General features: G+C 42.0%; 1 protein-coding gene across 1 annotated transcript; it reads left to right on the plus strand.

The window, feature by feature from the left end:
* Nucleotides 1-551: 551 nt before the first annotated feature.
* On the plus strand, nucleotides 552-29,503 carry TRMT11 (tRNA methyltransferase 11 homolog; the record flags this gene model as incomplete). Its single annotated transcript, XM_081997013.1, has 13 exons — nucleotides 552-626; nucleotides 4,070-4,135; nucleotides 4,865-4,938; nucleotides 6,908-6,989; nucleotides 7,089-7,181; nucleotides 8,368-8,502; nucleotides 10,175-10,331; nucleotides 14,868-14,948; nucleotides 15,631-15,795; nucleotides 17,143-17,215; nucleotides 17,970-18,101; nucleotides 21,540-21,660; nucleotides 29,195-29,503. The coding sequence occupies 13 exons, from the start codon at nucleotides 552-554 to the stop codon at nucleotides 29,324-29,326; spliced, it is 1,386 nt and encodes a 461-aa protein (XP_081853139.1). The 3' UTR covers nucleotides 29,327-29,503.
* Between the last annotated feature and the right edge of the window lie 42,586 nt (nucleotides 29,504-72,089).

Genomic DNA, 72,089 nt, shown 5'->3' on the forward strand with positions numbered 1-72,089 from the left:
GCCCGGGTCAGCTCTTACACTCGCGTCGCCGGCGCTGAGCTCCTTCCCACACAAAACCGAACGCGACTCCTTTGGTCACCGTTAACTGTTAACGTTATTTAACGACCTGCCGCCAGCCAGGGAAGGTTATTGCCGGGGGAAGGCGCCAGAAGGGCACGGCCCGAACAGCCGGCCGCCCCGGCCCGCTGCCGACCCACGGACCTACGCACGGCGTACAGGCAGGACTGCGCTGGCACCTGGCGCGCGCGGTGAAGCGTACGCAGAACGCACATTAAAACACGAATGGGGAGGGGCAGACATGACCGCTAAGGGGTTAGGAGTGCCCGCAGGACTCCTGTCCCCGCGCCGGCGGCCGCTGCTCTGGGCACCCGGCCAGAGAGGCGCGGGCCGCAGCCCGGGTGCGGGAGCTCGCTGTGCCACCGCCACCCCCGTACAGGCCGCCGCGGCCCACGGCGACTCCTACCTCAGCGGGCGGGCTCCTCCCGCTCCCGCCGTGGCGCTGGGCCCGCCCGGCGGCGCATGCGGCCCGGGGAGGCGGGGGATGGCCGGACATGGCGCTGGCTGTCGGGGCGCTGCGGCGGTATCTGCTGCTGTTGGCGCAGGAGCACCTCGAGTTCCGCCTGCCGGTGAGCACCACCCGGGGCCGGGGTCGGGGGCCCGGCGGGGGCGGCCCGCTGAGGCGGGGGGCTGGGCGAGGCGCTGCCCACCGGAGCGCCCCGAGCAGCGCGGCCCCGGGCGTGCCCGGGAGGCGGGCTGGCCCCGGCGGGCCCTCGCCCGCTGCCCGCCCCGCGCGGCTCGGGGAGAGCCTCCGGCCGCCGGCGGCGGGGGGCTCCCGGCGCCCCTTCGCTAGCCGCGCTCCGCGCCCTGTGGCAAGCGGCGACCCCCGGGCGCGGGGCTAGCTCCTTCCCCCTCGGTCTGGGAGCGGGCGCGGGCTTCCTCCTCCCGCCGCCAGCCTCCGTGGAGAGAGAGCCTCTTCGTGGTGGCTCTGAGGCAGGGCTTTCCTTGCCGCTCTCGAGAGCCGTTGGAGCTGGGAGAGGTTGCCAGCAAAGTTCCTGGGGCTCCAGATGAGAAATGGAAACTTGGAGGGAAAAATGGGTTTATAAAAATGCTTCTGGGGTCCTCCTTCAGTGACGTTTTAGTTTGTGGCTGCGCCCACCGGCATGGTGTGGGCACGTAAATGGTCGATGCCGCCCTGGCGACACGCGAGGACCTTTCTGTCCCGGGTGTTCACGGAACTGTGTGAGGCAGGAGGGTGTGGGTATCTTCATCTTCTGGAGGAAGACTTGGGGAGCGGGGAGATGGGGCTTCTCTGAAGTGCTACGGCCTGCAAGCCTGCTGGGATGGAATGGAGGTCGCCAAAGCCTTGGCTGGCATCCTTGTCACCCGCCTCCCTCCTCCCTGTCACACTGGTGGCACCCAGGACTGCTCGCTTTTGGCTTTGAACTCCGAGTGTTTATTTCCATGCAGTCAGAAGGGCTCATGCCACTGGCCGATGCGGCACCCGGGAGACCAGCCCCCCTTCTGCGGTGGGATCGCAGCACGTCAGGTGTGGGAGCCAGCACGTCCTGGCCCCACAACTGCAGCCTGCTCGTCATTGGCACTTATGCCAGTGTTGGTCGCAGAATTTCAGGTGCGGAGTTTGTTCCCTGTCACTAATTGGTTTTATCAAGCAGTATTCACAGAATTTATTAAAAAAATATAAAATTGTAACTTATCTGAAGCTCTCGTATTTTTTTTATGAGTCCCTGGTATTTTTTATGGGTCCTTGGCGAATGTCTAGTTTAGCATACACTCAGTTTCCATGTTTATGAGAAAACCCTCTTGTTTGTAAATTTAACTTGTGATTATTTTCCACCCCCCTGTGATGAACTTACAGAGTTACTACACACTGTAACAAATTCTGATACTTTACCTGCTCTTGTAGGCACCATCCTGAAGCGCTAGAAATAGATATCCAGGGTAATATGTTAAAATAGTGCTGAAATGCAGAGTTACTTTATTAGAATTGGTAGGTCATCAATACATATGTTGTAAAATATTTCATGAGTGTAACATCATTTTATTTATTTTCCATGTTTTCATTAAGGCTTTCTCTTGTACGTTATTTTTTAGTATCTGCTTTGTGGGACTAGAACGTGAATTTATTCTATTTTTTTGTGATCATCCCAATTTTTCTTTAGGTAAGGACATTGGATTAAGTAACAAAAAGATGCTATAAATGTAACAAAGAAAGTTTTCCTTTTTTCCACTGAGGTTTTAGCTGCTCTTGGTTGATACAGCTAATGAAGAAAGCAGTTCCATTTCCCTTCTCTTGTACTCTAGTGTCTGCTCAGCCATGTGTTTGGCTTTGTGATGAGCTGCTTTAGGGACCTGATTTGTCTGAAAACTTAATGAAACAAGCAAGCACAGTATTTTTAGCCAGATCGGTTTACAGATCTCCATCTCTACCATGCCTTCACATGGGATGAGCGCTGCTTTTCTTCTGGTGGTGGTGGTAGTGGTGGTGGATCACAACAGCTGGAGGTGTTCCTTGAAGTCCACGTTTGTTCTTAAGTGTCTATAGAATAAAATCCTGTATTTTGTATTTCTTAGTTGATAAAAAGCATGCTCCATAGTCAGGGACCTTTCTTTGGTCAGGTCAGATGCTAAGAGGTAACATTAGGCATCCTGTTTTCCAGCACAGGGTGTCTCTAATGGACAGATGGATGCATGCCAAGCATTTTCTTAACAACCTCTTCATGCAGATCTGTTCCAGTGCTTCAGTCTTCACTCTTGGAAGGATCTTCCCAGCCTCTCATCCAGAACACTGCTGTGATCTGAACCTGGAGCTTTCATCTCTCCTGTAGTAAACGTCGAAAATGGATTGTTACCTTTCTTTATCACAACAACCTTTAGCATGTGTAGAGGTCATGATCGTGTTTCTCCCCCAGCCTTTCCTTACAGGCCATGTTTTTTCTGCTTCTTATGCTTGTCCTGTAGATAATATTGCCAGTAGTGAATTTTATTCTGGAGCAAACCCCCTGTTTTTTTCCAGTGTTTCTTATGCCCCTTCTACGCACATGAAAAGTGGAAATGAATGGGATAATGCCCCACTAAAGTCATGTGCTAGTGTTAGGTTGGGTTTTTCTTTTCCTCTGTTTTTTGGTATACTTCATGGTAACCCTTTTATTTACCCACTTGGTTCAAATCTAAGCCAATATAAAAATTCGATTCTGTGTTCTTTTGCTTGTAACCTTCAGAGGCTGCAGCGTGTCATTTCTAGCAAAGTGGCTATCTGAAAAACAGCCTCAATGTTTACCTCTCATTTCAGTTCAAAAGCCTTTTTAGTGGATGTGTTTTTAATTATTACTTGTTAGCTTGTTTCTTGGAGATTTGCTGTTTTCTGTGTTCAATTTACAGCCTCTGATTTAGTTCACTCTGGAAAAGATACCTACTGAAGGAAACTAGTGAGATGACCTGTAAAGCAGAGAGGTAACAGCAAAGGGATTGATGCTCAGTGCTGGGCCTGTCCCTAGGTCAGAGTGTTAATAGTGAGGCATCACTTTTATATGAATTAGTCAGAAAAAGATTTTAAGAATAGATAGAATAATATTGTAAGAGGAATATTGTTGTGAGAGTGTAGGATTGAACAGGTAAGATTTGAATGAAGGAGGAATAGAAAAATGTAAAACTGTGGGATTAGATTACTGAAATTTGCCTAACTTGATCTTTCTGTATGCTCTACGTTTCATAAACTATTCATAGCTCATTCTTTTGCAGCTGAACTCTGAGAAAGCTGGTTTTTATACATGCTGAATTTAATTTCGAACCTCTTCCCTATCCATGCGGTTACTCTGAATGTTTCACTGTTGGCTCCCACAGTACGTCAGTAGTAAACACTATTCTTTCTTCTGTTGCCATCTCTAAGATTTTGTTCATAATCCCTATGGTGGTCTCAGCCTGCATTAGAATTTATGATATGCTGCTGTATCGCTGAAATTGTCACTGTACAAAAATCTGCTTTGTTCTTTTTTTTTTGAAAACCATTAGTTAATGCTTCTAAAACCTGACCTTTATATTTTCATTTTAGGAAGTAACATCTTTGCTCTCGCTTTATGGTGGACAATTCAGTGGTGAGCAGGAAGTTCGTGTAAATGTGAGTAAGGACCAAATATTTCACTTGAGTGCATGTATGGTATACAAGTATGTTCATTACAGTATTTTTATGAAATGTGGGTAGCTGAATAAATGTTGACGTTTCTTAGGAAAATAAGGAATCTTCCAAAAACAAGCAATTCTCAGTTTCGGCGAAGACTCGGAACTGAGTGAAAGATGCACAAAATGCACCTCAGGATGTCTTCATTTAACAGTATGAAAATAAACAGTGCCATCTGGTGGGAGGCTTCTCAGAATAGCCAAACCATGAAAACATTTGGCAGCAGTTTGTTTGAATTTGTTGTTTGCCTCTAAATCAATGAGACAGTGTATCTGGAAGGGCGAAGCTAGGAAGCAGTATGATTCTGGTCTCAATTCGGAGGTCAGAGAACGTTACTGGGTTTTAGTTTCTATTTGTGTGTAACGAGGTGGTTTGAGTCTTTAGAGGGTGAATAATCTAGAGAAGCATAAACAGATAATACTATTTTACCAAGTCAAGGATATGGTGGGAAAACGAAATACCTAATAAAATTTCTCAGACATTCAAGCTGAGTATACAGTTTTACCTCAAATTAAATGTTTTATCCCCATGTTCTCTGTACAGTTAACAGATTTTTTTATATCTTCAGCATGCATGTTCTGTTTTTAAAGAATATAACTGTGTAGTTGTGTAATTCATGTGACATCTTCCAGCTGGGTATTGGTGTCACTTATCTTCTCTTTATTTCAGTCTCCATTTTGGATTCTCAATATTCCTTCAGAAGACATGGCAAGAGGGCTAATGAAACGGACAGTATGTGCAAAGTAAGAGGTGAAAAATCTTGTCAGTTATAATGTAGGAGGTGGAGATTTGTTCTGCTGTATTGTGGCAAATATTAATTTTGGATGGAGTCTTAAAATAAACAGTCTCTGCTTACCTCTAGAATCGAGAAGGCGTTACTGGAGCCTGTAGGACTGATTATGTAGCATGCCCCTCCTCTTTACTTTGTGTACAGTCAACGCAGGGTCTTGAAATGATGTTCTTCACTGCAGAGCCAGTACTTGTCTTGTAGTGTTGCTGATGTTTTAGTTGCCTTGAATAATGTTTAGTTAGTGGTTTGTTTTAAAATGTGTATGGAATTAAAAGATAAAAACCCAAAAACAAGGTTGGAAGGGAAAGGTAGTGATTCCTTGCGTCACCCTCCTAGTGCTGGTGCCTGAGCCCTCAGTCCAGACCGCCGCAGCAGAGGTCCTGCCAGAAAATTCAAGAGCACAGGAATGTGCCAGAGAGAGGTTCTTCCAGCAGCTTTTGGTCCTTTTCAGAGGTGTCTGCATAACATGCTTTCCAGGGAGGCTTGAGAGATACCTCAGAGGTATGGTTCAGGATAAGAAGCAGTAGAGCTCTGTTACAGCTCTCTGACTGGACTAAATTCGGGGTGTCTGTTGTGGGGAGATGTGTTAGTTTCAGAGTAAGATTGCTGGAGCATCTCCATTGCAGTGCTAATGAATATTAAAAGCTCTGAAGCATGCATTTATCTAAATAAAATCTCCCCAGCATTTTTGTGTTTTTCCAATACCTATGTAAGTGTTAAAGTAAGAAGTGGGCCTGAAGGTGTTATAGGAACTTCTCCAACAGTTGAATAAAATTCAAAGATGAATATTCAGTTCTCTCTAGTACAGCCTATGCTGTTGGCATTTCCATTGCTCCATCCAGAAATATAGCTTCAATTCTCACAGTAAATAGAAACACATGCTTTAGCAAAAGATTAGACACTGTGAAAAATGTACTTTTTTCAGGGTAAATGCAGGTTAGAAATGTAGCCTTAAATAATTTATTCAGGAAAGGAATACTTTAACAAAGTGGCTTACCACTGGGCCTTGGTATCTGCTATTGTTACTTAGTAAAATCTAGTTCTCTCTCTCTCTCTCTCTCTCTCTCTTTTTTCTTTTTTTTTTCCATTTTTCCTTGAGTGAGCTAAAACTTTGAACATATTGAAGATTTTCTTTCAGGACTCATCTTTGAAAAGATGTTACATGGCACTGCTAATCCTTAAAAGCTGTGTTTATGGTGCATTGCAAATGCACATAAGACTGTCTAACAATATATGCAGTGACACTAGGATTCCTGTACTAAAAGGATTTTTTTCTTTGATGTGGAAAGTCCATTTGGTTGGGGTATTTGAATGCTGGGGCAAAGGTCTGTGATGTGGTGGTGTGCCTTCATTACAGTAGTATTGGTTCTCTCATCTTCCAAGGCAATGCTTTTCTTAAAGCCAGCAATATGGAAACAGAACAAAGTGTAAGACAGCATAGTGTTTAAACAATTGAAAATATCAGACACCATAACGATATCTTAAATTGGGATATAACCTGTTATTATACATAGGGTGTTACAGTTTCATGATTTGTTTTACTCCAGGGTAGCATAACACTTCGAAAGTCTGTTCTTGACCTTTTTCAGTCTTTGCTTACCCCATCAAATTTGATAGGTACAAACAAATTTTGTCTCATATGCAAGTATCACTGTGTGCCAAAAAAAGGCCTGGTGATATCCAAGGGTACTGAGACTGAAATTTACCTTTTAGTATATGTAACTAAGCAGAAAAGCTTCATCAAAATACCAGTTTAGGATTAAAAAAAACCATGTCCCTCTTAAGAAGAAAACTTAAGCGTGTTCTAAAAGTTAACAAAGCTTAAATACATTGGCCAAGAAGGTTAAAAAGAGTAAGTATCTGCAAGGCAGTTCCCCTGCCCTTCTGCATGATTGCAGTCTAAAAAACCTTTGTACTTTCAGGTCTATATTTGAACTGTGGGGTCATGGAAGATCTGCAGGGGAGCTCTATGCATCTTTGAAGAAGTATCCAATGGACAAGATGGTATGCATATAAGGAATCTGGATAATATAGTTCCTTAATTACACTGAGTAACACTGCAGCTCTACTAATGAAGGTGTCTTTGCCTTTTTTTTTTTTCAGCTTCCATATCTAGAGTCAGACTCTACTTACAAAGTACATATTCATACATTTAATAAAACGCTGACCCAAGCACAGAAAATAAAAAAGATAGATGTAAGTACATTTTTAAGAAATCTTTGACATTTAATTTAATCTATTCAGGTTGTTCTTATTCCATGCTATCAGTGTTGCCTACAGTGTATTTAAGTTTGGGTTTCCTCAAGATCTTAAAGCAGTTTACAGCTTATTCCTTGTCATCTCTAAATGAGATCTTTGTGTTTACAAAGAATTAACATTCTCCTCAAAATTCATGACCTTGTTTTTTTTTTTCTAAACAGGCAACGTAAGGCATATACAAAGACAAACAAACACTGCTGATTTCAGCCCAGTGTGCTGGGAAAACTGAAGCTTTTGCCCAAAACTCTAGCCACTTGAATGTTATAGTTAGGTGCTAGATTTTTAGAAAATCTGTTGCGTGATCTCCATATTAGGCATTTATTGTTGCAGAATGTGGAACAAGCAAGGCCAGGGACTTCAGCTGCAAGCTGTGGATTGTGTGCTGATTTCCTGTTCTGTCTTTATGCTCTTGTCTGCACTTGTGCTTTCCTCCTAACTGTATAAGTATTTTAACTAGGAAATTTTTCTAAATTACTGTTAATTTTTGCTCTTCTGCATTCTATTTTTAGCAGCTGTTTAGCCTTTTTACTTCATTTATAGAGACTGAAATTATCTGTACTAATAGTAGCTGCCCTTTCCTATTTGTTCCGTTTTTGTATACATTAAATAATGCTGGGTATGTAAATTGGTGTAGCTGCACATCACTGAAGTTTTAAATCCCATTGTTCATCATCAGTGTTGGTTTTATAACTTGAAAATTGCATAATTAATATGCACAGTTCATTTCCTCTAAAGTTGAGTTCTGTTCAGTTAATAAAAAATGTAATGGTTCCTGATTTCTAATCCTTAGTCGTTATCTTTATTCACAAGAAAAGCATTTCCAAAATCCAGAGAAAATTGTACTTTTAGTACAATTGTGTTTACAAAGAATTAACATTCTCCTCAAAATTCATGACCTTGGTTTTTTTTTTTTTCTAAACAGGCAACGTAAGGCATATACAAAGACAAACACACTTTTAGTACAATTTAGTTTTGAAAAATGTACTTTTAGTACTTACACATAATTTCTTACAGGTGGAGTTGTGATTTGGTTTTTGGGTTTTTGTTTGGTTGGTTTTTTTGAGGTGCCTATTTCAAAAATTTGACCTTGTAATTTTTGACTCTGTTTTTCTTTATTGTATAGGCCCTTGAATTTCTGCCATTCAAAGGAAAAGTAAATTTAAAGAATCCAGAACACATCTTCTGGATTTTGGAAGATTATGGAATGGATCCTAATAACGTTCCAGAAGAGCCCTGTCATCTGTATTTTGGTAGATGGGTGCGTGAATATGCTTGCTTCAGTTCTTATGAGCTTGTATTTTCAGGAAAGCATTCTTCAATTTAGATGTTAAAAACTGTGTTGAGTTTTAATGGAAACAGACAATATAATTATGGCTGAATTTGTCACTGCATAATACACTGATGCAAGTCTTGCAACTCCTTATTGTGACTAGGAAGAAATAGGTTAAGTGAGCAATTAAGAGGTGGGAAAAATGGAAGTTGTATCTGGGAACACACCCTGTCGTGCCCTTCACTGACGGAACTCAACCCAGCAGTGAGACTGCACAGCTGTATTAACTGGTATAGTAGGTTATTGTGGGCCCAGATGGAGCTAAAAGCACCAGCAGCCTGTTTCAAACACGAAGAAAGATATACAGGAACTGTAGATGGCTCACGGCCCTGCTGAGTTGCGTCAGCCCCACCAGAGCATTCTGTAAGTGCTTTAAGCAGTTGTGATGGATACCTCCACAGAAAGGTGCAGACTGATCCCTGAGGCTTTGGACATCAGCAGCTCCAGCCCACAGGTGGATGCTTGCCCAGGGGAGGACACTTGACAGTGGAGTGCTGTACCGTAGGAACCACATTCAAAAACTGTCTGGAGCTTGTCATCTGAGGTCTTTACTACAAATGTCCTTGCCTGTTGAGCATATGCACTCCAAACCTGCTGCATTATTTGGATATCCTGAGTAAATCTGATCTGGTCTTTTATTTCTTGTAAGGAAAAAGTGGGTCCCCAAAGGACATCTTCCAGAATGACACCAGCTACTGATGGGAATGTGTGCTTGCAATGTTCTGGGCCAAGGGCAGCTGGAGGGAGGGAGAACCGCTGCTGAGGTTGTACAGCTATGGTCAGGGCCTGTGTACAGAGAAGTTAGAGAACCAAGTGATCTGTTAGCACCTGTGAATATTCTCCATGCCTGCGATTAATGTGATATCACCCTGGGTTGTGACAATACTGTAGAACATGGCAACTGTTATCTGTGCTGGCTTCCTTAAGTGTTTAAAAATAAGTAAACCAAACTGAAAAAAGTAGGCAAGTGTATTTTGTTTACCCAGTAAGGCTGATGTTGACCAGAGCTGGGGATAGGGTTGGAAGAGCTTTGGAACGCATTTTCCTCCATACTGCTTTGGTCCTCTTCAACATATTTTGGAAGTCTGATGTAAAAAGCTTGCATTTGGTCTTTGTTTGTTTTCCAGTAAATTCTGATCTGTCAACGCTGTCCTAAATTTAGATTTTTGAGCGTGACAGAAAAGCCAGTGAAGATGAAACTTCTTTGTGACCTTAAGCATGTACATGTGTGCATGCACATGTTAACATGCATTTCTGCTCCTTAACATTTTGAAATTCTCTTACTTTAAATTAGTAGAAAGTTACTCTGATACTTACGATAATAGCGAAGTTGCTGTAGTTGTTACTTCTTCAGAAGAATTTTCCCACTAAACTGTTTGTATATTTTTGACCTCTGTCTTGAAGAATTTATCTAGGTATTGCACCAAGATGTCTGTTGCTTGGAAAGAAATCTCTTGTAGTTTCAGAAGGCAGAAAGCAGTGATGTGTTATGAAATGAGAGTTACCTGTTTGTTGGATGGTGTCACTTAAGCAAGTCCGGTAGCCTGTCTGCTGATCTCTTGTATCTAAGACCTGACAGTGATTTTAAATGTTTCAACAGATTGCAGATGGCCAAAGAGAACTTATCGAGTCCTACAGTGTAAAAAAGAGACACTTTATTGGAAATACTAGCATGGATGCCTGCCTGTCTTTCATTATGGCAAACCATGGGAGAGTAAAACCCAATGATGTTGTATATGATCCATTTGTTGGAACAGGTATATTTTTTTCTACTGGGGGGGAAAACTGGGAGGTTGTGTTACTGCTGACACCACACTTTTACCTGGCACAGTGGCTTCTGGTGCGTGACTGGGATTTGAGATGGTGCCAAAAGCAAAATGGTGATTAAGAAATGAATGTTTTGTTAACTTGAAAGGGATTTTGAGGGGAGGAGACCAACTTCAGAAGATTTAAACAGACTTGTCAGAAATGTAAAATGTCTTAACTATATATTTTTTTTGTATGACATGGCTTAAACATGAGTTCATGTGTGTCATGGTCCTCTTAAGATCCAAAGTGACTAAGAACTGAAATTTGGAGTACTAGAGTAGTCCCTGCAGCTGCTTTCAGAATGTTACTGGGAGCAGCATTTTTTGGCGGTGGCTATTTACAGGAGTGCTAAGGGCACTTCTGGGCATCTAATACAACATGTAGTTAGGTCGCAGCGTTCAGTAGTGATCAGTTCCTTGTACTATCTTGTCTTTGGAGTAATACTTGTTCACACCATGTATTTGCCCCCAGCTGAGTTTTTCTTAGTTAAGCCACGAGGGGGAGACTTTATTCCACGTATTGCTGTGTGTGCCATAGAAGTACTTTCTACCTAAGGGAAACTCGGCTGTTTTGTAGGTGAAGTACAAGATCTGTTGTATCAGGTTGTGCCATTTACTCATACCAGAGTATATGGTGTTAAAACTATTTATAGTAGTTTCTTCAAAAGCATAACAAAGATTGTGTTTCTGACCTGGATTTTGCTAAACTTTGATCAAGAAGACCATATGTGAGACACATACAATTAAAAATGCTTACGTTAATGGGAGGATGAAGATAATTCACTACACAAATCATTACAAAGAAGTTAGGGAGAGAGAAGGTAACACTACAGGGTCACTAGTAGGACAAATTCATATTAGTGTGTGGCTTTTCTCTACCATAGAAAATAGACCAGGGGTATAATATTTTCAGAAACACAAGGCTTCAGTGAACTGTATGTTTTTTGTCTTAAATTTTTGTTCATATGCAACCTGATTTTTTTGTGTGCATAACAATCTCTTATGAAATTTCCTCCTTCTCCTTCTGTTTGTGTTCCTTGCAGATGGCTGGTACTCTTTGAAAGGTTAAGGAAATGTCCCTAGTTGATCTCTAAGCAGTTTCTTTTATTTTGGTGTCTGTGGTTTTGTTTGGGTTTTTTGTTTTGTTTTTTGTTTTTTTTTTTACAAAAATCTGCTAAACCTAAATGACAAAAATTTCTTTGAGAGCATACATTCTCTTGGGAGTGAAAATTGAAGAAGAAAAAGGAAGAGTAAAGTTAGAGGAAGAAAAACCACATAAAGGTGGTGAAGCTATAGAGATTCAAAATAAGTGTTAAGTCGTAAGCATTTCAGTTCAGAAGTGTAACATATACAAAATTCTCCTTGAATTGCCTAATGATTTGAATTGCAAACTTCCTGATTTCATTACCCTAGACATCTGTAACGTACAGACTTGAGATCTGGAGAACAAGTCTTTACAAGGAGTGGCTGAGGGAACTGGGGTTGTTCAGTCTGGAGGAGGCTGAGGGGAGACCTTATTGCTCTCTACAGCTACCTGAAAGGGGGTTGTGGTGAGGTGGGTGTTGGTCTCTTCTCCCAAGTAACTAGCAATAGGACGAGAGGAAATGGCGTCAAGTTGCGCCGGGGGAGGTTTAGGCTAGGTATTAGGAAAAATTTCTTTATGGAGAGAGTGGTCAAGCTTTGGAACAGGCTGCCCAGGGAGGTGGTGGAGTCACCATCACTGAAAGTGTTCAAAAAATGTGTGGACATGGTGCTTCGGGACATGGTTTAGGGGACATGGTGACGTTGGGCTGATGGTTGGACTTGATGATCTTAAAGGTCCTTTCCAACGTTAATGATTCTGTGATTCTGAGATTAAAGGTACATAGGGACACTGGAAATACAGCATGGCACATCTTTTGTCAGTAAAGTGTATTTATGACTAAATAACTAAACAGTGGCTTTTGCATCTACTATTGGTGAGTAAACCCCAGGAATTTCAATTCTCTTGAGGTCCTTTAGAGGATTTTCAAGATTGTCAGTGCAGAAGTGCCGTATCACTGGAATCTTGGGGAGGTAGAGTAGAGAGTTGATCAGTGAGTTTGAGGTGATAGGTTTTGAAAGAACATGCATTCCAGATTTGAGGAATACTTTGAAGAAACTGTATTTCAGGTTTCTTTGTTGGTGCAACTTTAATACCTATCTTGGTTTCTCCTACTTTTTGTGCTGAAAAGGTAAATGTTACTGAATTAGAACAGCCTTGCACAATGGTGCTTGCTTGTTGGAAATAAACTGGTTTTGCTAGATGAGCCAAATTCCAAGTCTTCCAGATCAGTGTAGGAGTGGGCAGTTGGATTTTGTCCTTAGAATGAAAAGTGCTTTTGACCCGGCTGGTTTAGGAGACATAATTCTCCCTTTTTGTAAAGCAGAACTGGAATAACCAGGATTGGTTCTGAGTTGTAGGATGTGACTTCCAAAAACTTTTTAGATATTCTTTCTTCTGTCTTGGGAGACAAGGAAGTCTGTAGTTTTCCAGAAGAACAAATCAAGTCTTTTACCTGAATACTTTGTATTGTCCTCCTAGACAATCTGTTCTGGTTATCTCAGTAAGCTTATTGTTTGTACTTTTGGAACATTTGTCCCTACTTCCCTTTTGCCAATTCATGATGCTGTGTAATTGCAAATGACAGGAACTATTTCTTTGACAACCTGGAGGATAGTGGTATGACCAGATCCTCATCGGTGCTCAAGAGATGGGGGATAGACACTGTCCGGTAGAAAGGCATGAAGTTCTGTGCCATCGTCATTCTGCTAATACTCATCAGGGGACACAATGATTCTCTGATTAACCCTTTGTATACATCTGTTTAATATAGTAGGTCAAAGGGTTGGCCATATTAGAGTATTTAAGTATTCATGCACCTTCTGTGTGAACACAATTGAAGTAGCTCCAGCTGAGATTTATCAAAAGCTGTAAGTTCATGTTTTCCTAACTTTTTTTTCCTTATGATTAAAAACATTCTTAGATGGGCAAAGTACTTTCTTTTTACTTTTTTTATAGGACTGGGTGGTATCCCATACTTGGGGTCAGGGCTAGCTAAATTTGTCTTGACCCTCTGGAGGTACTGCCCATCTGTTCTGAGGGATTGCAGCCGAGAAGGGAAATGGGTGACTCCTCTGGGGTGAGTAACCTTGCTTTTCCCTGATCCATTTCACAAGAAAAAGCAGAGGAATCTTTTTTTTTCTTCTTCTTCACCTTTAGGTTTGGTAGAGATTATTAGCATATGCTACAGGAGTTTTCTAGTGCCCTGAGACAGGACCTTTAGCCTGTATACACAGTGTGTGTTAGCGATTTGCCAGTGCTTAGTGCAGCCACCTGAGATGCTCCTTTCCAGGCTACCAGTGAGTGGGAGAATTGCTGTCACGTGCACAGCCAGCTTGCATGTTGTTCCCTGCGCTGGTCAAGTCTCATCCTGCAGCAATCATCCCCCTTATTTTAGCAGGATTGTTTGTATCTATGAGCAGTTGGCATCAGTAGTGTGGAGTTTACAGCCTTGTTCTCAGCCACTCTTCTGCTCTAGACTATTCCGTTAGGTGCATATCTCCTTACTAACAACTCGACAACACAGCTTTTTGGTAATCCTCTGCTGTCCGTCCTAATTTTTTATTTGGAACCTGTTAAAGACATAAAGGAGATGCCCTTTTCTGTGGACTATTCAACCATTGCCCTGTTTCAAGGTGAAATCACACATGCTTTTTTGGTAGGTTTTTTTAATTAGGAAGGCAGATCACAATAGTAGTGATAAACAATCAGTTTTATTGCAGGATAAGCTAGCTAATAAATGTGTTGACAAAATAGGTGGCACACTCACAGGAAAAAAAAATGCTTCTGTATATAGCTGTCACTGCAAAACAATTACAGAAACTTTTTTGATACTGCTGTTCACATTTGATCTGTTTATATTTACAAGGTTCTTGACCATTGCTTCTTACTCAGGGAATGGCCGCATATGCAACAAGTTTGATTTTAGACACAGTTAAGGAGACTGAGAACAGACACTGTAGAATTGCCATTTGGTGATGTTTTTTTCAAATGGTTTGCCAACAGTTTGAAAAGCGTCTGCTTGCAAAGTTGAATTAAATGTTTTGGTTCATGTAATGATTAAAGGATCTCATTGCCTTGAAATACAGAAAACCATAAACAAAATCCTAATAACAGTCTCCAGAGATAAGGAGTGACATAGGGCATAGCAAGATAAGGAAGATCAGGGACTGTGTGTTATTGTGTCTGATTATAGTTGCATAGTGATTCTAACTGATGGGTAGTTTAAATTATCTTTTTCTTCCCCGCTCTCCCCTCCCCTCCCCGCCTTGGGTCTAGCTTTGGGTCTAGTGTGCTGTTGTGTAAACTCCTGAAGTTCCTGAGCAAAAAATCCTAACACAGTCCTAACACAGTTAATATTTATGACCGCAGTTTATACTTTTCACCTTCTCTCCCCTTTATAGGTGGCCTTCTTATCTCCTCAGCGCACTTTGGAGCATATGTGTGTGGTACTGATATAGATTACAACACAATCCATGGATTAGGTATGTTACCTCTTCTTGAAACACTGAAATCTTACTGTCTGGAATTTAAGAATACTGATGAGAGCAGATGATACTTAGTGGATTTTAAAGCAACGTTAATCTTCACAGAATTTATTTGGTCATGCTTATTTTTATTGACCAATTTACATGTATTGTAGCTAAGCTACTTTCTTAATTTTTAAGCAGGAAATATTTAATAAAAGGTATACTGAACATCAAAACAGAAGTTCTGAATAGTAATGACAACAGCTGTGCACTTTCTTTATTCTGTGATGTAGGAAGCTTTTCTTCTAACCTAACCCAGGAAGTCTAATCCCATTCTTACTTCTCTGAAAACTGCAGTGCGAATTATATCTGATTTATTGGACAGGATTATGACAGACTGATAGCAATAGTCTGAAGTGAACATCTTAGAAAGGAACATTTTTATAAATGCATTGTGTGACACCCTATACAGACAGTGCCAGCAGAACTGTTTCTCATGTATTTTCATTATTCCTTGTTAGTTGTGAAATTTATCACAAATACCTCTGTTGGTGAGTACAATAAAGCAGGGGATAAATCCTTGCTTTGTGTGTGTCATCTAATTCTTTAACATAAATGGTAGAGTATATGAAAGCTTTTCCTACAAAATAATTTGTTGAGTATGTTTTTTTTCTGTTCCGTGCCTTACCCCCACCAGGCAAGGCGAGCAGAAAGAACCAGAAATGGAGAGGGCCAGATGAAAATATCAGAGCTAATCTCCGACAGTATGGTTTAGAGAAATACTACCTTGACGCACTGGTTTCTGATTCTTCAAGACCAATATGGCGAAAAGGGATGCTGTTTGATGCAATCATTACGGATCGTAAGTTTGTTAATACTTTTTGTTGCCTAATAATGATGACTAGGAGATTATTGCCTATGTCTATGCCTATGTACCTTGATTTAATGTCTTGATGAGTGCTCAGATCTACAGTTTCCATATTACAAAAGATGACTGTTGTGGGCAGCACTGTGGAAATTGGAGATGCATTTGACATGACTGCATTTATTGTAAGGACAGTTATAAATGTGTAACAAAGCTGGAGATAATACTTTCTTCCATGGAGAGAATATTACCGTTGCCAGTAGAAGTCAATATGGCTGAAAACCATCCTTCAAAGAAGTCTCATTCAGTAAAGGCATAACTTTATTGATGCACGGAGACTTCGTATCATAATGGTCCATGCTGCTGTTAGGACTTGATCTGCAACACACTGGAGTCTGCCATGCAACTCTGATGGACTTCTGGAGGCTTACATTAAGTGCTTATGGGAATGCTTCCAAGAGAAATTTTAATGCATTTCTGATACACTTAACTACTAGAAGCACTAGCGGCTTGAAAGGTTCCTCCACTCTTTGAGAAACCTATGTACTTAACACCATTTGTCATGCCTGAGAGGTAGTAGTGGCTAAGGGAATAAATAAAAGACCTTCATACAGCAATTTCTGATCTCTACTCCTGGCTCGTACCATGATACATTTATATTAATTAGGAATAGGGAGTATGACTTCTCTTTGTGTGTTGCCTGCTAATTTTTATTTGGCCTGTTTGGCAATAAGATAATGTAGACCATTAATATGACTTAGAACCGAGTTTGCAAATTGTGTCACAACTTGTTCGTTGAACATGAAATAAGTATGTTATGCTATTAGAAATGTGCAAAAATGTATGAGAAGAAGCCATCTCTGGCTCTTCTTATCTGTCTGTGTGAGACTTACTATTTGTGTAATGTGTTGGCAAGAAAATCCAATATATACAATTTCATTTTGAAAAAGATTAGCTAAGTGCTATAGGGGAGATGTTTGTGTCTGTCAAACAAAAGAGGATGGGATTATTTGTCACCTGTTGGAAATGTAAGGAATATCTTTTCATGAACAAAACAGAAAAGCATTGTCTTTTGTAGTGTAGCAAATGTTTAGGCTGCTAGAAGCCCTTTACAGCTGAAGGGCTTTCTTTGAAACAGTTTTAAAGTAACCTTTTGGAGCAAGAAGCTTTTAACAGATCTTGAAGAAATTACCCTTACCAACTTTTACTTTGTAAAAGCTTTTCTTTTTTTAACTTTGTGTAAGCCACAGTTTGTGCACTGTTGGTGTATGTATAATACAATTGTATGTTATTTGGACAAAGGGTGAGGTTCTCATCTCTGCATTATGCATTTGCTTTGTATAGCACCATACGGTATCAGAGAAGCTACCCGCAGAATGGGTTCGCAAAAGGAAACGGTTAAGTCAGCTGAAAGAAGGTAGGTAAGCTGCCGTGTTTGTTGTAGAATATAAATGTCTTAATGGAAACCGAGTCACAATTTTAGAATCTTTATTATTTCTTTTTGGCTGTCAGCAGTTTAAAAAAATTGGTAGTGATAACAACTAAAGAAGAAAAGCCCTTTTTGTTCTGTTTACAAAACTAGTGTGTCACTTCCTGAAGTCCTGAAATTGGTTTTGTTCTCCCTGATTATCATTTGCATGTGGTCAGGTTTCAAATACCGTTTCTCGACTCTGTGAGCCACCATTAACCTTGTGTTTCCTGTTCTCAGAAAGTTCTCTTCAGTTGCTACAATCTGCAAAATCAGTCTAATATGTAATACGCCTATTTTATCTTAACCTTCTCTCATGGATTTCCACTGCTGCTTGCTCTCTCTTCAGAGATAACAGGTGGCTTCTGCACTGCCTGGCCTTCCTTGTCTTCTGCCTTTTACTCTAAATTGCCCTTAAGGAAAGATGTTGTGCAAAATAACTATTCCCAGCATGCTTGTGATTCTTTGACTTCCACAAGTACTACAGATGATAGTCTAAAGAGCCAGTAGGGGAATTTGGGAAGTCATATTCCTCACAGTAGAAGTTGTACTCACGGATTGTCCTAGGTAGTTTTTCAAATCTCAGATAGTGCTATTTTGTGGTTTGTGAGTTGTTTGTTGTGTTTGTTTTTTTTTTTTTTTAATTAAAAATGCAGGTGTTTCCCGTGCTTTTATATTTACATTTGTAAATTTTTTTGTTTAGCACAGAAAATCACATCTTCGTTTCATCAAATTATCATCTAAGTGACATCTTTTTTGACCTATTGAAGTTTGCAGCAGAGTATCTGGTGATGGGAGGAAGATTAGTTTACTGGCTGCCGATATACAGGCCTGAGTATGTATTATTGATTTCTGGTATGTAGTATGTCAGAACAGATGCTTCATTCTCACTGTGTTTTCTTTTGTGGCATAGTACAGCTGGAACTTCCATACTACTAGCACTTAAGAGTAATGTTCAGACTTCATATTTTAAAGTCTCATATGAGGGAAAGCAGATTTTGAAATAAGGTTTTTGGGTGAAGATAGTTCCTGTCTATTACCAAAAAAGAAAAAAGCCTTCACATGTCCTTGCAAATGCATGGCCAATAGGTTGAGGTTTAAGCTTAGAAAATCAAACTTTCAAGGTGTAGATAGGTTTCTAAGATAGTAGTACCAAGGCTCTTATTAATATGTGTTTCTACTAGAGTAGAAGAGTTTATAGAGGCGTATGACAAGGTCCTGTTAAGAGAACATTCTTGCCTCTTTGGGGTTTGGCACTACCAATTTAGCTTTCTTCTGAGAAATCAAAAGTCAAGTGACGAAGAGATGGCAGTGAGAGGCAGGAAGTGTAGGGGAGCAGCCCTGTTAAGGACGAGAGAGGCCAGCAGAGACTGAGATGCTGTCTGCTCAGTAGTGCAGCCTGGGATTAGAACTGGATTTAAATGCAAAGACATCTGTTTGCATACCTTCAGCATCTCTTAGATAAGGTTTTGATGGGAGGTTTTTTCTGGTCGGTTTTGTTTTGTTTTGGTGTTGTTTTTTTTTCCAAAACTTTACATAGTAAAGTGGGGAGTTGATGTACAGTAGCTGTTTCAAAGTATCTTCGAGATGTAGATGTGCTCTGAAAGTAGCTTCTACAATGTTGTATGTTTCTATGTACAGTCAAACTATACTAATACATGAAGTGTTTTTTGTCCATGGTTTCACCATGGAAATGGCTTATTACAGTCCTACATTTAATTATCACACGGAATGTGATTTTTACAAAATTTGGAAATCAAGAGGAGCCATTTCTGTAACATACTTCTGTGACAGAATTGTGCACTTAGTAGCTTGCATTTTTATTTTAATGATAGAATTGGTATCTTAAGCTTTTTTCTTGTAAGACTATTCACAAACAAAGCAATGAATGCCATTAACAGTGTTATAGCTAATTGTTAAAAATGTCTATCTATGCATGCTTAACCCTGACAGACCATGTGTGGTTGTGAATTCTTAGATTTCCACATCAATAAACTCTGTTTGGAATTACTGAGTTTATTCTGTTTGTAAAGATACCAGAGATTTTTGTCTGCTTGTGGAACATTGGTGAGAGCATGCTTTGTCAGTACAGCAGTATAAAGTGTTTAACTTTAGGTAACTATGAACTGCATGTTCTGGTTCTACTTTAGTTGCTGTTTTGGGGAGGTCAGCTCTGTCAAGCTCTAGTTGGGTTGCCTGTTAAAAAGTAAATTTGTACATGCTACTGTGAATTGACTATGCAATGAAGACTGAAATACTGAAGTCACTATATTAGCACAGCATGTTAGTATAGTCACTTTATTTTCAGCTGTAGTGGTGAATACAGGAACAAGCATTACAGCGACTATGTGGGGGGAAGATAAGATACTGTCTACTAATATACTGTGCTATCAGATATCACTTGGCAACACCTGCCGTCAGGTTCATGTGTTATTTGAGATCCTTGTGTATTACCTTAAATTAAAAACAAAAATAGATTAAAATGGGTGTCTGTTAAAACCACTGCTACTATATTTCTTACTTGATAATGTTCTGAGTTTTACCTGAAGGAATGTAGAAATATATGCATTAATGTTAACAGACAAGGCTTTTTAACAGAGCGATAATGATCTCTCCCTCTGCAAGATAGCATCTCACTCCAAAGTTTACTCTTTCAATCTGACATTGAAATCATTGTTGAGTCTGAATTCTTTTAATTCCTTTGCAGTCAGGCTTTTATATGGTTGTGAAGAGAAACTTTTAAGATATTGTGGCACAGTGCGTACCTTTGTAAGGGAGAGAGGCAGTTTGGTGGTACTAGATGCATCAGAAGTCTTGTGTAATAGAAAAAAACAGTTGAGAGTTAATTTGATTCTCCTTTGTCAAAAGCATGTGCTTCATGCAGTAGTGACTTGATTTTCATACATCAGAAGTGACTGAAGGGTTGTTTTGTGATCTGGATGTTTTGGAACAATGCAGAGAGGCAGTACTGTTTAGGTTTTTACCTATTTACAAGTCTGTATTTGGTATTGTCTTGTTAAACAGCTCACAATTATCTTTAAGAAGTGTCAAGATTTCCATCAGCACCTACATGGATTCTGTTTTGAGTTGTGTTGCATTTGATTTCTCTTTCTCCCAGAACAACACATTTACTCTGTAAAGTCCATTCAGAAAAATACACTTCTTTACAGGAAAAATAGGAAGCTCCTCCTTTGTATCTCTTAAGTTCACGTGATAGGCGTGAAGGTTGTTTAGTTCTGCATTTTAATGTCTGACGTCTGCTCATCCTCAAGCACTGGGGAATCATGAAAGCAAGCGTTTTATATGAAATCATAGTCACTGACAATACTATAAACCATTTTCTGTATTATGTTGTAGTAACTATTACAGGAAAGCTTATTACAAAAACTAAGACTAAATGGCTGATACATATTTCAGTATATAGGAAGGATGTCTGATCGCATATTTATCTTATTAGCTAGGTCAATACTTCTTGCTCCTATAATCCCATACAAAGCTTTTAAATCAGAAAATTCATTTTTCAGCATTTGGAGGAATAAAAGGATTCAAAGCAATTTAGAGGAAGCTGTTTCTATAGAAAATAGTATGCTTATGAGATGGAGGCATTTAAAACGCTGTAACCGCTTGCTTCTATAGACGGGATTTAATTGCAAGCCAGTGTTACTACCATCTGATGTTAAAAGATAATGGATTTTTTTTTTTCCCCAGGAAGGAAGATGTTTAGAAAGAACAATTACAATGTGATACATTTGTAACACCAAATTCTGTAGTCGAGGAATGTCACTGTCTAAACTGGTTTAGTACGATTTGGAATTGAAGTGTAGTGGTCTCCTTTTAGAGAGCCAGCATTAAGTCTCTTGTTCCTGCAACTTTATATATGTTGACTGTGGAATACATTTTTAAAATCACAGGCCCTGATTGCCTAAGTTGTTACTGCTGGTTGGATGAGATGTTTTCTACTTGAAATTATACAGGCAGGCCTGTGTGCATGTATTAACATCATGTGAATACATGTAGGAAGTGGGGCGGGGGGGGGGCGCTGTCTCTTTACGATGAGGTTTTAATGTATTCTATACATTTTATGTCACGAGATGATTGGAATATATGATGTAAAAACTCTGGAGCACCAATACCTGAATTTATTTAACGAGATGAAAATGTATAGCAACTTTCTAGCATAAACCATTTGATGAAGAATCTGTATGAATTTTGTTTCAGATGCAAGTCTCCCAGCTGATGAGCTTACAGCTCTGTGGGTGTTTATTTCTTCCAGATATACAGAAGAGATTATTCCCCGCCACCCGTGCCTGAAACTTATTAGCAACTGTGAGCAGATGCTTTCCAGCCACACATCAAGGCGCCTGATAACCATGGAAAAGGTGAAAGAATTCAAGGTAAGCTTGAGTTCTTTATTATATTGTGTAAAATAGTAGCTATTGCATTCATAAAAGCTTTGTGCTGTTCAGCATTTGATCCTTATTTCTATCACACTTGAGTTTTTTATGATGAGAGTTAAAGCTTTTGTAAAATTGCCACATATTTCTTTAAAATAAATTGGGTGGTGATTTAAGGGACCATTCTGGTTTTGGTCTTTCCCTTTTTCTCCTCAGTTTTTGATAAACTTTTCATCCTGAGCAAGCTGCTTAATAGTGTGAAACAGATCATTGAACTGTGAATGTGAACAGTTACTTGTGAAAGTTGCATATGCTTTTCTTGGGAAACTGAACTCTGAATCCCATCCACGGAGGTGCCTAAGTTCCCATTGATTCCAAACCGTAATTTGGTGCCCAAGTAAATACTAAATGCCTTTGTAGGTTGTGCAGTACAGGTAAACCATATTCAATTCTATTCCTTCATTTTTAGAGTGGTACTTTTTTATCTTTTGAATAATGGTGTAGCTGTGACATAACTACAGCGAAGCACATTGGCTTTTTTTTGGTTGGGGACACAAAGTGCCTCTCCCGAGGCGCTGAGACCAGGGAATACTGCATTCAGGTCTCCTTTCTGTTCTTGCTGCTGCTTTCGCCTAATACTGTTAAGAGAGATGCTAAACAAAGGTGAAGCAAATTCTTCATGAAAAATACATGCAAACGGTAAGTACATTCCTTGTCAGTTGGAAGAGCTATTTTAAATGACAGGAGGTACAGTCAGACTGCTGTGTCTGCATGGTGCTTGCACTGATAACGCAGCAGGGTTTCAGTACTGCATTCATAATGCTAATGATGACTGAGCTTCTCAGGCAACACCTGAAATTTTTTAAAACACTGTATGTGGAGTTCAGAGCCAGAGCTGCCAACTTCACCAGCAGCGAACCAAGAGAGTATATTATGAAAGTGTATGTCTCGGGGTGTTCATGAAGGTTTTCTGCAGGAATTTTATTATTGCCAGTGCTGTAGAATAACATGTTCTAATGAAAAAAAGGTATCCACCCTTCTGTGAATAGATTTTCATCATTCGTTGTTTTGTGCATCACCTGTTCTTCAGTACGTGCTTTGACAGGTTCATGTCTGGAAATGCTTAGTTCTGAACACCTGAATCAAGTTGGCAGGCTTACTGCTTAGATAAAACTGTGCAGGTGCTTACACTTATGAGTCCAGATGTCTTTTAGATAATTTAAGGATACCAGAACCCCTGTACTGTTTCTGATGATGCAAAACTTGTCCAAATAACAAAATACGTATTGACTCCTTAGCTAGTGCCTGCTTGGTTTAGAGTCTTCTCGTTTGGTGTCTAACTATCTAAGGGTTCCCCACCCCAGTGTCCCTTACCCGGGACATGTTTTTTCCTGTGTTAATATCTTGAACAACCTTTGAATTGGACACTTCTGGCTCACCAGATATGATCATAAAATTCAATAGTTGGAGCTTTGGCCATTTTTCTTTTTCCCAAATGAAAGAGTGAATTTTTATGAATATACAAGCATTTATATTTCCAGACAGTTCCTGTCAGCTTTAGTGAACTGGTTTGTAACAGGTACTCACAAATGCCTTTTAATTCAGCCTATTGTAGTACTCACAAGTGGCTAAGAAGTTTTACAAAGCATGTAGTGTCATTATGCAGTCCTTTAGTTTCCCCAGTGTTTGCCACCAATAATGAATTGCAGATTTCACAGCAAATACGATTTCATTATTAACACTCTAAACTCTTAACTGGGTTGTATTCAATCGGTTACTGAATGTGAAACTGGTGGTGCAGTTTCATTGTGTTTTTAATATGAAGGAGACCAAAGTGAATGTAAAAAGTGAATATGTCTAGTTGAAGTATTGATCTACCATAATTAATCATAAGCATGAAGATCATAAATGTTGCATTAAAAACATCACAAAAGATGGTATATAACTCACTGTCTTGTAAGCATCCAGTCTGTTCTATTTAAGTTTATGATGAAATCGTGCCAACTGGAAAAGATTTCTCACTGAACACAGTGTTGATGTGAATAGACTTTTCCAGCATGTGAACAATTTGAACAGGAGAGTTTTTTGTGTTTTAACATTTAAGGCTTTTTTTGGACAGCCATGGTGGTCATTAGTAACTCCCCTTCTCTCCAGTCTTAAATTATAGTGTTAATAATAAAAGTGAATGAGGCAGTTGTTGTAGAGGGCAGCTAGCAGTAGCAAGCTAGTGACTTCTAGTCTTCTAAAACTCTGAAAGCAGAAGAATTAGAGAAGTGAAGAACAGGAGTGTGGAATGGGAGAGGAACAAAACAGAAGTGGTATGAGGTGAGAGCTTACTAGCCTGATATGTAACTTTTTCCTATGGACATTAGTGTCCCTTCTTCTGGTATTAAACAGATATGGATCTCCCTAGTATCTCTCTAAACCTGAAATAAAACTTTCTAATTGGCAGGGCTGCATGTGAGTCTATCCTCATTGAACTGTGAAGGGAGTTTTTTCTAAGCACTAAAAATACAAGTTCAGCTCTCCAAAGACTGTAGGCATTCATACGCAAGAACTGAAATACAGTGGTAGTGGAAGAATGAGAAGCTGTTGGCCAAGTAGATCCATGTTGTAATGTCTGTCAGCTGTGAATCTAGTAAGAATCCAGGCTTTTGCTTTAGGTTAGAGAAGGTTTGAACCAATTCTTCCAGCCTAAATCAAGTGAAAATGTATCTTCCATTGTGCCATTTTATTTTTCAGAAGCGTTAAAAAATACAGCTGTGTAAGACTGAAAGGTCTCAATCTATGCCACCTGTATCTGAATTGTCATAATTATTTTTTATTTAAATGTCAAATAACTGGTAAGTGGTTAATCAGCAGGAGAATTGGACTATAAAAACTTGCAGCATTATTACCACAAGGGTTCTTAGGAATCTATATCTGGTGATCAACCAACTATTTTCAGAAGGGGTGGACTTACTAACAGTGTTTAACTGTAGGGTTGTTTGGTGTTCCCATTCTTTACAACAGTATGTCTAGCGCTCTGTTTTCTGAGACTTGCTGATTTCCCTATGCTAAATTATTTCAGCTATTGCCAAGTTACTTGTTTCATTCCTCTGCTGGCTGTCTTGCAGAAATATATGGTATGTATTTGGCTGGTAAATGCTACCTAGTTCTGAAGTTTCTAATCAGGAATTCTTAAAAAAATATTGGGAGATCTATAATTGACAAGGGCTAAGAGAGACACCTAGCAATTATGTAGCAAGAGGAAACAGAAAACTTGACTAAAGGACAAACTCTGAGCATATGACTGCCCATGAAAGGACTCTAGAGCATCAGGCATACAAATACACCATGCTGAATGGGTCCAGCATTTCCATGTCACATGGTCACTCCGGAGTCTTTACTGGTGTAGAATTTTTCCTACTGAATTTAGCAGTGTCTGTTCCTGGATATGACCCTGTTGTCCCTGATTTGGAAATTGCTCGGTGTTGTTTATAGCTGTGTAATGTTAGTACAAGTGGTTTCTATAGCTACTATCCAGCACCAGATGTAGTGGTAGGAAGCTGTGATAAGGCTAGGAAGACTTTTTTAAACAAAGACTGAGAGTGGGTAGTTACCCTGAGGCTGAACTGAGGCATGCTAGACTCATAAAAACCTTTAGAATTTCACTTAGTATTTGCCAACATTTAAAGAAAAACAAATCTTTCTTGTTATCTTTAAGCTTCCTGCTCTTTCTTCCACCTCTTTCATTATTTATTGGAGATCTATAACACCTTTTTTAGTGTTGTCTTTAGAACAAGTAAGTGTCGAGTTGAAAACTCAAATTAGCTAAAAGCAGTTTGGTAGCATGCACTTTGACAAGAGCTTTGTTGGTTTTCAGTTGTCACAGAAGTCATCGTAAAATGTCATCGAAAAGTCATTTCAGAGCAAAAGTTATATGTGATAACTGTTGTTTGCAATTAGTCTACTATTTTGAGAATTTAAATTATTCAAAGTGAGAACCAAGGATGATGATAATGAATGACCAGGGATTAATGAACATCTTCAGCTCTGATTTTTATAAATAAAGGATAAAGTCTTTTGTCTTCTTGGTAGTCCTGGCAGACTGGGGAAAGAGCTGACTTAGTGCCAAGTAGGCTGATCGCTGCTGATCAGTCTTGGAAATGATTTCATGGGCAGCCTCGCTGTTTTGTGTTGAATAACCAGTTACAAACTGTATGCCTTGCAAACTATGTACAGTTGTTTCAAAGGCAACAAGTGAAAAAAGATTCTCACTCCTAGATGCAGCTGTGCATCACAAGCAGTACTCCTTATTCCTCTTCCTGTGTGTCATGCTAAGAGGAGAAAAGAGACTATCTCTCTTAAAACACTGGGGTTCAACTCTATTACCTAAATTTAAACTTAAAAAAAAAAAAAGGCAAGAGAAAGGAAAAAACATCCATATTAACTGCACTGGACAGTTAATGCATTTGAGGGGGAGTTGACGCCGCTGCTGACACCCTCCATACGAGATCTTCTCTTGCTGCAGAACACTCCCGCCAAATATTTAGAGTGCGTATTCTACCAGTTTCTGCTACTCAAGATAGAGCTTAACTGATGGTGTTTGACTGGCTTTACTGAAATGAGTTGGTGCCTGATGCTCAGGCAAATTCTAGTGAAAGTCGTCACAACAAATTGTTTCATGAAGACGATTTGTGACAAGTTCTCATCTATGTAGAGTTAAATGCAGCCCGTCCCTCGTGTTCAGATTGTACTCATACAGCTGCCCGTGTAGATATAAAATATTCAAGGTTAGAATTTGTTCAGAAATCGTTGGTCTCTGAATCCAAGAATTTCTTTTACCTTGATCAATTCTGTGTTGCCCATAAAACTGTTTTGACTAGTGAATGTCAACAGTGAGTGGGATCTCCAGGTAGTTCAGGGTTTCTTATTTTCTTTTCCCTTTTTTAAGCAGCAATTCCCAATTTGTTCTTTTTCTTTAAAGCAATTACCATCTTTATTGGGCAGTCATGTCTGTACAGGGGAGAGGTAGAGAATGGAAGCTCTTAAGCTGGAATTATTGTCATGTGGGCCAGGAGCTTCCTTTTTAAGCTCTCCCAAGAAATCCGTGCCTGACTGCAGATCTCCTCTCATCTAGCGAGCAATAATTTGCATAGCTTTTGATGAGGCCTGGATTTACAAAATGGATTCTGCTGTGGAATGATGCACCAAGCCTCTTTCCATTTGATGCATGCAGATGCTCCTCTTACAGCTGTGTTTAAGTTGCAGTTTGTTCTCTTGCATACCATATCCTCTCATTGCCCTAACCAGCTTGGGTGTAGAGGGGGTAGTTCCTTTCTTCCTTCCTCCCTTCACCCTGAATCAGCATTTTGTTACTTAAGGAATCAAGATGAATGGTGTACAGATGTGTGACCTCTTAGAAGTTGTAGGGATTATTTTTTATATTAAAATACTATTGACCTATACATCATTATCTCCCAGGGTCAAATATCCCGTCCATTTCTCAAAACAAGCAAATTATGTAGAATTGTTATTAAAACACATCCCAAAGGTATAAAAATATATTGTGTGTTTAGGTCAAAGAAGGATTACTGATGTGCAGATTTGGAGGAATAAGTGCTCTTTTCCTCAGAGTGGTCCTCTATAAGAGACCTGGAAAAGTGATTAAAGTCTGGCTGTGAGAGGAGCATGTCTTAAATCCTCCTTGTTTCCTGTCTGCCAATAGGGATTTTTTTTTTTCTTTTCATGGACATGTTAAAAGCCTGTTGATTATCAACCTGAGAATGGTCTTAGAGACGGCAGTCTCACACAGGTGACCAAAAGACAGTAGATAGTACGGTGTCTGCAGTGGATTTATTGAGGTTATTTTCTCCTGCTATTTTCCAGCATTGCAGTATTTCAATAGAGTAGAAATTTATTGCTACTGGTGTACATGCTTTACATGTTAGATATCCATATTGCACTTAACATTTAGCAAGTTAATTTAAGCCAGTGGCATGCTGCTGGTATCTGCTAGGATAGCAGATGAGAATAACTTCATAGGAATATCTCATTGTGTCCGGGAGAGGGCACTTGTATATGCACACAAGCATCTTGCTGTGTTGAAAAACCTTTTGTTTCACTCCTTTTGAATGCGTATTAGGATATCCAAAGCAAGATGAAGTGTTGATCTTGATAGGTGAAAGCCTAGACAGGTTACAAAACAGCTGAAGGGAGAGATTGTCCACTACAGTTGAGTTCATCCTTGCATTGTGATACTTTTGTAATGTATGAAAATACTGACTTAAATCTACTTCCATGTTCCTACTACTTATGCTAAAGCGTTCAACAGTAACCTCATTTGCAAATATGAACAAATAACCCTGAACTGAATCTTAAGCAATGAACCAACCTGTATGTTGCTGCATTGCTGAAAAAAATTGAAGTAATGAGGATGATTGATAAGAAACATTTAGTGGAATAGAAGTTCAGTTCTGTCATATGCTTGTTTTTATTTTCTCTTTGCACAGTTCAGTTGTCCTGTGTGAAGGCTGTTTATCTCAGTTCTGACTTGCTATTGAGCATAATAAACTGACATGAACCATAAGTATTAAATGGTTTTTAAAAGTTGCCACAGTTTTCTTTAGCGCTCAGATTAAAGTTTGATGTATTGTTTATCTTAGAGTATTGATAACATTAGTTGACAAGTATCTTAACTGTATAAAGCCATAGTACATGATGAACTAAACCTTTTGTATATAAAATGGGCCAATTTTCTAAACGATGCTCCTGGCTGATGTCAAGTAGGTATTATGTGTAGGAATTTACTGTGTCAACTTTAACTTTCAGAAGTGCGTGAATACTATACAGGAAAAAATCCTCTGATAGCATGCCAGTGTCTGTAGGAACTCATTTAGGTTATTTGTGTTCCTCTTCTGTTTGTATCTGCCTGCCACAAACCTCTGAGTGATTGAATTTTCCAGATGATATTTTTTCCAGAAAGTAATCTTTGTATTTTCCTTTATAAAAGTCTGTGTGGCATAGTACCTGTGCTCTCATTTATTCATGCAAGGATGGGATTCTGGTGATGTTAGCTGAGATATTTCCAGTGATGCAGCATTGTTAGAACTTCAAATGTTTGGTTCTGACAACTTGCATCATTTTTCTGTGCAGAGTAGAATAATGAAAATTTGAATGAGTACATAAAAAAAACCCCACCCAACAAAAAAAAAAAACAAAACCCTTGTCTGCTTACAACTTGTATTTGATCAATGTCAAATGAGAATCCATTGCATATGGATTTTCATTTCTGTTAAATGTTAAGACTTTGCAGTAGGATGCACATGTTGTTGTTAATCCTAATGGGAACCTTAGCATTCTGTTTTGGGAATTCTTTAATCAATCTAATGACATAAATGTTTGCCATTGAATTATAAAAAAAAAAACCAAACAAAACAAACAACTTTACTTTTGCTTGTAATTGTCTGAAAAAGTCTGGAGGAAAATGAATGGCAATACATGCTGGACATACTACTGTAAAACCTAATGCTTGCGTTTTGATACCATGCAGGATCAAGATCAGAATTCTTACTTGTTGGATGGTCAATATATGCCATACAGGGGACACAATTCATTCCGTGAGAAGTATTTCAGTGGTGTGACGAAGAGGATTGCCAAGGAAGAAAAAGACAATCAGAAGTAAAATATAATATAAACAGATTAAAAAAATGAGGAAAGAATGAAGATCGTGTTTCTTTGTAAGGACATCTGGATATGAACATTCATTTGGATGCTTCAGAAAAATAAATACTGCTTTTAATTTTAAAACAAGATGAAACCCACAACACAGGTTGAGTGCAGTTCTTTTTAATTAGCTTTGTTTATAGCTGATTTTATTGTACAAGTTTTTTTGAGTCTTGTTTAATTTATATTTGTACTTTCAAGTACTAATGATGATTGACTAAAACCATTATTATTGTTCTTTTACCATTAACATTCACAAAAAAGTAGTAATATTATTTGGCTTCTTAAACTGTGAACATCTGGCTGTTTTAGAAACACGTGGTGGTGATCAAGGATTGCTTATTAAGAAGATAATTTTCATTTGTTTTGTTTTTTTGTAAATGGTATACAATAAACCAGAAAAGATGGTTGTGAGGTTTGTTTTAATTGTTGCATGCAATAACTGCTCGTATGAATTCTGATGGCTGTGGCTGAGGCCAGCTGTGCTTAAAGCAAACAAAAAACATAAAGAAACAACTGCACGTGCGCACCACCCTCCTCCCCGTGCGCCCTCCCCCCCCCCCCCCCCCAAATCCTATGTGACCTGACAAACTCTGGAGAGCCTATTAAACCCTGTGAAGCCTGTCCACATCTGAAGCTCATCTGTACCTTGGATTTGCTTTTGCATTCCTAAACCTTGACTCTTGGTCAAGTCAACTGTCTGCAATTTTTGGTTCAGAAACTGATAGTTAAAGCAGTAACAACAGCATAAAATCAGTAATGGTTCCCTAATGGTATTAAGCCTAATCAAATCTTTGAAATTGAAGCTGTATTTGTTAAAGGACAAACTCTGCTGAATCCACACCATGTCCATCATGAAAATACCTCATTTGAAAACCACTAGGCCCATTAATTCAGGATGTTAATGGCTCTTCTCATTTTGGTGGTCAGATATGGTCAGATACTCTTCAGCAGGGCGTTGGTGAACATATCTATTTGCTCCAGCCAGAGGAAGCCTTACTTCTCAGTTTGCTGTAAGTTACTTACTGTGGTCATGTCGCAATCTTTGTAGATTATAATTTTTAATTGTATCTTCAAAAAACCACTGAGGAAGGCACGAGTCATTATGTATATCTGATCAAGGTCATTCTTAGCTCTTCTATGTGTTGTGGTCCTCAGCTGCAGCAGGGAGAGCTCAAATACTCAATGACAATTTTGTCTGACCTTCTGGATCTAATCTGTGGTGTGTTAGGAAGTTCTGAAATAGTGATTTATTTTCTGTGTTTCCATTATAAATCAGTTTGTTTTGAGACTTTTAATGTCAGCTGTATAATAGTTGTTCTGGGCTAAACTTGGAGCAACATCAAAGCTCAGAATTTGAATTGATCACTTTCAAATATTACATCAAAAAATTACTGCTTCTGAAAACCTGTCTTCATATAACTTCTGACTTCAGTTTTAGCATTACAATTTGGCATTCATCTTTTATTCCTTTACAAATTAAAATTACTTTCTGTTCTTCATAGGCATGGAATTTTTCTAGATGGATTTATTATGCATTTATAACTTCATTTTCATAAAAGTTACCCTACATAGATCTAAATGGTTATACAAGATGTAAGGTAGTGGCAAATCTGGCTCTGTCTATTCAAAGAGAATGATTTAGTTTATTTCTCCTTTGCCTGGTCCAACTTTTAGTCCATTCAGCAGCGGTGGTGTGGCCTCTGTTTAGCAGTTCATCCATAACAGCTCTATCGTTACTGAAGAATACCATTTTGAACAGAAACTGTAAGTGTAGTTGGGGTACTGCATCAATACCCGCTAATCAAAAATAGTTTAGAATTGAAATCAGATGTTCAAGATCTGCTGATCCCCAGCGTTAAAGCTATGATTTGGAAATACTTGTGATCTCTAAATTTCTCCTCACTTAATGTGCATGCTCCAGCCTATTGTATGCACAGACCTGCAAAGCGGAGGCATTCATAGCTATAGACCATGACACAGTCCTTGTGCTCGCTCTAGCGAAGGACTGACAGGCGGGTGACTTATACTTTCGGCAGGATTTGGCCATCGGTGGCCGCGGTTTCTGGCGCTTTTGTTCGATCTGGTTCCATTCAGTCTCTTTCCGTGAGGTTCCAGTTTCCCGTCCCTGGCAGGGAGGGTCAGTTCACAAGCCCGCACTGAACTCATGCCGTTGTCATTCTCTCCTTTGGGGGGGGTGGTTCCATTTTCCAGTTTTGAAAAATAAACGTTATTTTTGGAGCGCTTTGTTGCGCTGCAGCAAATTGGATGGAGGGAGGAGCTCAAAACGGCTGCGAGGTCATATGGGCAGAGGCTGTCGCTTGCCGTAGGGAGCTATTAGTTGAGGTAATGAAGGGAAAGAGCCCCTCTTTTCACAGAATTCCTTCACCTGGTGGTGGTCCCAGCTGCCAGGCGTCCCACATATCTATGGGAAGAGGAAGCAGAAAAGTAGCAGAAATAGATTTTCTCTGCGTTAATTGTGTGCCCAACCTGCTTTTCTCTCTCCAATACTTTTTTAAATTAGTGGCCACTTTGAACAAGTTTGACAGAACGCCAAGGTTTGATGAGGTCTTACAGATAATAGGGAGCTACAAATTTTGTTGAAATAGGTAGAGGTGTTGAAGGAAAAGACCTATTAAATCTCTTCCAGGGAAGAGGTTGTAATATGAGTTCAGCTCACATTAAACATCAGAGAACCCACATCGAAACAAGACCTGGAGACAAAAACTCTAGCCATTATTTTTGTTACTGCTTCTACAGCCAGTGCTGGTCCTGCTGTTTCTTGATCTTCTCTTTAAAACAACAGAAAAAAAAACATAAATAAAAGCATACAAAGAGGTTCTTTAGAAGGAACATAAAGGTCTTGGCTTCTGCTCAAGCTCTGAGACCAACTCACAAAAACTCGGTCAAGCAGATGTGTCAGCTTGCTGAACATCCCAGTGCAGTCCTCCCTTTAAACCAGCCTATGAAATTGGTGTCTGTTATTGGGACAACATCTAACTCTGAGTCTCCTCTAGCTGAGCAGGCTTTTTGTTTCCATAACACCCATGCTGGACTTTGCGCTGGTACCATGCACTGCAGCAACATCCACTTACTGGGTTTGCACCCAGTTGCACTTCAACAGCAACTCTTGAAAGTTTGGGTTTGGTGGTTCCTTTCTTCCTCTGTACCTGGGGCTCGAAGACTGTGGTGGAAGTCCTTAATTGTTTGACGTCCCTTCTCCTATTTCCATTAGAATAGGATTTTAGCTCAGAGTTGTGACTTACAAGAGGGTCATTGGTATCCATACACACGGTAGTTGGTAGAAGGCAGTGAAATTTTTGTGAGTTCTCAGTCAAGGCTCACCCATCCAAAATACTGAAAAATGCTGCTAAAAAGATATAGTATGAGCTTTCTCTTGGTCTGTTTTGATATCGTTATAGGATAAGGATTGTTATAGGATAAGGATCCCTATCATTATAGGATCATTAGGTCAAGCAGAGACAAAATTGGAAAGGCAAAACCCCAGCTAGAGCTCAATCTGGCCACAGTCATTAAGGATAACAAAAAATGCTTCTACAAATATATTAACAACAAAAAGAGAGGCAAGGAGAATCTCCATCCCTTTCTGGATATGGCGGGGAACATTGTCACCAAGGATAAGGAGAAGGCTGAGGTACTTAATGTCTTTTTTGCCTCAGTCTTTGATAGCCAGACCAGGTATCCGCAGGGTATTCAGCCCCCTGAACTGGAAGGTGGAGATGGAGAGCACAATAACCCTCCCATAATCCAGGAGGAAGCAGTTAAGGACCTGCTGTGCCACCTGGACACCCACAAGTCTATGGGGCCAGATGGGATCCGCCCAAGCGTGCTGAGGGAGCTGGCAGAAGAGCTTGTCAAGCCACTCTCCATCATTTATCATATTAACAGGGGAGGTCCCAGAAGACTGGAGGCTTGCCAATGTGACGCCCATCTACAAGAAAGGCCGGAAGGAAGATCCCGGGACCTACAGGCCTGTCAGCCTGACCTTGGTGCCAGGGAAGATTATGGAGAGGCTCATTTTGAGGGTGCTCACAGGGCATGTGAAGGACAACCAAGGGATCAGGCCCAGCCAGCATGGGTTCATGAAAGGCAGGTCCTGCTTGACCAACCTGATCTCCTATGACCAGGTGATGCACCTAGTGGATGAGGGAAAGGCTGTGGATGTTGTCTACCTGGGCTTTAGTAAAGCCTTTGACACATCTCCCACAGCATTCTCCTGGAGAAACAGGCGGCTCGTGGCTTAGACAGATGTACTCTTCACTGGGTAAAGAACTGGCTGAATGGCTGAGCCCAGAGAGTTGTGGTGAATGGTGTTAAATCCGGCTGGTGGCCGGTCACAAGCGGTGTTCCCCAGGGCTCGGTTCTGGGGCCGGTCTTGTTCAATATCATTATTGATGATCTGGATGAGGGAATTGAGTGCTCCCTCAGTAAGTTTGCAGATGACACCAACTTGGGTTGGAGTGTTGATCTGCTGGAGGGTAGGAGGGCTCTGCAGAGGGATCTGGGCAGGCTGGATTGATGGGCTGAGGTCAGCTGTAGGAGGTTTAATAAGGCCAAGTGCCAGGTCCTGCACTTTGGCCACAACAACCCCATGCAACGCTACAGGCTTGGGGAGGAGTGGCTGGAGAGCTGCCTGGCAGAAAAGGACCTGGGGTGCTGGTTGACAGCCAGCTGAACATGAGCCAGCAGTGTGCCCAGGTGGCCAAGAAGGCCAACAGCGTCCTGGCCTGTATCAGAAATAGTGTGGCCAGCAGGAGTAGGGAAGTGATCGTGCCCCTGTACTCGGCACTGGTGAGGCCGCATCTTGAATACTGTGTTCAGTTTTGGGCCCCTCACTACAAGAAGGACATTGAGGTGCTTGAGCATGTCCGGAGAAGGGCAACGAAGCTGGTGAGGGGTCGGGAGCACAAGTCTTATGGAGAGCAGCTGAGGGAACTGGGGTTGTTCAGTCTGGAGAAGAGGAGGCTGAGGGGAGACCTTATTGCTCTCCACAACTACCTGAAAGGGGGTTGTGGCGACGTGAGTGTGGGTTTCTTCTCCCAAGTAACAAGCAATAGGAGGAGAGGAAATGGCCTCAAGTTGCGCCAGGGGAGGTTTAGATTGGATATTAGGAAAAATCTCTTCACTGAAAGAGTGGTCAAGCATTGGAAGAGGCTGCCCAGGGAGGTGGTGGAGTCGCCATCACTGGAAGTGTACAAAAAACGTGTGGACGTGGTGCTTCGGGACATGGTTTAGGGGGCATGGTGATGTTGGGTTAACGGTTGGACTTGATGATCTTGAAGGTCTTTTCCAACCTTAATGATTCTGTGATTCTGTGATTCTGTGATATTATAGTTAACTGAAGAGATGTTGCAAGGAGGAAACACCTTAATAATTCTGAACCTTCTCTTTCTCTCACTGCTTTTTAAGATCTCTTTGTTAAGGGTTATTTCCACTGTCCCCAGGACAACTTCACAGTCTCAGGGCCACCAGCCAGAGAAGGGTGTCACAGAGAAGGTGACCCTGTGACTTTGCACTGTCCTCTGGACACAGGTTTTCCAGAGACAAAAATGTCCCATGGGAGAAGGCAGGATTGGAGCAGATGATACGGTTTCCCTGTCAGACAACAAGCAGCTCTGGGGTTAGCTGACAGGAGGCTGATGAAGTCTCCAGAAGGCAAAGGTTGTTCTCTGATGGTTCAGCTCCCACCACCACCATGTGGTGACTCTGACTCTCTAAGAAAACTAATGTGTTCTTTCTTTGCTGTTTAGCTTGCTCTGCAGTCTAAACTGAGGTCCAGAGTTGAACAAGGCTGTCTTTTCGGTCTGGAAACTTCTTCCCTGCTCCTAAAAAAAAAAAAAAAAACCCCGTTGTGGGTACCCAGGAGAATGCAGAGGCCGGTATCCCTCTCTGCCTTTCTCTTCTGTTTGCTAATGGGAAAAAATAATTTTTTTAACCTTACTCTCTTTAAGTCATTGGTTTTGGTGATCACATAATTTAAAACAGTGAAATATAGCTCCATGCTACCCTTTTTAATATATTACTCTGATGTTCCTTTATTGGCTTATTGGACTGTAAAAACCTCTGTTTATATATGTATCCTCAGAACTGTTTTCATTATAGTTTTCTCTCATTGCTGCTGTTATTTTATACAGCGCCTCTAATCAGTAACAGCTTTCTTGAGCCTATAGATGGGGATGGCACCTCTCAAAAGAGACATCAGCTCTCTTTCAGCAAAAAGGCTTCATGATGGAGAAACCAATGTGGAGAAAGAACAATCTATCTGGCTACACTAAGGGTGTTGGACCTCACGACAGGTTTGCCAAGTAAGATCTTTTTAAATTGTTGTAGGTTTCTTAAAATGAAGCGGGCAGCTGAAAGGTAGAAAACATTGATAGGAGGGAGATCTTACTGTTTTCACTGCCACTGTTGTCATCTTAGACATCTGTAGACTCAGTGAGGTGCCCAGGAGATAAATTACAGATTGATGACAACCCCCAGCAGACCTAGGCATGGGAGGCTTCAACCCAGCCTGTCAGGCTTGACAAGGAGTATTTTGAGTACAACGGGGTAGGAACAGGATATTTTGCTATTTTGCTTTATTTAAAATTCTACAAAAGTTACTTTTTTAAATTGAATTTTTGTGTGCTGGAAAGAGACTGTTTTGTACAAAGATAGGATGATTGCTGAGGATCATCTGAGATCCTAATCCAAAATTTCTGTTGTTTTACATAAAAAAGGTTAAAATTTAAAAAATCTTCTAAAGATGTCAAACAGCACAGTATTATCAGTTTTAATTCTCTCCAAAACTCGATTTTATTTTAAAATTATGTTTCTTTTTTTTTTCAATGAAAATGCCACTTGCTGTATAAAATTCTAATTTAAAATTTGTTCTTCATGGATTCATCCTAATAACTTTTTTACTAATAACAATTTTTCACAAAATAACAGGTCGTGTTACTGTATGTGGTGGGATAAGTAATTAATTCTAATCAAATTAATAACAACAATCTCATCTCCATGAGGAGATACCATTGGCAAAATAGTCATGTAGCAATTAATCATAACACTTCCTTCTACAAAAGTCTGTCCCAAAAGATGGGATGTCTCTGAGTGATGACTAAGGATGGATGTTTGCTGCCAGGACTGGACAGCCCACGGTGTCTTTCCTTTATCCGGAGACTGACAGGAGACATTTCCACTGAACACTGGGAATTACGCTGACAATTGCATTTTGGAGGCAGCACTAGGAGAAATGCAAGTGCGTAATTTCAGTACGGGATAAATTTAGCTATGAAAGTTCTTAATAAGTAATAGGGAAGGTTCATAAAATGTAATTTTTGGCTAGAACTTAAACATAGCTTTTGTTTATGTGGACAAAATCCCGTGAGTAGCTGGATGTATTCAATTGGAAGGATAGGTCCTTGCACACAGGCAGTCTTCTCCACTGAGCTGTGGTACTATTCTTCGTCCGAGTGTATGCGATGGGTGGAAGGATGCGTCTCTGGACGCGGTGCATGCCTTTGTAAATTGTTCTGCTCTGCAGGTTTGTTTTGGGGCTGTTTGCATAAAGCTGTGAGATCCTGAGATTAGAAATGCCAGGCAGGAGCAATGGGTTTATTGCAATAACAGTTGTGGCAGAGACAAGGATAACCAGCATCGTGAGCAGCACCACAGGACACGCACCCCTGTCTTGGAGGGAACCTGTTGTCTTGCTAATAAACAAACCCCTCACACGTTAGGAAAGTTTTGGGAAATTTCCACTCTCTCTTCAAAACGTGTTTGTGGCAGGGAGTACTTGTATGCGTTTGCTTGAACCTTTACACAACGCTCCCTGGAAAAAGGTAAGGAAATTATGAAATAATTCTCATAGAAATATGAGAAAAGGGGCTGGTTCGCTTAAGCAGTAAATACTTGCCAGAGTCGGCATTTGTAAAGTGTCAAGTTTTAGTCGCCATGGCTTTGCAACAGGAGCTGTCAGAGAGGTGTGCGCGCACCTACGGGTGGTTCTTCGACGGTGGTGACTGGAAAGCGACTTCTCCCGCAGCGTGCTGCCTCTGCTCGGTGCGGCAAGGGCAAAGCCGCGGCCGTGGGCAGCGGCGACTGCGCGTCCGCTTACCGGGCGAATGCGCCCGCGCGCCTGAGCACCGCCTGCCTTTGGCCTGCCTCCCCGTTCTGGTGTTCCCCGGGGCGGCCTGACAAGCTGCAGGCTGAGCTTGATAAACTGCTGCTGTTCGCTGCGGGGAACGACCTGCCAAAAAACCGCACGGGGCCCCGTGCCGCGGGGGCCAGGGAAGCGGGACCTCCCCTCCCACCCCCAGCTGCCTTCCCTCCTTATAAAGCAAATTTCTACCTCAGTAAGAAATTAATTTTGTCCTACTCACAGAATAGTGTTTGTAGCCTTCTGTAAAGATGTCAAAGATGAGAAAGATAACGGACTATTTCTTAACTAAATATAGATTTTCTTTTGCTTTTTGTTTTTACTCACTCTTGTTTGTGCCAAGAACTGTTATAGCCCACCCCCCTTTCTCTTTTTTTTTTTTTAATTGTATTTTTATATGCTTGGCAGAAATAACGATGAAAATCTTTCCAGCTGTGACTTTGCCAGAATCCCTTTCTGAAGCTCCTACTAATTTGGATTAAAACTGGATGGATGAAAGCCTCAAACAGCAAATCCTGGCAGTTGATTTGCTGAGGCCCCACAGCGTATACTTCTCCAACTGTTCTTATCTTCTGAGGAAAAAAGGAAAAGAAAAAAAAAAAAGAAGAAGAAAAAACCCAAGCAAACATAACTTTGTGATTACACAGTTGTTAGCGCTCTCCCTGCCTCTGCCCCCCGGGCCGGGGCAGCGGGTGTCTGCGTGGGGGGCACGGAGCAGGCACCCGCCCCAGGAGCCCGCTGGGGCTCCCCTTTGCGGGCCGGGCCGCTGGCTTCTGCAGGGCGAGGCTTCGGTTGCGGGCTTGGCGGGGCTTTGAAGCGCTCTCTCATACCAGCTCCTCCCCGGGCTAAGAGCCGGCGTGCATTTTAGAGGGAGCTGCCACGCTGGGAAGTAGCTGCTCAAAGCGGCAAAGGCGGGCGTGCAGTCCTGCCGCCTCGGGGACGCGAAGCCATCGAGCACCCCGAGGCCCGGCGGCTGGGCGCTCACCTCGCTTGCTTTAATTCTGGCAGCGTTGGTGCCATGTTTTCGTGCTGTCCAGGCTTCCTGGAGCCGGCAGCTGCAAGCTCTCCTACTGCCACAAACAATTAAATTAATTTTTTTAAATTGGACAGCTCTATCTCCGGCATGTGGCCTGTGTTCCCCTCCTCCCTCTCTCCCGGAGAGTCTTCTGGAAGCTTGTGAGCTTGCTGAGACCTTGCTCAGTGTGTTTCTCTCTCCGTGACCACGCTGAGGCAGAGAAAGGGCAGTGCTCCAACCACGGGCAGTGCCCTGGGACACTGGCAGCGGGCGCCTGACCCAGGTGCGAGGCTGCAGCTCACAAGGATGTCTGAAAGCTTCTTGTGAGCACCTTGGCTCAGGTGCCAGCTCTTGCCGGAGGGGATGGCAGGAGCCCCTCGCTGCAGGTGCTCCAGGCGCCTTGCTGTCCTGCCCGGAGCACCTCCTGCGCAGAGAGGAATGCTGCTAATTATATTTATGGCATATTCTGTTCATCATTATGAACAACAGCAGCTCTCCCAGATGGACCATGTAAAATGTCTGGTCAATCTGAAGATAGTGGAGGAGGTGGCCGCTGCTCAGGCATTATGGGGGACAGCGTAGGCATCTCCTGTCTCCAGGCTGTGCCTGCTGGCACTGAAAGCCATGCAGTCCCTCTGATCTCTGGCAGGAGACATTCCCCTTCCACTCATTTCCACTCGGCTGAGGGCTTTGTTTTTAAAGGGTGTGCTCCTTGTCACCGTTAGCTGCTGGTTTTCTCCATTGGCGGTTCAGCAGGTGCGAGCAGATGCTTGACAGACTCCCTTGACTTGTCTCCCAGCTGCTTTGAAGGAACAGTGACCGAGCTCTTTCCTTCTCAGGATGCCTTGAGGTAGAGATGGATGTAGTCTTAAGGAGGCAGAAAGCGGGAGCTGAGTCCAGCCTGCCTTTCAGTCAGGAGAGGCAGCACTGGGGCATACTTTCAGCCATCGTCTTGCATATTTCCATACCAAATGTGCAGAGTTTGTGAGCAAGAATTACTTCTTCCCTGACTGCCACCTTTGCAAATGCACTTTAAGTTCTGTAACAGCAAGTGGATTTTTTTTCTACTCACCCTATTATGAGCAGAAAGTTATTCAGGGTAATGTATTCTCCTTACAAGTTCTTTATAAAGCTGTTGCCTTCAGATTGTGCCCGTGGAAACGACTGCCACGATTCATGTGTTTATAGTATTAGTGTAAAAACAAGGCATGAATTTGGACATGCTTCTTTTTAAAGATATAGTTTAATCTTCTTCTAATTATCAACAATCAGCAGGTCTTGAATGCCGCTTTTGAAATAATAAAAAAATATTTTAAGGGGTTGCTTTGCTTTTCCATCAACTTGTAACTCTTAGGCTGGCCTGTCAGAATCTAAAAGTTGATAACCTAAGCCACAAGGACCATTCCTTTTTGCATGAGCAATTCCTGCTGTATTCAGTGGTAATAATGTGTGCCATTCAGAGAAGAGAATTTAGGTAAAAGATAATATAGGAAGTTCTTTGTTGACAGTAAAGCCTGTGTGATTCTTACAGTGATAGTGGATTGAAATGAACTCCCTGAAAAAGCTAAAGCTTTTAAAAAAGTAACCTAGTAAATTTTGAATATTATACAATTTTAGTTTAATATGATAAAAGTTTGTAATTCATTGAACTCTACAAGAACAACAAGATATGGAAGATTTTTTAATCCTACCTGTGATTTTTCATCTCACTAAGAATCATTTCTACTTTAGAAATGTATACCTAATTACCAAGAGCTATCCATTTAAGTCATTACCAATGAATGGGACAAAATAGTTCATTTTCATTCTCTCTGGATTTATGGAAATCAGGCATGGTCTGGGAATTACACTTCCAAAATTTGGGTTGTTTAAACCATAAAATACTCTGATTTTTTTAGAATTTCAAATAGCAGGCTTTCAGGGTTGCATCAAGTTTGAGAATGCCTGCTTTCCAGATACCCATTTTGACTGGTATTGTTTTAATCTCCTTTAATTTTTTAACTTTATTAACTGGGTACACTGGCCCAGGTTGCCCAGACAGGTGGTAGATGCCCCATCCCTGGAAACATCCCAGGTCAGGTTGGACGGGGCTCTGAGCAACTGATCTAGTTGAAGCTGTCCCTGCTCACTGCAGGGGGGTTGGACTAGATGGCCTTTAAAGGTCCCTTCCAACCCAAAGATTCTGTGATTCTATATCAAGATTGGTACCACTGATCAAGTTGGCAGGCCAATACTTTGTCTTTTACCAAACTGGCACAACATTTGCTTTATTCCAGATTTCTTAAGCTTCTGCAACACACTGACAATATTTAGACTGAGGTTTGAATCACCTAATCTTTCATGTCAACATCTATATCTAAAGCAGTCACATTAGCCCCCTTGTAGTCAATGGAGAGGAATGAGTCCAGACACGTCAGTCTGCTCTTCTAGAGCTCTTGGATGTGGATGACTCAGACTTGCTCATTTAAGAATTACTCTAGTTGGTAACATCTATTTTTTTACTGAAATTCTTTGTTTACAGTGAGGCCAGTTAATTCTCTTTAAGTTCATATATGCATGTCAGCTGCTGCTTCTATAGTGCTGGATAAGAATATTTATGAACAGTTCTGCCTCTTCAATTTCATCTACTTTGTCCATCTGAAAATGAACCAATTTATTTTTGATATACAGCAAAAAACAAGAATTCAGCAAACACACAGAGGAGCAAACACTCAAACATCAAAATCTCTCCTTTCTTAGTGTCTTTTGGTGGTCACAGAATTTATTCCCCTTTGCCTTTTTGGCCACCTTACCAGTTTTCTGGCTTATGATTTCTATGAGTTGCTGCCTACTTCTCCTTTTATCATGAGTTATCTAAACATTTGTACAGCTAATTTTATTTCCCCTTTCACTAGATTGTTAATTCATATGTATGATACTTTGGGGAGCTGATGGGTGAGATACGAATCCTGCATGGGAGTGGCAGACTGCATTTCATGAAAGGTTCGGCAGATGAGTTATTGCTCCACAGCAAGTCCTCAGCCTGCGGTTTCGCAGGCAGGGCAGCTAATGTGACAGTGCAGTGCTGCTGAAAGGAGAGGCTTTTTGCGCCTTTTCCCTATTCCCTGGCCCTGGCTTTTCTCAGGCTGTGCTCAGCAGAGTCGCCCACTCTTGCACTGACTCTGGTTCTTACGGGAGCTTGTCTTGTGCAGGTTCATCTTACTAAGCCAGCAGAAAACTATCCTTTTGGCTGAAAAATATTACTGCAAGGAGTGAATTTTCTGTCATTCCATTGGAGGTGAGCTGTTAGATCAGCTCACTGTAGTCGTGAAACTGTGGTCTCTGTCACATCGCTCCTAGACCTCAGGCTGACTGTGGAGACTGTGCAGTTCCTTGCTGAGTCACCCAGGAACCTCCTGACAGGAGAAGGAAAGCAGCTGATGCTCTCTTGTGTCACAGTGGGATTGTTAAATGTAAAGTTGTGGAAGGTTGAAGAAGAAAAAATCATCTGCCTGGTTGAAGAAGGTTGAAGAAAAATCAGCTGCCTTTCTAAACATAGATTGGCCATGTCTTTGAGAAAAGGAAAGAAACTAAAGTCAGAAGGATTGCCTTGGGGGGTTATTTACTTACTTGCAACTTACTCTGTCGTTCTTTTAAATGAAGAACTATGTTGTGGCTGCTGAAAGCTTTCTTTTCTTGTTGTGATCTGGGGACAGGGTGTGCCAGAGTTAACCAAGAGGAACCCTTAGGATCAGTAGTGGAGCCACAACTGGGCTTTTTGTCCATGGGTTTTATCACCTCCGAGGGGCGTGAAGAGATTTGCAGCCCAGGGGCACTTGCAGCCTCTCTTCAGGTTCTGGAGGCTTTTAAGGTGAACAAAAGCCCAGCCTCAGTGTGTCTCACAGCAGCAAAAATTTCTTTTTTGTGTGTGTGTGGTTGTGGATGTTTAGATATTCAGTGCTCTCTTTTTCAGTACCTCCTAATTATTACTTCACTTTTCCTTTCAAAAATTCTCTCTCCAAGCTGATTTGGCTCATATTTTCCAACCCTGTGAAACTGGCCCTTTTGGTCTCTGTCTTATTTGCATTTGCATCTGCATCTTTTAGTGGTTACTGAAATCAGTTCTTTCCTCTCAGTCTGTCAACTGAGGGGTGGCTTGGGGTTCCTTTACTTTAGATGCTGCAATGGTTTGACCCAGGCGTTTCAAAGTATGCCTGGGTAGCTGGTGTGAGGGTATGCTGGGTTTTTTTTGCTCTCTGAGTGTGGTGTGTGAGACAGGACAAAGGTCTGAGTAGCAGGACATAAACCAGACTCAATGTGTGAAATCACTGACTAATTAATCCCACCCTGAACAGTATAGGGGAGCAGCAGCGTTGTGTTGCAGGTTAAGTCCGTTACCCAGCACACAGCAGCACGCAGAGGAGTTTCGGGAGGTGTTTGGAACGAGATGCTATGTATGTACTCGTGGGGGTATTTGTACCCTGCATGCTGAGATGATGGAGCAGTACAAGAGTGACAGAGCAGCAGTTGTGACTGTCATAGGTAATCCAGATTTTATATCCTACCTGAAGCCTGAAGGAGTTTTCTGTGTGTGAAGGGCAGGTTGGCATTTGTCTCTGAGGCTGAGAACATCTTCCTGTGTGGAACATCTGCCTTCAGGAATTCAGTGTGAAGGCTCCTTTTATATAGTGCTGTGGCCATTCTTTCTACAAATTTTATGGGAACCTGGGACTCCGTACCCTGCAAAGCTTCCAGCCACAGACCTTGCATAATTATTTTATGTACTTATATAAACCATCAGCTCTGGGGCTCCCAGCATAAGAAAGACATGGACCTGCTCAAGCAGGTCGAGAGGAGGGCCATGAAGATGATCAAGGGGCTGGAGCACCTCTCTAATGAGAACCGGCTGAGAGAGTTGGGGTTGTTCAGCCTGGAGAAGAGAAGGCTCCAGGGAGAGCTTATTGCAGCCTTCCAGTACTTAAAGAGGGCCTATAAGGAAGATGGGGAGGGACTTTTTATCAGAGAACGTAGTGATAGGATGAGGGGTAATGGTTTTAAACTGAAAGAGGGCAGATTTAGATTAGATATTAGAAAGAAATTCTTTACTGTGAGGGTGGTGAGGCACTGGAGGGAACAGGTTGCACAGAGAACTTCAGGATGCCCCCTCCCTGGCGGTGTTCAAGGCCAGGTTGGACGGGCTTTGAGCAACCTTATCTAGTGGAAGGTGTCCCTGCCCATGGCAGGGAGGTTGGAACTGGATGATCTTTAACGTCCCTTTCAACCCAAACCATTCTGTGATTCTATGATTTGAGTGTCTTGCATTCTTGAATGCATTTGTCCTGACAAGATCCTTATGAAATAGATTTTATTCCCATCTTAGAAATGTGACTTGCCCAAGGTCACACATGACATCATGATGGAGCAGGAATATGAACATCTCCAAAGTCTCAGGCTAGCTCCCAAAACACTCCACCATCTTTTCTTCTAGGGTTGACCACGACCAGCTCACAGTGCCATATGTCCACTGGGTTTCTTTTCTGTGCTAGGAGATTGGTGAAGCAAAATGTTCTAGATCTGTAAATCTAAATCTGGATATATCTGTGAAACTCGTAATATTGTAGGGTTCTGTTGCAGCATTTAATATTTTAGTGCTTGTGAGCACTGTTTACATTCATTTGCTTTCTAACTGTAAAGAACCAATGATCCATAAGAGTGTACTGAAAATACATGAAAGAAAGACTGATTTTAAAATTCATGGTGGACTATAAAATAATTGTCCACAATATACTGCACATTCTCTTGAAAAAAAATGCAGTTTATGTAAACGGTTTGCTACCATGAGCAACAATGCAAGCAGATTTGTCAATGATTGTTAAATTTTTCTGGGCAATTAGTATGATCTTCAAGTAAAACTTCAAAGGTTGTAATCTGCACAGTTGGTTTTGTTCACTCTGACTTGTTTGTAAGGAAGGTACTTTTTATTTTATACTGAGCTACAGGAAACAGATCAAGGCCTAGGAAACAGAGAGAATTAATCCTTTATTGTACTGGTTATCTTCAAAGCTTGCCTGAAAGATTTTTTCCACAAAAGACCCAAGTGTGTTAGGGTTTCCAAAGAAAAAAACTGAATGTTTGTGATTGCTAATGTCAAGAAAGACTAATTTATCTACAGAGCATTGCTAGTCTGTGAGCACTGATGGTGCTGGGACTAAAACGTACTCACAGAATTTCATTAAAACTGGTAATTGGTGCTTATCACTCCACATCTAAAATAAGTGCCTGCTTTATTTAAATCAGTGTTGTGCTGAGATACTCAGTATGAGAGACACAAGAATAACATTTTAATTTTTAAGAAAGCTTTATCTTGTTAGTGGCAGACCTTCACAGGAGTCATATGAGAACGGAGATGTCATTTAAAACTTACTGGTCTACCATGTCGCCTTCAGGCACATTTTGCCAGATCTGAAATCTAGAGCAGTGTTGACACTATTCTCTCACTCCAGAGAGAATAGACCATTCAGATCCTCCTCCATCACTCAGCAGAGCTGTGACAAGGTGAAGAGAAAAACATCACAACATTTCAGAGAGTCTGTCGTAGCCTTCTTCACAGGATACAACACATCAGTGCAAAGAGAGAGGACAGAGTGGTGAGGTACCTCCAGCACATGCCTAGAAGATTATTTTCAAAGTTTTCTGTTTGTTCTTCTAGAACTGAATTCCCACTCTATGATGATGGATATTTTCAGTCTTAAAGGTAAGAGGCTAGACTATCAGATTACTGGCTACCAGATATGGACAACTGATTGTGTTGGCTGTTCCAGCAGCCTGTGTTTTTATGTCTGTGCTTAACTCTACCTTTCTAGCCTTCACTGCTACAGATGGATACTGGACTGCTATTCCTAGATGAAATTAGAATAATAGACGCTAGAGATGGAAAAATACCTAATGGTCCATTTCCCTATAGCTGCCAAATAGACTTTATTTAAAAAAGTGCAGGCAAATATCTTCCATGGCAATCTTTAACCATGAAATATTACATCCTCTTTATAGTCTGGGCCGAGAGCAGGAAATCTAACCGCTTCTTGGCTTAAGGTTTTGCCAGTCTGTAAGCTTGGTACCCAAAGACTCTATTGTGGTACCAGCTGCCTTTTGCTTCGTAGATTTGGAGCGCCTGGAAAGTTGGATAGGGCAGTTTTTAAAGTGTCCAACTAATCTGTTGTGTTAATACCTAAGTTCTGAAAAAGGGGGTAAAGAATATCTGTTGAATGGCAAACATTAAGCACCCAGTCCCACAGGCTGCTTTATTTATAACTCAAAGCACAAGTGCTGTAACTTTGCAGTAGTCCCTGCCATAACTGTAGGATGCCTTTGTAGCTACAATGGCTGCACATGCTTCACTTTGACTCACTGTCAGAAACATAGCTGTTCTGAGTGGGACAAAAGGGGTGCCTTTCTCCAAAATGATCCCTATCTGCTGTCTGTCCTATCAGGTACATAACTGCACTGTTGCTTCTTAGTTTCCTCAAAACTGATCTCAATTTGGGATTTTGTAAACCAGGGTTTTCAGCATTCAAAGGTTTGCATATGTTTGTGTGGCTTGTAAATCTGAACTCTGCAGAAGTAACTAAAACGCCTCATGTAGGTGTAATTGAAAAAAAGCCCTGCAGACACTGTAATGGTTTAATTGGTATTCAATTGCTTGTACTTTTTCAGACTTTTAAAGAAAAATATCAAAGAATGAACTATAAAACCAGATGTATATCTCCAGAGACTTAAATTGTCCAGTTTCCAGCAACATGCTTTAATTCTCCTCCCACTTAGTAATTTTACATTGGCGCAAGTCCGTTGGATAAGAAAGGGCAACTGACCCTTGCAAAATTGCTGTTCTTAGGTTGAGTTGGAAACGATGGGATCTCACGAAATCTGTAATCTCATTAATTATAATTGTTTATGCATATTTTTAAATTCTGAATGCTCTAATTAATGTCTTGGAGGTGATCCAGAGGAAGGTTTCAGTCTATACAGTTTTGCAGATGCTTAGGTGCTTAGCCAGCTTTAGAAATTATTATAGGTAAGGAATTACTGATGACCAAGCTTTTCCGCTCCTTTCCCCTTTCCTCCCCCTCTCCCTTCCCCACATCGTTACTTAGATTTCAGTTAGTTCAGGTGCTCCCTGTTACATAAATGACTGCCTGAAAAAAACAAAACCCAAACAACAAAACCCATCCCAAAAAAACCCCACCAGAGGCTGGGTTTGTGTTCTGAAGGCTAGAAGTCTTTGTTTCAGCTGGTTCTTGTGAGAAAGGGGATCTTGCTGTGGCCAGCTTCAAGGTGACACACCAGCAGCCTGGCATGAGTGACGGGTTCCCTCTTAGCACCTGCCTGGATGGGTGGTTAGAGGGGAAAGGGATCTGTGCCCGGGTATCACAGGCCAAGAAAGCCATCCCTTCTCCCCTTCTCCCCACCATGGTGGGAAGCCAGCATTGGTGTGTTGAGCTGTTTTATTTTGTGCTGTCAATACCTATTCTGAGGAAGCAAGACATTGTGCCATGAGGTATGGGGCTTCAAAGGACCCAGATGTGCTATGTGCTTGGCTCCAAACGTGTCTGCTTCACACCAGTAAAAGCGCCCACCCCTTTGCAGGTGGTAGAGCAGCCGATCTCTTGGGCTAGGCACTGATGACCTGAGTTCTTCTGGTGATTGCAATTCTTCTGGGAACATATTGTGGTAAATCAGTCAGGTAAATGGTCGGGACCTCTACTTATAACGTGCAACAGAGCAATAAGGTGGGGTAGGGATTTAAACCCAAAGGAAATAGCCTCTGTTTATATGAATTGGAAGAGAGTTTGAAACCCCAAGGTCTCATCTTGTTCTGGTTTCTTTGTGGGTTCACCTTCCTCTTTCCTACTCATTACTTATGACAGAATGAAGTTTACCGAGACCTTTCATTTTCCTGACTCCTGTCCCAGAAGCAGAAACTCAGGATGAAGTAGGATCTACGCCAGCCTCGGTTTCTTTTCTATTCTCCATCGGTTGTCATCTGAGTATTAACTACATCAATATACATACAATAACATATGTATTGGAGAAACAGATACAAAGTATGGTTTCTACTAAAAATGATCACTTTATTTATTATGGAAACCATGATCTTGCCTGTTATCATTGGTTTAAAATATGACTAATTGTTTGGACAGACCAGCAGTTTAGTTGGATGGTTGGCTAAATAATATAAGTTGTTTAAGAGTGAAGTAGTTGATTTTGATGATAAAATATGCTCAAATATTATTACAGTTGTGTGTTTGCCTGAAAATTGAGGGGAAAGGGGTGTTTTTTTGTCTTTTTTTGGCTGAATTCTTGGTTTTCTTGGCGAAAGAAATTGTTCTGTGTCAATCTGATTTGTAAAGAAATTGTTCAGTGGAGACCCGTAACTGTTTATTAGAGCTGTTGGGGTAATGCTAAGATTGGGCACCTTTTGTTAGAGACAACAGAGGACAGAAATTGCTTTTGCTGAAGAGTCCGAGAAACAGAATAAACCTAAACTTACTGTTAATTCTACTTGCAAGAGAAGAAATTGGAAAACTGCAAACTAAAGGGTCACTCTCATAGTTCCAGCTCCATTTCTATTGCGGCTGAATTTTGGGAAAGGTTGATCTGTCTGTTTTAAGGTTATATTTTTCCCTTCTTAATTTAGCTTTGAAATTCATATGAAATTCATATGGCAGAGAGTAGGGGGATTTGTAACATCTTTGAATATTTTGAATAAGGATAGTATTTTTCAACCTTTCTTACTTGAGGAATGATGTAGTCTTATAAAAGTCTATGAACCTTTCTGTATCCCACTCTGTTGGATAGAAGGGTCAGTAATAAGTAAGAAAATCTTTGGCAATTGAGCTAATCAGTTTGCAAAATCCTAGCTTAATCTTATAATCAAACAAATTGATTAGAAGTGTTGATAATAAAAATGTCTTTGTGTCTGCCAGTAGATCCTGCCAACCCATAAAAACTGATGGCTGGGTGAACTGGCTCCCACTGTTTTCTCTAGCAGACAGTGATGTTTCCCAGCAAACCCCTTTGGAAGCTCTGGGCATGTTTGAAGAAAGGTGTGGTCATTCTACCAGCCACCTCCTGATGTTGTAGAAACCCCAGTGCTCTGTGGACCTCGAGCTGAGTAGCAGAGACAAGAGAGCAGAGCTGTGGCCCCTCACAAGCACTTTTCCTTCTTTTCTCTCTTTTATAAAATTTCTGCATTTGAGCTTCAGCTGGAAAACGTGGGCATGCACTAGAATTGCTTCTTTACCAGGAATTCAGAAGCAAATCCAACGTTTCTCAGAGGAAGGAAGGAGAGCAGTTCTAGAGCAGGAACACAGTCTCTTTTCCTGTATTTTGTCTGGTGGCCTGTGCCTGGGGAAAAGGATGGAGAATCTTTTCATGGTTACATCTTGAAGGAGAGAGTGTGGAGAAGCACTTAGTGTGCTGTTGTCTTTAGGCTGTGGCTAGCCTAAAGGGGCTGGCTGCAGGATGTGCACAAAGTGACAACAAATCAGCAGAAATGGAAGCAATGCAGATTCATTTTTTCTACAAACCAAAGCTTTTTCAGGCCAATTATAGTAGAAATCCAAGGCTTTTTCTTTTTCAGCTAATTGCAGCAGTGCAGTTGGCATAGCCTCTAGTAGAAACTCTGGGAAATCAGAGTTTACAGAGCTGTATTCAGAGGTCATGTGTCAATTATACCATCTTCCACAGACATGGGTTTTATCTAGCCTCCAGCTGCCTTGGATGAGATGAGCTACTTCCTGTGACTCTTTCAGTTGTAAAATGAAGTCCAGGCTGTTGTGTCCAATGTGCCATAGACCTAGAAGTATAACTGGGGCTTTGAATGGGCATTTCTACCTACATCTGGAATATGAGGAGATTCAAGTCCTGCAAAGGAAGTTTACTGCTGGCTAAGTGACTTGAGTGGGGTTAAAAAGGAGGCATTGCAGTAACCTACTATTTGGAGTCTGGCACTCTGACTATACTCATCATTTCTTAATCTGTCCCTGGGTCTGGTTATAATTTGCATCTTGAGCAATCGTATTGCGTTCTGCATTTGAATTTGTGTTTTCTTTTTCTATTGTTAAACCTGTTTTCATCTTACACATTTTTCATTCTTCTGCAGCCCGTAGCCAGTGATAGATGACAAGGTTCAAATGCAGAAGGTCAATTAGATCATCCAGTGTTCATCTCTGCCAGCACAGGATTATTGCTTTCATGGTCTATTTGCTATTGTTTTATCCAGCCAGTTGCTAAATAGGTCCTGTTTATTCGACAGAGTTTTGCCACTAACAGTATCCCACATAACCTTAATTATAACAGGGGAGTAGTCTGGGGTAGTGTTGAGGTGGGAGATGGTCTCGTATGGTCAGAAAAATTACCTGGTTTTTGACTCTTTTCACTCAGATCAGATTCAGTAAGTTTTTCTGAAGCACATTTCATTAACCGGTCAAATCAAACATCTACATCAACAGCACTGAGTCCTGCTTATCTCAATCCTTTCAGTCTAGAATATTCTCTTAGCAGAAAACAAGATGGCTATTGGCATGTGTTGTCATTAACTCAAAGGCTCTTTCGTTTATTGAGAGCACGTTTACTTGTATGTTTACAAGTCATTCTGATCAAAGGGGTTTGCAGTTCGCTTTCTTTGCAGTGGTTTATCTAGTAGGGAAGCCTGTCTTGAGCTAGATAAGACACTACTGAGAATTACTTGCCTACAGAAAGAAATAGAGTTTCACTGGCAGCCACAGAGGCTGAATCTAAGACTGGGAATGGTGCCATATTGTAAACATGATTATGAAAATGACTTCGTGCACATTTATCTTAAATTTCAAAAAATCTGTAATAGAAGTCTGAAGCATATATAATTCTTCAACTTCAGAATTATTTTCTAAGGCTAGATCTTGATGATTATTCTAAATTTGACAATGACCAACCTACTAAAATCAGCAGAGAGGTTGCCTGCAAGAAATATACAGCTGTCCATATTATAATATTACTTAAATACACTCTGCTCATGCAGAAGCATTTTACTGTTAGCTGGATAAAATCACATAAATATTCTTTGGGATAGTTGTTATTTGGATGCAGCTCTCAGCTGATTTCACATAAATATTACTCTTGTACACTTAATAAGGAAACCTAAGGAGGAGGTAAATTGCTCGCAGGGTTCAACCGATCCAATATAGAAGAAATACACAGCTGTTCTTCACTTAGGGAGAGCAGAGCCTGCTTTCACAAGATAGCATGCACAAGGGAAGAGACCAAGAGTCTGTCCATCAGTTTTCCATGCCTAATACAGGGGTGAGAAAACGCTGACAGAGTTGGCCTTGAAACTCTTGTTCATCTGCATCTTCATGTTACTGTGAGTAATAAAGGCAGCTGGGGGATTGTGTTAGTATAAGATGTGTAGATTTCTCAGTGCACCTAAATTCTGATTTCTAGGCACAGTTGAAAGGCCGTGCTGTCCACCTAAACCTCTGTCTGTTGTCAAGCTTACTGCAGCTTCAGTCTTGGTGTGGCCAGTCTTTTCAGAGCCCCACTTACCTCCTTGCAGGAATTCTCGAACGGAGCATGTCTTCCCCCATCACAAGCTGTAGGTTGGCCTTCATACTTATCTTCAAACTGGGTCTCGCTTTTGCAAGCAGCCATAAATTAGGCTTTTCAGGATGAATTGGACAGATGTTACACAGTAGACAGAAAGTTGACCTGGGAAGTGGGGTATTTTTGCAAATTCGCACTCTCTAGTGATTTGGAACAAAAATTTGAATGCCATACTCTGACATCCTCTGCTGGCATTCAGCTTTCTGCTTTGCATGATGTTTTAAGGTGAGCTTTCCTCAGTTTCTCCTGTTGAAGCTGTTTCACTTTGCGCAGTCGCTGGGGGAGGGAGAGGGAGCAGGTGAACCTGATTTGATGCGGGTGCTCTGCAGCAGTCAGGACCAAATCCTTGCCGCAGATCGGGCAGTGTGGAGGCTTGAAGCAGGTTTCCCTCCCTCCTTTGTGGAGAGTGATCTAGCTACCGAGATACCGACTGCAATGGGAGGCGAAGAAAAGAGCAAAGTGCCTTTTTGTGGCAAAGGGTTAACTGGGCTTGAACACCTACCTTCAGGAGGAAGAGGGAGCAGAGGGAGATTTTTGCTGTCTCTGACTGTGGTCCTGTTCTGTTCTTCTGTGGTTTCTCCAGGCCAGTGTAAATAACTTCATGCTCAGTGTGCTGGTTTCTAGGAATACTATTCTAACACACCTCATTCTCCCTGGGAATCCTATCTTGACTCTCTAATTCCTGGCTGAGGAGTCTGCTAGGCAACAGGAAATCTGCAAATTAAAACATTGCAACATCTAAGTCCCTGGCTGTACCCCAGCTTTGCTGGAGGACCAGTTTTCATCTGTTTGCCTATGAAAAATATACTCGGATGTATATCCTTTCTCTTGCATCATTTAAATGATTCCTCATGTTTCCCACTGGCTATTATTTTTATTACCCATATGCAGTCACTTTGCTGCTCATTTTGTTCATTGTAATGCAGCCAGTAGCACTCTTGTTTCTTGATCCCCCAAAACGTGTGGTTTAAGGTCCCATATTAGCAAAAGTTGGTTAAAGTTAAGTGGGCTTAGCCCTCCAGCTTCTGCTATTTTGTGGTAGGAACTGGACCAGCTCATTTAGCCATTGCAGAGATGGACTGTCCATCCTGATTCACTGGGCTGGATGGCTTCTCTTCTTCCCCAGCCCTAGTCTTTTGTTTTTCATTATAAAGAGGTTGGAAAGGACTGTGCTCCAAGTCGCTTGCTGACTAGCATCGTACTGATTTCTGTCATCTTCACTTCTTCTCCCGTTTACTGACCGCTCCAGGGTCCTCTCTTTATGAATCCAAGAATTATTTTCTCTTCCTTCCCCCACAGCACGAGCCTACAGCTCACTAACACACAGCAACGCTAACGTGGTGTCAAGAGGGAGCTTCACTGCTAGCAGTGTCCTTTGAGAAGACAGTAATCCATGGTCCTGTGGCCAAAACACTCAGAAGTACATAGGTGGAAGTGTCAAGTATTCCAGTGCATGCACAAGTGCTCAGGAGGGCCGTACATTATTTTTGGAAATCAAGGGTAAATCTAGTCAACAGTTTTTGTCTACTGAAGAACAAGTCTGAATGTTCAAAGAAATTTGTGGGCATTGTAGAAGATCCTGAAGCTCTTGGAGACTCCCAAATTTAAGTGCCAGGTAGACTGCGTCTACTCCGCTCCAGGCCTCTTTTGGGAGAGAGGTTTTTCTTTTTTTGCACAGAAGGAGAGGAAGGTGTCTTGCCGGTGAGTGATGCTCAAAGGCAACCTTTTGAAAAAGGCATAAACCAACAAAACCAAATTGCAGTATGTTTTCCTAGGGATGTTTTTTAGTGTGGCCAGAATTGTGTGTGCCCTCTCCTATTATTTGATTTCTCCATCCTTCTGTTGCAGTATGATGCTCAGCACTAAACAAGCTTTTCTTTCAGATGAAAGGGTGGTGGGGCACTGGAACAGGTTGCACAGAGAAGCTGTGGATGCCCCCTCCCTGGCAGTGTTCAAGGCCAGGTTGGACACAGCTTTGAGTAACCTGGGAAGGTGTCCTTGCCCATGGCGGGGGGTTTGGAACTAGATGATCCTGAAGGTCCCTTCCAACCCAAACCATTCTGTAATTCTATGATTCTATGACATGCCTGCAGAAATATGAGAGTGAATCACTGATATTCTCTCTAGATTTCTGATGTTGACACCGTAACACACATTGCTCTCAGGACCTTTCAGCAGCCTTCTACAACTGCATTTTAAAAAACAATGAAAATCTTACCAGAAAATCAATGTTGATATTCAGGATTTCCTGGTAATAAGTTATTGAAACATTGGCATGGGGAGAAGACCATCTCTGCTTGAAGGTGTTCAGTCACCTGCTGCACAGAGACTTGGTATTCAAAGGCTGGCTGGCTCAGTGCTTGCCTCTGATGGTAAAGGAAGGCAGACCCCCAAAGGGCTGAGAAGGGATTTAGGCACTTCCAGCTCTACCTGCTTACCTGGTCTGTGGGACATCCAGTTTGAAACCCCTCCTTTGCCAGGGGGAACCAGTTTAAACCTCCTTCTCGGAGAAAGGGGTTAGAAAACTTTGTGGTGAGGAACCTCAGTCTCCCCATGAACCTTTGGGTTCAAGGATTTAATTATCACATTCAGAGGAAGCACCAGCAGAGGCAAGACTGTCTCACCAGGCTGCGAGACCCCTCCAGAGACCACGGAGATCTAGATCCCACTTTGCACCAAATCTTTCAGACAGAGACTGGAACCTACTTCTCACCCTCCCAGGTGACTGTCACAGATACTTCTTTAGTTCACATAAAGCAAAAGAGCTTGTTATGCAAGGAAATGCCCTGTAGAATGGAGGGAAGACCCTGTTTCGGAGAGGTAGGATGTGGGAAGGAGAGGAGAAATTGAACTGAGAGGCTCAGCATCTCGCAAGAGGAAGATGAATCATACCTATTTATGCTAAGAAAATGCATGCAACCAGTGCAGGGCTCAGTATTGCAGTGCTTCAGTTCTGCCTGCAAAGCTGGACCTCTGGTCTGTGTAGCTGGGAGACAAATTCTGGATTTGGAAGGACATGTCCTGAGCCACAGGAATAAAAACTTGTTTACAGCGCACAAGGTAAGATTTACTGAGCACTGTCACTATTAATAGTATGAACCTATGTAACGACTTGCTCCTTTCTAGCTGACAGTTCCCTGGCCCAAGCTGAGTATCCTGGACTGTCATCAAGGATGCTGTTATGCATTAAATATTAACAGCATTGCTTCAGATTATTTCTGATTACATCTCTCTCTTCCTTTCCAGTTTCTTTTTCCCAGGTTTGCTCATTCCCTCTCTGCCTTTCCCACCTCTCTTCTGGCTGCTTAGCTGCCAAATGTCTCGTCTGTTTGTGTGCTGCCCCGTAATCACTGCACCCGGGGCCAGCCTCAGCATCCTGGAGAAAGGCAGGCGTTGGGTCCCCACTTGGGTGGCATCGGGAGCATCCCCAAGGGGAAGGGGAGCCACTGGCTCTGCAGGCCAAGAGAAGAGAGTCTGGCCCCATATTCATATGTCAGAGCTCCAGGCTCTCGGCTACGGTAAGTTAGCGTTGAAACAACCAGGGGAGCTTTGTAATATATATTAGCTGAGCATCTGCTTCAGAAAATGTGTCAGATTTAAGGGTACGGAAACTCCTTCATTACTGGAATTCCCCAAACTTTAGCAGTCAGTAGGTTTCATATGCTAATAATATTTGTGACAACAGGTAGCCTAGATGGGGATTAAAATAAGGCTGGAGGTAGGTTTAACCTAAATTCCTGGCTTTTGCCACTTACAAGTAGCGCTGAACTATTGAAATTTTCACATTGCCTATTTTAAGAATCGCCGCACTAGAGCCAAAGGTGATGGGAGCGGTCTTGCATTCCCTACAAATTCTGTTGCATAATCTAGGAGGTCTAGCTGCATACTTAGATTTAATCTAACCTATTATTTACAGTGATGCGTAAAGTGCGTTAGGAGAAATGGGTTTATTTTATCTAAAACAACTGATTTTAATAATTGGACAAGTGCTGAGCCAAAGGCCTAGATTTTCTGTTTATCAGCAACTTTTGCTGCTTCATATGCAAATTTGAAAATATAATGAATGTTGGGGCCTAGTTCGTCCTTGAGCGTACATGCAGAGCTGGCTGACCCCAAGGACAGGAACAGGATACACGCCTCCAAAGGCGTAAGGGGGCCTCTTCATTTGCTCTACATAAATCTCAGTCTTTAATGACTTGAGGGAGAATGTTCGAATACTTAAATGAACATTATTCTTGAACATGAAGTTTTAATAGTGCACGTTTTAAGTTTGTCATCAACCTGTATAAATTTATAGCAGATGAGAGTCTGTGCGCAATGCGTTATCTGCTTTGAAGTGAGAGCCTGTTCCACGACTGAGGAATCCATCCTTCGGGACGCACTGGGTCCCGAAGGAATGAACTCCCCAGCCTACAACTCACTGGGAGAAACTAATGATGAGCAGGATGGGTAAAAGGATTTCTACTACAACTGCCTATATACACTTTCAGAGCAGCAGCTGCAGCTGCCAGGATAATTTTGCTTTTAGCTTTCTGTCAGTATAACGAGGAAAGAAAAGCTAGAGGACTGTTTTAATCACAGCATTATTTTTTTAGGCTAGATGTTAGTTGTGTGTCAAAACAGAAATCTTTGTTGGTGGAAGTGATACATTTACTAGACACATTTGAAAGCCTTAGAATGCAAAACAATACCAAAAGGGTTTAAATATGTATTTAGTCCAAACATACTTTCAATAGCGTGAAATGTGTAATACAGCCACTTCTGTTTTGATTTCAAAACAGCTAGCTTTTGTTTCCTGTCTGAAACTGCACACCGTTGTAGCTGAGTAACTGTCTCGTAGGGTGGGATGGAAAGGAGCCATGGAAGCGTGAAAACCTCCTTGCAATTTCCTATGGAACAGGTGATAAAGGAAACCCAAACCCAGACGATTTTAGGTGCTTCTGCTGCCGGCGGTGGCAGGAGCGGGGGACACCTGCGGGGCCGGGCGAGCCCGGGAGCCTGTCTCTGAGTCACTGCAGCAGCTGAGCTCGGGCTAAATTGGAAACAGAAATACTGATTGTCATGTCACCCGGACGCTCTGCCTCCAGCCAAATGGTAGATGGAAAAAAAACACTACCAGATGTTCTTATGTTATTAATATTGTTATTATTATTATTATAAATAATACTCCTTATTGGCTGGCTTTCACTCCTGGCACATCTGGAGCGCACATGCTTGGGAGGAGAGCGCCGGTGGCCCGCCGCTCCCCTGTTCCCCTGCACACCTGTAAAAGGGGCCAGGCGGACCCTGCTCTCTGCGCTGGAGGGTGAGGGCACTCCCTGGAGCGGGGTGCTCCCTGCCCCGCTCCCCTCCCGCTGCCACTAGCACTAGCCTGAGCTCTGCGGACATCCCGGCAATGCTGGTCGAGCCCAGGCCTTCGTTCCACTTTCCTCTTTCCAGCAGGGCACTATCCTTGCACCCACAGCCCTGTTTTGAGATCTTTGCGTCCATACGAAGCCCTGGGTTTATACGATGAGAGCAAGCTCTGCTGATGTTCCTCTCGCTGGACATTTTACTACTGGCGATGCTGATGTGACATGCCTGTGGTCTGAAGCACCTCTGGCCAAGAAAGCAAGATGCTTTGGTGGAAGTTTGCTGGCTAAACCTCCTTACCTAATGTTAGACCAGAAATTCTCCACAAATGATTCTATGTAATTGCTCCTACTGAATGTCACCAAAAAAATGGCCTCGTTTTGGAGGTGAAAATGCAGAGTATGGCATCACTCTGGTGTGGGTCTCACCATACACATTGTCAAACTCCATGTGTTAAGGATGTACCAGCTACCAGGCACCATTTAACGTAAGTGACAAAACATTGCTGGAGTGGAAATTATCCCATTATACCCACTTAGGCTAACTGTCTAGGACTACAGGAACAAGAAAAAAAATTACTGGAGGAGGTGATGACAGTGGTTCATTAAAAAATAATAAAATGCTAGGATACTATTAAGCCTGGCATACCAGTATTTGTGTATCTCTAAGCTGAGCAAACACAGCTCCTGTACAAATAGATGGAACTTTATAAATGGACTCTTGTAGTCACACTAACTGTGTAGTAAGACAGTGTATTTTTAATTATTACATTGTGGTGACATACAGAATGTGTAAAGCACTTTGCATGGACACAGGAAGATGCTGTGCCTGCCACTAGAAGCTTACAATGGACAAAAAATGAAGCGCAGCCCTCTGAAGGTCAGGTTTCCCTGGGATGGCTGTACATACTGCACATCTCCCTCCACAAAGCTCTGTGCCACGGGGAACACTGCTCTCAATCCCCCACCCTGGGTCATCATTCCCAGCCGAGGAGCACAGACTCACCTGTGGTCCTTCCATGCCTGGCTAGAAATGTGAGAGAGCCCCTTCCCAAGGGCAAGCCTGAGCGAGGGACACCGTGGCCAAAACAGCCAGCTGCGTTCTGGGTGAAATCTCAGCTGTGCTGCGCACGGGAGCTAGGTGCAATCACAACAAAATCAGTCATCGCATCTGACTTCACTTGCTGTGGGTCTGTATGGGAGTAATTCCTTTGCCAATGGCTTCAGTAATGATCATCTTGTTTTACCTCCACTTTGAGCAAGGCTCATCCTACGCAATGAGATTTCCATGCAGTCAAGTTTTCTGGAGGATGTCTCTTTTTCTAGCTGGAAGGTTTCTCCAGGCCGAATTGAAGAGTCTTACACACAGGCCATGGATTTTCAAGTTTGTGACTACATGAGGATGCTTGGGCTTCTGGAAATGCAGAAGCAGTAGGGAAAGGGCTTGGGTCATGCACAGCCCCTCCGCACACACTGGGGTCTTCCCAGGCAGGTCACACAGGCGCTGCCGGCCAGAAGCCCGCCTGGGAAGAGCAGCGGCCCTCATGGGTCTATGGCTGCAGACTAAGACCTTCATTCCTCTAGGGACTAGCTTGGTATTTTCTTCTTTTTTCTCTCTCCTTTTCCTTTTGCAGCTTGGGGGAAGAGAATCAACCAAGTATATATTGATGGAAGTGGCTTTTTCAGACATCTCAGTTTCCCCCAGCACGCTGCTGGAAAACAAAACCGGTGCTAGTCTGAAGCCATAAAGAAACAACAGGAAACTTTTTCTCTATTAAATCAATGAGGTATTGCCATCAATGTGAGTAAGTCACAGACTTCATGCTTGCCACCTGAGAGACACCTACTCATCCTATGGAAAAGAGAGAAGTAATTAGGCTAAATCATGGGCAAATGAAGAGATAAGAGTGTTTGTTCCTCTCTTCTTTGCCTGCTATTTTAGAACCCAATAGGTTTCTGCTCCAAGTGGAAAATAAGGATCATGACTGTATTCAGCCTTGTTTTTGTTAGATGCTTATAAATCTTGCTAATTAGCTGTAGAAATCATAAAAGCTCAGCATCATGTTTTAATCATAAACTCCTCGGGCCACTGATGTTCATGTTGTTCCCTGGATCCTCATTTCCATGTACAAATTACTGAGCCCATAACACTTTGGCAGCTCATCTCTCATGCCAGTGATATTTCCAACAGAATTATTATTTCAGTAACTAAGCCACAAGCCTACACCTGCAAAAAATAAAAATAAGAGAATAACACAGCAGTGAAAGGTCCCCAGTCCTTGTACTGGTGGAATATTAAAGCTTCTTCAAAGTAATTAAACACAGGTTTCAAGTATAAAGCCTGGCTGACAGATCAGTAAAACCATTTTCTCATTCCCAAGAAGCTAAAGAAAAGTTCCCCAGTCAGCAGCTGAGGAGGATAGAAAACTGTAAGCACTGCACTTAGACACCAGTGCTAAACATGCTGGGAATTTCTGGGGCAGTACAACAGGTCCAAGGCATCGTGGACACAGCTGTGAAATCAAACCTCATTTGAATTCTTATCCAAATCATCATAAACGAGGTCAGCATCTGCTAAGACACTGGATAATAATAGCTTGCTTAATTATACATTTTGCCTGTAATTTAGTCCAGACCAACTTTCCTAGTGGCAGAGGAGGAGAGTATTTTCCAGTTCTTTTATGTTGCTGTGATTAGTGGATAATGCCCTTGGTGTGTCTGCATGCATCTAATTTTCACTTTCAACTTTAATGCAATTTAACATTGTCAAAATAAATATTATTCTTTACTCTTCCAAATTTTGTTTCAGCACTTGCAAAGTAAATATTTTGCTTAAGAATATGGAAAGCCTGTGCCTGCTTACTGATGCTCTCTCTGAGATGGAGAAGGAGCCCGTCTCTCTATTGCAGCAGCTCAGGGTTGGCCGGGAGCTGATGGTGCCTCTTTTAGGGATGACAAGGCCTTTCTAACCTGTGGCAGAGGAGCAGGGTGGGTGGCCAGGATACCTGCTTTGGCCATTTCTGCCACATTTGCCTTAGCTACAGCCCAAATACTAAAGCTGCTTCCTTTTTTGTTTCTTTCCATGAATTGCCATACTAACCTCATCTTTGAACAGCTGTTAGACATCAGTCATGTTCATTTACTGTCAGCAAGATGATGACGTCAGTCAAATTTCTGAGGAGCTCAGAGCTCCTATGCTGGGCACAGCTATGAGAATTGCAGAAAATCGAGCTGAGCTTGACCATTTGGATTCCCCCACCTCTGCAGTGACATGGCTGAGGTGTCACGGGCCCCTGGTAGTTATTCCTGATACACCCACAACTGTTTGCTGGCAGTGAAGATCACCATTGAAAAGAATATCTTGGTTTGCAGCTGCAGGAGAAAAGCATATAGACCTGAGCTGCCCCGAGTGTGCACCTCCAGCCCATGCTAGCGGAGGCTCAGGTGAGTAAAGAGAAGCTCTCTGTAACTGTTCCCTTGATCAAACAAAAGCACCCCTCAAGATAGGTAAGTTACATTTGCTAAAAAATTGGATTAGAAAGTCACCGATCGTGAGTTTCTGGTTAAGTCTTATTTTCCGAGCTGTTTTCAAGCAAAAGTGAAAATTGAAAACTGGCAAACTTACAAGATCAATAGGGTTTACTTAAATGACTCACCAATTAGCATGTCTGTGGCTTTTAGTAACATTGTATTCTTGCCAATCGCACTGGTTTAAACTTTCGCTCATATATAAATTACACACCCAGATTCATGTCTCCTTTTCTCTTGTCTTTTTTCTCTTTTTAATTTTCATCTTTTCTCTCTTCTCTTTCTTTTCTCCCTTTTCTCTTTTCTCTCTCTTCTCTCTCTTTTCTCTCTTTCTTCTCTTCTCATAGAATCATAGAACAGTTTGGGCTGCAAGGGACCCTTCAAGGCCATCTAGTCCAAACCCCCGGCAATGAGCAGGGACAGCTTCAACTAGATCAGGTTGCTCAGAGCCCCGTCCAACCTGACCTGGAATGTTTCCAGGGATGGGGCATCTACCACCTCTCTGGGCAACCTGTGCCAGTGCTTCACCACCCTCACTGTGAAAAATTTCTTCCTTAGATCTAGTCTAAGTCTGCCCTGTTTTAGTTTACAACCATTACCCCTTGTCCTGTTGCAACAGGCCCTTCTAAAAAGTGTGTCCCCATCTTTCTTATAGTTCCCCTTTAAGTACTAAATGACTGCAAGAAGGTCTCCCTGGAGCCTTCTCTTTTCCAGGCTGAACAACCCCAACTCTCTCAGCCTGTCCTCATAGCAGAGCTGTTCCATCCCTCTGATAATTTTTGTGGCTCTCCTCTGGACCCACTCCAGCAGGTCCATGTCTTGCCTGTGCTGAGGGCTCCAGAGCTGGATGCAGGACTCCAGGTGGGGTCTCAGCAAAGTGGAGTAGAGGGGCAGAATTTTCTCCTCTCCTCTCTCTCCTCTCTCTCCTCTTCCCCCCCCTCGCCTCACCTCTCACCTTTCTCCCCTCTTCTCCTCTCTCCTCTCCCCCTCCACTGACTCCCACACCTGATGTCTCCAGGGAAGTCTGCCTGGCAGGTGAGAAGTGTGGCGTGGGGGCAGATGCCCTGCAGTGTTGAAGCAGAGACCAAGGAGAGATCGCCAGGCTTGCGATGACATGTGTAACCAATAACCTCTTATTTCAAGTTCAAAGGTCTGCAGTGGGTAGAGGGTTTTAAGAAATGCACTTTTTAGGGGATCGCGTGAGAGCTGTGGTCAGCACTGCTCTTTTCTCTCCAGGTCTGGCCAGCAGACCTCAGCTGTTACTGTTTTGGAAGCGGCCCTAGCTACTGTCATCCATGCCTCGTCCCCTCGTGCCTGTGTGGCGGCGGCGGCAGTGGCCTCCCTCCTGGGAGGAGAAGGTGCGGGGTGCAGCTGGCTGGGCCACCTGGGTGGCTGGGCTGGGGCCGACGGGTGATGGCCTGTGGATAGGTTTAGCTTGCACAGAGTCTCAAATCACGTATAAATTCCCAGTTTTAGCTAAAACATCTGCAAATAGCTTGGAGCTTGCATGCTTGAGAGACCTCTCCCCGTTCTTGACTCCATGTGTGCATTCATCCACTTGGTTTGACTCTGCCATCCAGGAGAAAGAGCTGTGGGCCCAATGCCCTTCATGAGTCTCTCTCCACTTTGTCGTTTGCGTGCGAGACGCGCAGCTACGTTACCCTGGCTTAGTGAGCAGAGACGCGGCTGCCGAACTGCAGCGAGCCGCCATACATGTCCTCTCGACCCTTCGGGCACGTAAGGCAGGAGCCCAGGGATGCGAACCTCAGTGAGGTGGGCCGAAGCCGCGCTGTTTCACCTCGCGCTCGCCGTGAGTGGAGCATGCTCACGCAGACGCTTGCCGCACGGCAGCTCATTAAGCAAGGGGAACCTGATCTTGTGTCTGAGCCCTTGTTCAGCCTGAAACAGGCCGGATTTGTTGACCTTAAAGCCATGCTGCAAACCACATTATTCCTCATAGGCATTTGCAGAGGTTATGAGCCTGGGGAACATGTGGTTAAAAGGGAACTAGGCCATGTATTTACATGGTTTCATTTTATTCTTTTCCTTTCCCAGCGCAGCACGTTATTTTATTTTTGACGAAAATGCCTATGGCAATTGGATAGGCACGTTTCTGCGTGCAAGAAACCTAAAGAAATTAAAAGTCTTTGAGGGACTTAAACATCATCTTATGTTTAGCTAAGGTGAAGCTTAACAACAACCTGCACTAAGATGAGTTTATACACAGGCACATAAAGCTCCAGGGTGGTCCTAGCAGATCTGCTGAATCTGCCCGTCATCTGCAGTGCTCCAGCAGTGTTTCCTGCTGTGAGTTTGCACAGGTGTCGGCATAATTTGGCTTCCAGTGTACTAACTTCTTGCAGTGAGACACCAGACTGAAAAAAAAAATCACATTACACCAGCTTAGCCTGGGAACAGTTTGCTGGGCTGGCAGTCAGGGGAAAACCTCTGGTGAACTGTGCATGTCTGACATGGAGAGTGGGGAGACCGTCAGGCTCTGGACCCCTCAAGACCATTTTTAGAGATGTGCTTTCCAGGGCTGACCTGCCCTGAGCATGACATAAGGGAGCCCACACAGTGAGTCAGTGCTGGAACTGAGTTCCTGGCACTCGATCCTCTGCTCACTCTGCTAAACCACACCGAGATTAAACCAACAGAGGCAAAGAGGGAGCCTGGATATGAGGGAATTTAGCAGGGAACCTGCCTTGAATCATTAATGGAAACTTTTGAAAACAGGCAGCAGCAGTAATTTTATTATATTTTTTCCCCATGCTGAAACAATTTGTGTGCAGTAGAGTCATTCCCTGGAAAAACATTTCTTTAATTTATCTTCTTTAATTATCACTCATCTTTAGCAGCATCTGGTTCTGATATTTTATTAGAAAGTTTGCATGTTTGAACCAGGCCTGGGTGGTATTTCATTTTTTCTTGTTTCCATTTTCTACTGTGATGGTACTTCCCGTGGTGGGAAGAGATTGGCTTTGCTTTATTTCACAAGGCATAATAAATCATACGGCCGTTCTACTTTAACATCATTATTACCATGTAAGCATGCTCAGAGACATATCCTGCAGATTACTTGGTGTATTTACTTGAGGTTAGAATGCCAAGCATTACAAACAGCAGACTGGGTTCCTGTTGTGAAGATGTGCACACTGCTTATGGGAAGATGTACTTTCTAGCCAAGATCTTAGCATCTGACTGGTGATGCTGAATAACTTATGATGCCCAAAGCAAACCCTGATTTTTGAAAGGACTCCTTAAAATCGGGCCCCTGTAATATTTCTCAAGTTGTGCATCCAAAGCATGTGGTACTTGTCATCCAACTCCCTGCTGAGATTTTGAGCTATAGTTTCTATGACAAATTGTGGACAGAAGAGAAAAGATGGCTTCTCTTATGCCCCAGTTCTTCCCTTGTTAGTATTGCTTTCCAAGAGTAGCTCCCTGCTAAGGGACGATGTGCTGCTTAGGTTATCCAAGGTTGACAAACCTTTTGTTTTTGCTGCTGATTCTTTCGTTAGCAAAATACTGTTTTCTTTATCATCATATATGAGCTTCTCTAAAGCAACTCACCAGTGTTGGTCAGAAATAGTCTATCAGATAAGCATTAATTCACCTGTAACAAGAAGATACCTGATTTTCTGAACAGGAGAAAAATGTCTTTCGGAGAATTGCAGATATAAGCTATCACCATTTTACATCTGAAAGAATAAAAGTGAGATCATGAAGCCAGCTATTAAAGGAGACCTTTAGATAGAAATGAAGAAATGCAGATGTCAGTTGAAGTTTTTCGGTACCTACAGTACTGTACTTTCCTTCCAGTGGCATCTGCTTACTCAACATGCTGTACTGGATTTTGTGGTGTATACTTAGTTCGTGGTCTGCCTGTTTTCCCTATCATGCAATGTTTTCTTCTGGTTAGACAGAATTATGGTCAGTGTGGTAAGGGTAAATTAAATATGACCTAGCCGTCACTTGTCCTCATATACATAAGCCAGTGAGTATTCGCTGTTGTCCAGCAAGGGCTGTGTCCTTTCTTACTGATGCACATCTATAATGCCCGCAGAAGTCTCAATGAAATTTCATCTAAAGAAGCAGCTTGGGTTTGGAAGAGCAGAACTGCTAGTCCTGAAATGCAGCATGGAAAAGCAATGCTGTGAGGATACGCTCAAATGATCACAAGGAGAATGTGTGTTACCACTTCTTGTTACTGCCCTGGAGCTGGAAGACAGGAACGGAGCAGGCCTGGTACCTCCCCCACTGCAAATCTAATGTAAAATTTTTAATATGCTAATAGATTAAACATGCTTTCAAGTGACTTAACCTAGCCTAGCTTACTTATTTGCAATAGAGCAAAGGATACTAGGTCCTAGCAAGAGGCGATACCTTCTTCAGCACCAATAGGCAATGCTTTCTCCTGATGGTATAAGCTTGCCCTACGTGTCTGTTCAAGTACACTCTGTCCCACTCAGGCTGGCTGCAGGACTAGGAACACTTCTGCTCCTCTGGTGTTGGGACTCTGATGGGCTGCAAAGCCCACAAGAGGAGAAGAAAGCAGTTTGGCTCAGATATCAGGCGCTGTCTAATGCTCCTACTGGCAGGAGAGATGGGGAGGAGCCAACTGCCAGTGTCTGACCAGGGTAATCCAGGACCAGCTGGGCTGTGGGGCTCACAGCACAGCCTCTACATCCATAGTCCCACCGGCGTTTGTTACTGGTGGCTGGGTCTTGACCTCACCTTGGGTATTGAGCCTTGGCCAGCTCAGGGAGATTTCAAGAGTTTGGGTCTTGTGTCTCCTTGAGTTGCCAGGGGTTGCAGTACAGGGAGGAAAGGTTTCACCAAAATGTCCAGCCATATTTGGATGCCTGTGGACTTTCCCGCAAGGATAGTGTGACAAATGATGCCCACAAAATGTCAAAACTGCTTTCTCAAAACTATAGTACTGTTTCCTTTTCCAAAAAGCATTTATAAAATGAGCAATTCTTCCCCATCCTCCAAGCTATCCAAAGCTCTGCCCCTTTGGCAACTGAGGCAGGTCTTGCTTCTTCAGACACTACAGCGAGTGCCTGACTCTCGGTCTGGTGCCCCTGAACAGCTCCCCAAGATCTCCCTGGCTCTGAAAAGAGAGTCCTGCTGATGCAGCCAGAGTTCATTTGTGCTTCTCGGTTGTCAGACTTTTGGCTCTGCTTTTCTCAACCAGTTCAGTAGGCCCTGCAGGAAGCTGAACCAGACTCCTGCGAGCCCATGACTTTCCCATTGTCCTGTGTTAACTGCAGGGCTGGCTGAGTTCAACCCATTTTTCTTCCTTTCTGATTGTTTTCCTTACAGTCTGCTATTAAACTTAACCAAAATATTTGTGCAATAAACAGTTATTAGGCCAACGCACACTGTTAAAATTATTGCAGAGTAGCTCTGTGTCCATCACACTACACACTACCCAGCCAAATATGCAATAGGCTGCTCCTTGTCTATCACATATACAGACATCCCTAGGACATCTACTTTAGAGTCGTGCAGCATGCTGAACATAGAGGGATGCCTGCCCCGACACCTGTGCTTTTCTGATCAGACTAAGCAATCTACAGGTTCAGGGATATTTCCAGAAAGGTTTTGTTAAGATTTGAGCTGGGGCCATGTGGCAATGTTAAGGTTTTGTCTTGGATGGTCTTAAACTTGTTTCACTGATTTTGGAACAACAGTGAAGGGATCACTCAGCTCTGAGTGAAGTACAAATAGGCAGCAGCTCAGTTTAGTGAAGGATATAACATCAAGGTAGTGGAAGGTTCTCATCATTTGTTCAATGGACTGTGTTAAACGCATGACATCAGAATGTCATTGCAGTGGCTAGAGAGCATAAGCTTTTTATCCAGGTAATAAGAAAAACACATCTCCACAGTCTTTGATGGATCTTAACAGGTAACCCAAAAAGAAAATAAGCATGGACACTAATGTGCTCTTTCATCTCTACTTGAGTCCCATCCCAGCTCCCCTCTGGGAGGGAAGTATGTTTTTGGTAGAGGTAGTTTTATGGGGAGCATGGAGGGAGGAAGGCATTAGGGAGGAGAGACTAGCAATCCCAGTCATACTGAAAACAGCCTGGCCTCTCACTCAGAGGGGACAGAAACTGCTCCAAGACACTCCTCCTGTCCCAGCTACCCCATCTTGGTAAACAACAAGAGACTTCATCTTCCTGGGGTATCAAAAAAATCATCTTTTGCCCTGACAAAGCCACTGAAATAGAAGGAAACAAAAGTCTCCCTCAGAAAGGTGGAAAATGGTCATGTAATTAGCAAGCTGGATCTCTTCTTTGTGCTGTGGTTTTTGGCTGTCATGGCTGTAAACTTGGCTTTGTGGTTGAAATGGCAACAGCTGTAAACTTCAAAGAATAAATTCCCCCACGCTTTTTTAATAAGCATCTACCCTCATCAGCAGACAATCTGCATGGTTCAGCTGAGTTTCTAATTCTCCAGTACTTTCATGCACAAAGTGCAAGCTATGGTTTCCCAGTCTTGTTTTAGGACACAGCACTCACCCATTAGAGGGAAATTTTTCCATATTGCTCACTGACAGGATATGGAAGGAGTGAATATTTTGCTGGAAAGACCTGGGGTTCTTCCCTAACAAATTGAGTGTGGTATCTGTGGCTTGGCATGAACATCGGCACTGATTTGTCTCACGGTAGCCCAGAATCACTGGGAGGTGTCTGATTGCCCCAGCAGACACGTAGGCAGGTTAGTGCACTCCTTCCAGGTATTTTTTCTCTTGCTTTCTATTGATTCACTCCCAGGGGCATGCTGGAAGAGACCATCTATAAATCACACAGTCCCCTCTTGCTCTGTCTTCCTTTTCAGCCATTTTCAGCCTTCTCATGTCTGAAATTAAGTGGAGAAAGGAATAAGTACACCATGATATTTAGACCAGAGGTCCCTGGCTCATTTATGACTTATTTAGTAAACACCTGTTTTTACTGTTGAGCAATTCTTTCCTTTCCTTTCCCTTTAATATTTTCCTCTCACAAGCCTTGGTGGTTGGGTGCTGCTGAATATTGATTGCATGGCATTTCGGTCTTGGATCATACCTTCTCAAAATTTGGGAATACCCTCCTATGCCTTCAGCTCTCAGAAACAATCACAAACCAAAATAACCTTTGCATTAAATTTGAATGATGTGGGAACATCTTGACCTTGCTGAGGCTGACTTCAGGATCATAACTCATGATTTGTGGCTGGTCAGTGCCTTGGGCTGTGACTCTGGGAAGTTCCTGGATACACTGAAGAGCCATCAGGATTGAGTTGCTAACTCATTGTACTGAGATCTTTCTTTTGTTCTTGCATCAATGACAGTAGGTTTCTTCTTCAAAGCAGCCCTTTCCCACTTCTTCCTTATCCTCTTCTGACTCTTCTGGAGAAAACAAGGGCACCCAGCATTAACACTGGTGATCTGATTCCAACACCCAGTACTTCTGGTTGTAACTGACAATAAAGACATAGCTTATTGCTTCAATAAAGCAACTTTGCAGATATCATGTAGGTCAGCTTGGGGAACCCAGCCAATTGCAAGGCAGGTAGTGTGTTTTGAATTCATTTCCTTCCCTTACTCTCCATGTATATCCGTGAACAGATTCAACATATCACTCTCAGCTGTATTTAGCTTGCCTCACATTAAAAGCATGGAGTAAATGACTTCTTGAGGTCCCTTCCAGCCTTGTTTCTGGGATGTTTATGACTCTCACTTTAAAATAGAACACACTATGCAAAAATGTTACCCTACACTTTACATATGCTGCCTGTGAGGCTGTTTGTTGAAGCTGGACCCCTCCCCAGGCGGTATGTCTCTGTCTGTTTTCAGCCCCTATATGTGGACTGTTCTCCAACTCAGGTTGCTTCTTTTATGTCTGCTGTATGTTTGTCTTTTAGTTGTTTGGTCTCCTTTTGGATGTCCTCTTATGCATTTCAATTTGAGGAATCAGCTTCTTTTTTGCTTGGTTCCGTTTTTTTGTAGCTGCAAGATCTCTTGTAGGCTATTGTGCTAAACAACAAAAAGGGAAATCTTTCAGGCAGGGTTTCTTCACTTCTCTGGACATAGCTTATTTTGGGGATCCAGTTCTGCTATTTTAAGCACTAGTAATGGGTGGATTGTTCAAAAATCCTATTTTTATGTTGCAGATCATTGGGAGCCTGTACTAATGCAGTAAGGCTTCACGATGCCATGAGTAATTACCATGTTTATTCACCTGAGTTTCCATATGGGATCAAGTAAAAGTCTGGAGGGTTGGTTTGGATCTATTTTGTGGATCAAGATAAATAACTAAGAGATGGCACTTTTTTTCACCCCTTTTTTCCCCCCAGGTTGTGTCAAAGTCCTGGACAATTCCACAGGAGTGTTTAAAAGGCCCTAGTCTTTAATAGCTATTCCTAAGCAGAAACAGCTCCTGCCTAGGTCAGCCAGTTGATGTACTTCAGAGGACACACTAGGACACTGCAGCATCAGTGATGAGTCTCATTTGCTGAAATGGTAGAATTATCTCCAAGATACATAAAAAAGAAATTTCATTTTGTCTCTGAAATATAATCTAGTCAGCTGACTGAATGGATCACAGAGCTCTAGTTTTGAATGCCTTTATTTTGTGGGGAGCTGTTGTTTTGTAGGGATGTTTCTACTTATGTCAAATAAATGTTATTGCTATTTGGTATGGAAGCCAGATACCACTGTCTGCATAAGAAAGTGCTACTTTTTTGGTACGCTGGGATGCCAAGTAGATATGTTAATATATGGCTACATGTATATATTCCCTAAAGTCTCTTCTGGTATCAATAGTGGATGAAAAGAATATAGATATATTTACTAGAATATCTGTAGATAACTAGAACACTTACACCTGCAAAAAAAGTCTTATTTCACATTCTTGATCAATCAGAAATACAGTCCAGATTCTCAGGGGAAAAAAACCCCAACCCAACAAACAACCAATTCGGTAAGAGCAGTGAATGATCAAGCTGCAGTCTATGTTTTTTTTTTTTTTTCCTAGGGGAACAATGAATGAGGTGTCAATGAATGCCTTCTCCTGGTCTGCCTCAGCCACAAATGTTGTAAGAGGACAGGGTGAGTTAGCTCCAGACACATACTCTTTGTCCAGATCAGGGGAGTGGTGGGGGCACTTTGCAGTTACCTCCTGGGCCTTAAGTTGGGATTTCCACTCCATGGGATGGAGGGGACCAGTCTGTAGCTGGGTCTGCTCCCAGCATAGCGTTGGATGTAGCTGGCATGAAGATGTAGCTAGGCAGAGGAACTAGGAACTACTCCCAGGTCCCGCTAGACAGATATGGGCAAAATGCCTGGTGCTTGTAAAGTGTTTTGGAGCAGGGACAGATGATAGATAGCAAATCTTGCATGCTTAATACTTACAGATTACCTTTCCAAAGACACACTTCCTTCCTTTCAGCCAGCTGTTCTGCCTCAGCGCTCTTAGCTGGTAGTCTTCCAGAGCTGCAATGTGAGTTTAAATTAATCTTTTGAAAAATCTTCCTCCTTGCTGCAGTTTTCTTACCCCCCTTTCCTGAAGATCTGTCAACTGAGTCTGCTGTGCTATATAAGAAAGAGTTAGTTGAACCAAGGTTATTTTCAGCAATTCTTGTCCTATTTCATAATAAAACTTGATGAGAAAAAGACTGGTCAGTCAAATATCTTCACCGACCTTTTCTGCCCATTGTTTACTGTCAAAACAAAATGTTTTTGAGCAATTTCTTTTCATTTGTATTACGTGGGTTTAGGCAAGGGCTCAATCTAATACTTAGCAGAGGCAATAGAGTCCTTTCATCTACAGGCTTGCGTGGGCATTGGATCAGCTCCTAACTGCCTGTGTCTGTATTTTTTGCAATGGAAGTTGAAAGCTTGGGGGCCTAGATTGGAGCCCTCACACAGGGGAAATAAACAGGGCAAATCCAATGGGTAGAAATGGGAAATCTACTTGAACTGCACCTTCCCCCTTTTTCTATTTCTCAAGGTCTGGAAGTCTGGAGGGACAGCGAGAGATTTTGAGTGTTTGCTGCTGATCCCAGCAATGTAGGTACTCAGCAGTAGGTACTTTCATTGCTTCCACTTATCCTGGAAGCTATCCCTGTCCTTGCATACTAGGATCATGGACTGTGTCTGGATGACTAGTATGGTAGTGAGAGAGGACAGTCCTCAATCTGATGTGTAGGATAATACACTGAGATCCCAGTACTGTCAATCTGCTTGTCTGATCATCCACACAAGCCTTTACATCTTTATACACCTCAGCTTCTTATCAATAAAGTGGGAACAATACCCTTGAGAAACAACCATAGTATACTACAGCAGATGTCCATCCAGCCCTTTACCTTCTCTCTCTTACCACCCAGTAGCAGAATCTCATAGCAGGAGTTCTGGTCACAACCTTGGTGATTTATGTGGGAGTTTTAAAAAGATAACTGAAAATTTTTTTCTATCCCATCCCTTAAGCAGTCAAAGAGACTCCTCCTCAGCTGTCATAATTCACAGCCAGCATATTAACTCAAATCTTGTTGTTCTCACTTCACCTTAGCGCCCTGGTCTGTGACCTGCGACAGATGCCTGCTCTGATTCATGGTCCCTGCTGCCTGGTGACTGATGGCCCGTGGGAACAGTAACCTCTTCAGCCACCACCACTAAATTTGGCAAGGACTGTGAATCAGAGCCCTAAAATCAGGGGAAGTGAATGAATCTCTCTGTGCATCTAGCTGTGATTACACGTCATGTCTGTGCACAGGCTTCACACACAACCTCCTCCTCTAGGTTATTTATATAATGTAGTCATCCCTGTGTGTTTTGGAAATGTTTAACCTTTCCTTTGAACCAGTCTGCTCATTTTATTCTTATTTAAAGACAATGGCTATGAAGTATCACAGGTGAATTTATTACTAAAGATGCCCTCTCCAACTGTGCAATGCATTTATTTAAAAGTCTAATGGTCTTCCTTTCTCACTGTGTAATCATTATGAGGGTCTTCCATGATTAATTTTGGAACAGGAACATGAAGGAGGCAGCTCTCCAAGAATGGCATTGTCTGCATTCACTCTCAGATGGATTTTTTTTTTTATTTATTTCTTTGTTAAAAGATATTTCATTCAGAGAATCCCCGCTGAGCTTTTTATTGCATAAAATTAGGGATCATAAATCGTCTCCCAGAAAACTATAAATCCAGTACTATTGAAACATTCCATGGGCAGAGCTTGGCTCTTTGATGAAATCACTCCTTTTTCTTGTATAATTTATGAGCTTTTTTTCAGCATGGGGGGATTTATGCTTTTAAATTGCTCACCAGGGTTTTATTGAATATAATTTGCTAGCAAATTTATATGAGCCAAATATATTGCATTTTATCCACAATTATGAGCAATAAAATTGATGGGGCTTTACTTTTCATTTTCTCCTGGCAAGCAGAGGAAACATGAGTTTATCCTGAACTTGGAGTGAGATTTCTCAGGGATACATGTGTACAATTAAAAAAGAAAAAAGTGTAGTCAGCAAGGCAGAGGTGCCATTTTGGAAACTTTATCTGGAGTGTGGGAGGAGGCAAGCTAGATTTCTCTTGCTCCAAAGGTACTGTAAAACACTGAGGAGCTGAGTTAAAGCCACCAAAGCCTGTGACACACATTGACTTCTGCAGGGTTTGAACCCTACTGTTGGGAGGGAAGGTATAGATAAGCTGTCTAAGAGCTGCTTGTCTTTCAAGGTCCCTTTGGTCCAGTTTTCCTGTGGTATTCTGATTTTCATTTGGTTCATCTTTGTTTATTCAAAGGCACAAAATAACCCCCCAAATAACCCTACCTTCTATGTTTTATTTTATTTACGATATCTAAATTGTGTTCATTTCTGTATGCCTATTTTCCTTGAGGACTTTTCTGACTGACAGAAAACAGGAATAAAACTCCACATATCATTAATCTCACTAAGGCATAAGGAGCCATAAAAGTGTACCATGTCCTGAATCTTAACAGGCCGTTATTTCCAAATATTGTTTCCTAAAAATGAGACTTCTAAACCCACA

Source organism: Phaethon aethereus (genome assembly GCF_964289735.1).
Source record: "Phaethon aethereus genome assembly, chromosome: 3".
Classification (NCBI taxonomy): Eukaryota; Metazoa; Chordata; class Aves; order Phaethontiformes; family Phaethontidae; genus Phaethon; species Phaethon aethereus.